Raw genomic sequence first — 70832 nt, 5'->3', positions numbered from 1 at the left:
TTCAGTCTTCCTGATTAAAGGCTCTCATATGAAAAGACTTCCCTCCCCCAGGAAGGACTGCTATGGCAGGCTGTCAAAGAAGGGGTAAAAAAACCCCCCAACATTTAGTTTCACTCTTGGTTAGCTGGAAGCAGAAGCATCTGAGATCCTTATTCCTCGTGTGACTGGTCTGGGCATTTCCCTCCGGCCGGGGTGAGGCACCGGCATTTGGGGAAGGGGCCGGCCCGGCTGTTCCTGGCACGGCTCACCCAGCTGGCTGACGTGGTCAGGCTTGACGGCAGAAGGATTAAAGCTTTTAGGCAGTGCAGTTACCCGTGTTTAGTGAGTGTGAGTCGTGTTTGCTCTCTGTCTGCCAGATTCATACCTGGTGCGAGCGCAGAAATGTCAGTACCTGGGTGCTGCAGCTAGCAGCCTATAAATACCACCCAGAAAACGTGAGTCATGCCTCCTGTGCAGGACTGAAAGCCATTTCTGGGATTCCAGGGAGTGGAGTGAAGGGGAGAGCAGGTAATACCTGGGACATTTTATAAGGTGTGGTGCTGACTCAGGCTAGCCGCAGCCAAATCTTACGATTTTCCTGACCAATAAACAGAATTAACCAGTAACAACAACAACAACAACAAGACCCTATGACTTAAACAGCACGTAGTGGCTGTCTGCTGTACCGTGTAAGATCACTGAGCACCTGTCCTGGTTTCGGCTGGGACAGAGTTAATTTTCTCCCTAGTAGCAGGCACAGTGCTGTGGTTTGGATTTAGGATGAGAAGAATGCTGATCACACGCTGATGGTTCAGTTGTTGCTCAGCGCTGCTTATGCCAGTCAAGGACTTTGCAGCTTCCCCTGCTCTGCCAGGGGCACAAGGAGCTGGGAGGGGGCACAGCCAGGAGAGTTGATCCCAACTGCCCCAAGGGCCATTCCATACCATACGGCGTCATGGGCAGTATGGAAACTGGGGGGGTTGGCCGGGGAGCAGCGATCGCTGCTGGGAACTGGCTGGGCATCGGTCGGCGGGTGGTGAGCAACTGCATTGGGCATCGCTTGCTTTGGATATCGTTATTATTATTATCATTATTATACTGTTACTATTAGCATTACTATTTTATTTCAATTATTAAACTGTTCTTATCTCAGCCCAGGAGTGTTTCTCACTCTCACTCCTCCGATTCTCTCCCCCATCCCAGGGGGGCAGGGCAGTGAGCGACGGCTGCGTGGTGCTGAGCTGCTGGCAGGGGCTGAGCCCCGACAGCACCAAACCTAACATCCCGTCTCAGGAGCAGGCTACAGCTGGGAGCTGTAGGGGTTGGGAACCACCGCAGCAATGCAGTTAGCTGCTTCTCAGTAATGACGTGGAGAGAGTATCTCGTCACGCTGATAAACACGTGCCCTGTGGCTTTGGGTGGCCTTACATTTACATGGAGACCTGCGTTGGTTCTCAGCATGTAGCTATCAAGCTCAGTCATGAAAAGATTGACATCTGTCAATAAATTGATTGCATTTAAACTAAGCCTGCTTACCACTAGCACTGATAAAAGAGATTACTAGACGCTATTACAGAATCAGATCGTCCTACAAGAGGCACTGTGCAGAGGGAAAGAGTTGCAGCTGCAAGCCGTGCTGCGTGGCGTGAGGAGAGGCTGGGGTGCTTCCCCCCGCGCTTGGCCACGCTCTGCGGGCAATACCGCAGCCCCCGTTGCCTCCGCACAGCCTGCTGCGCTCTCGATGCAAAGACCTGGCTTTGCTTTCCGGCTGGATTTGCGGAGAACGGCAGAAGTTGGGGCAGATTCCTTGCATCCTCTTTGCCACTCGCATGTCTGTAGAGAGGAGGCACCAGCAGGGAAGACAGCAGTGGGTTTGCTGTTTTAGTGACAAACATCGCTGATCTGAATGATTAAAAAAATGCTATCCAAATGGCAAATTTGTTAAAAGCTAATGCTCTTCTTTTATATGTAACACAGTCGTTTATTCCCATCATCAGTAGAAACCTTATAGAAGCTATAATTATATGTAATTAACTTTTCTTTCTCTCTTTTTTTTTTTAAACCAAATACCTAAAAACCTGTGATCTCAGAAAAACAAGCTGTGTTAGAAGGGGAGAGCTGAACGTGAAATAAAAGTTATAGTCTATTTTTGCTAATGAATGTGCTCCTCAGAAAATACACCCTGGGCTTTGCTTCACTTGAAAAAGAGCAGAGGCTCCGACAAGAAATATCCAGGATATTATTAACTTTACTGTTATATAGTGAATATAGCTGTATGGGCTATTTCACAGTCATAGTTACAATACATGAGGCACTTCAGAAGTCACACGGTTGAATTTATTGGTGCTGTAAATAGCATTACCGGTGAGTCTGTGCTCTTCCATTCCACGTGAAGGACTGAGGCTCCAGGGCGAGGGGACTTGTCTGAAGGTAACACTGACTCATGTCAGTCTTAGAAGAGAAGTAGAATCATGGCTGTAAAAATGAGGTAACGCTCTCAAATTCCTCATCTTCCGATTGCTACAGGGACAAAGTTCATTTACATTTTTAATGGTGTGGACTCTACTTAGACTGTACCAGTATGGGAATACTTTAAGGGAATTGGCAGTAGTTGCAGGAGAGGGAAAAGCTGCACGCTCTGCCTGGCCCGGCCGGGGGGTAGGTGCTGGGGCTGTGAAGTTGCCTCTGGATCCAAATGCTTTTTTCACTGATGTGACAAAAAAAGCTGTGCAAAGTAACAGATAAAAATAAATGCTGCATTTTCAATGCAGATGTTTTTGCGAGCAAAATTAAAGGTGACACAAAGATGAAGAATGCAAGTTTGCAATACTGGTGATGCTTAGCTTCATGGGTGAAAACAAATTTATGTCTGTCTTGGGATCTGCTAAGATCTTGGTTACAGAGATCAAATGAATGCTTATTGTAATGGCATTCCTAAGCCATGGGATAGCTAACATGGCTAAAGCCCTGCTATCGTTTACACAGTACATTTACAACATGGTGTAAACCTTGTCTTGTCTTAGGATAGCCGTTGTCTTCACACTTCCCTGTCTCGTCCTGCGTCCATCCTCACTCCGTTAAATCCCGTTTAGACTGTAGGGTTCTCAGGACAGAAGCGTGCTTTTGCAAATGCATACGTCCGTGCAGGTGTGTGTACGCACAGGTACCGCACCCACCTGCAGCGCTGTATGCAGCAGAACTCTTGGTGCTTCTTTTGCGGCATATTGAGCGCGAGGTGCTCAAACACGTGCCCGGGGGATTCATGACGGGGCAGTTTGCTACCTGCAGCGTTATCACCCTGTTCTGCTCTGAGAACCTGCTGCCCCTGTTTTCAGTACGTGCTGAGTACCACATGTGAGCAGCACCGGTCAGAAGCATCTACTGCTGCTGCCAGGGGAAGGGAAAGGGCAGGCTCCAGCAAGGGCTCCGGTGGGCCTTTTAAATCATAGAAGCATAGAATAGAATCATAGAATCGTTTAGGTTGGAAAAGACCTTTAAGATCATCCAGTCCAACCATTAACCTAACACTGCCAAGTCCACCACTAAGCTGATTAAGGGTAGAGTAATAATTAATTTCATGTTTCCTGGCTTGGTGGCTGGATTATTTTTTAATGAAAGTGAAAATCGCCCCGGTATGTGTTGTTAGAGCTCCCCTGGAGGCAAGAGACTCTTAAAGTTTCATTGAGAAAAGATTATCTATCACTCTACAGCTAAATGCCCGAAGTACGTCTTTTTTACTGCAAAGGAATTCACGTTCTATTTCTAAGTCCTGCCTATGTTAAAGAGTCGACTGAAGCGACCCTCAGTTAGTAGTACACTGAACCTTCACCTGAAGAGGAGTTCCACTCGCTTTGACCTACCCTTGTGAGCCTCGGAGCCCCCAGCAGCTGGTGCTCGGCTGATGTGCCCCTTAGGATGTAGCAGTGGCACAATGTGGTTGTTGCCTGGGGATTGCGGGTGGTGGTTTGGGGATGAAGAGGCTTTCTCAAAGCTTCTCCTTCGCACGTCCTCAAATATGAAAAAATAGATTGTGAAAAAGGAGTAAAAAGTCACCTGGAATATTAAAAAAACCCAATAAACTGTAGTGTTATCTCTTTATTGTAGATGTACCGTGAGTCTACAAATAGACAGGCTGTGTTCTTACTACAGTTACTTCATTTTTAAAATAACATATTGGTACCAAAAGTAAAATTTCAAAGTAAAATTTAGTGTAGATAAAGACCAAACCACCGTTCCTACTCCTACTTACCGTATGTAAAAAGCCATTGAACGTTACAGCTACGCCAATAACTGAACTCATAGTACGATGAAGTTCTGTAAATAGTATTTAAGCATTGACAGTATTTAAACATTTAACACACTGAGCCTGCTGCAAGTGTACTTCTTCAGCATTAGGAAATCTATTGCTTAATTAATGTTTTATGGCAGTTTGCATATGCAAAGCACTATATAAATGCCGAGTATGATTCAGTTGTCAGTATCTGAACATAAATTACAGTTCACACAGGGTTTGGGATAAGAAATTCCATAACATTTGGCAAAATGGCTTATGCATTCCCAGTAATTTTACATAAAATCCATTCATAGTGTCCATTGACTGGAAACAATATATGTGATTCTTTTAGCTGAACTACTTAATTCAGCAGATAACCACCGCTGCTTCATAGTTCATGGATGAGAATTTAAGAGAGCAGCTGAGGCATACATTTGAATTTGATTAATGACAAAGGAACCATTTCAGAGGACAGAGGACGCACTGTCCACTCTGCTGGCAGTACAAAACGAAAAGTCAAAGTGACCACTTTCAGTTGAATAGTAAACCCAGAGCTGGTCCTGCCCTGCCCTGAGGGCAGCCAGTCTGGTACAGAACGGGCACCGGGAGGTGTGACAGATGCATCGGTGCTTGCGTGGTCCTACCAGATTCAAACCGCTGATAGGAATCTTTTCTGACATTCAGTCAATGTCAGACAGTGCTTATAGCTTCTGGTTTTGTTTTTCTTTCCTACTTTTGATGATATCAGAGTTGTTAGGGCCTAATACTGCTATCTGTGCGTGCAAAATCAAAGCAGATAAATGGCTGAGGCTAGCAAGAAGCAAGTTTGCACAGCGCTGTGTAACGTGCTTGAATGAGCTCTAAGAAGGCTTGAGTTTGGAGAGAATATTGTCACGGCAGCGTTAACGCCTCTGTGCAGGACACGCCAAGCCGGGTGGCGTGGCCACCGAAGCGCTGGGATGAGCTGGGGTGTCTGTGAGCAGCTCTGCCTCGTGCTGCCCGGGCACCGCTCACGGAACCGACGGCAACGCACAAATCTGCCGTCAGCGCCAACAGCAAAGGACGGCAGCCTGCATAGAGCTGGAGCTTCAGCCACTGAACAAAAATACCTGCAAAATGCCTGTGAAGGGAAGAGACAGGAAAACTGCCACGGACGGCCATTATGGTGTATAGCCTTAGCACAGCAGTTACCAATGACAAAACAGGTGATTGTCATAAAATAATTGCCTAATAGCCTCTAAAACAGATTGATCCAGAAATTCCCAACAGCAGAAAATTTCTTTCTGCGGTTATTTTATGAAATGGTGTTAGTATTCACTCAAATAATGAAACACTTCTTCAAATTTGCCTTTTTTTCTCTGTACTGAGTATCTCAAGAGACTCAGTTGCAACGCTCTGGGATGTTTGCTCATCAGCAGATGACAGTTTGAGCTCAAGGAGGAAATTATTGCAATACACAGAGTAACAGAATGGGCTCTCCTCGTCCATCGTTTTGGACAAAATCCATGAGACTTCACTCAGAGAGCTGTAAAACTAGACCAAAACCTGCTGGTACTAGTTATTTCCTGAAGAATGTATTTTCTCTTTCCTGTTTTATGCTTCTTCGGGGCAGATCCCTTAAAGACCTTAAAGATCATCTGGGTCCAACCTCCCCTGCCATGGGCAGGGCCACCTTCCACTAGACCAGGTTGCTCAAATCCCCGGCCAACCTGGCCTTGATCAAGGCGGGTTGGAACTAGATGATCTTTAAGCTCCCTTCCAACCCAAACCATTCTGTGGTTCTATGATTCCACGATCCCCTGTAGATCTCTCAAAGCGATGAGGAAGGTCGGTCAGATACCACCGTTTCCAGGGGTTTTGAACAGTTGAGTGAAACCTTAAATCTCAGCACTAATTTGCCTGGAGATAAATCAAAGCTGGGACCCAGTCTAGCGGAGGACCAACAGCTTAAGGTGTTTATTCTTTTCTTACATCTTCAGTTTGAGCAAGAGAGAGTGAGTCTGAGACTTGTAAGACTTCTTTCCACTATCAGTACATCTGCAGAGATAATGGCAGTGTATTACAAACACACTGTGTCTTTCCTGTATGTTTTTATTAAATACAAAATGCTGTAGAAGCTCCTGGTGGAGCTGAATGACTCACAGGCTTGGTAATGGGATTAGATCATTGGTTCAAGCCTAGTTCAGGACTGATATCCTGTAATCTGATATACGTGGCTAAGCCCGGTTCATGTCAGCGGGCTTCGGTGGAGAGATCCCGGCTTTCTCCTGCAGGTCTCGGTGCAGGGGGCAGAAGAACACAGGCGAATAAGCATTGGCGTTTAGTCATTGGGTTTGCTCATGTTCTCGTTTCCTCAGTTCATGTTCTCATTGCTGGGTCACATCATTAAATGAACAGAACCCTTTAAGGAACTGCACAGGCGAGGAGGAGAGCTTTTTTGCTCCTGCAGTGCCTCTAGCCCAGAAGGAGCCCCGCAGGGATTCCTGCTCTGGCCAGCCGTGTCTGGAGCTACCAAAACCTGCTCTATAGACATGGACGAAGGGACGCATCTCTGCTGAACGGCGAGTTGTCAGCCCATGCAGGAGGGTCCTGCATCTGCCCTGCCTTGCAAATCGGCCTGAGCCTGGCTGATTTGCGATTAAATGCCTCTGTGATTAGACTTCCAAACCGTATCCATCCACAGCCTGGATAGGAGACCTGTGCCATGCTAGGACTGTGGGTTTGTAGGGCTTGTCAATACCATTCCTTAATTCTAACCTAGTTAGAATGGGATGGGGGAGAGAGCGAGCGGCTGCGTGGTGCTTAGTTGCTGGCTGGGGCTAAACCACGACACCTAGCAATACCTTCATGTTAAGAGAGTTTCACGTCTCCTGTCTCTGAACGGTAGGTATAGTCATTCTCTCTCATTTTCTAATAGGATATTTATTACTTTTGATACAGAAGGATAGCACCTTTTCCTTCTCACTTAGCGCAAGAAAGCCTTGCTATGGCCAAGAGGGAAAGCTTTCAAACTGCCCAAAGCTCATAAACTTCAGAAGATAAAAGTTCATATCTGCATTGGCCAGGATAAAAACATTCTAATTGTATTTTGTAAGAACATCGTTGTTGTCATCATTTCTTTCTTTTGAAGAGCTTCTGGAAAGAGAACGTAAAACACGGGCCTTCACAGTTTATCACCACTTTCGTGTCATCTTTGGAAACAACAGGAGTCCTCACTTTATTTTCCCGTCCAGCACATAACCACCAATATGTCCATATTCTTTCCGCTCTAGCATTATTTTTTCCCCATCGTACATCTTTTAAGACACCCTAAGGATTTTAAAAATATTCTAGCTTATTTTAATGTTAGTGCCTAGGACCCAGAGTAGTTACAGAATGCCGTCTCCCCAGTACGGGAGAGGGACAGCACTCGGTCTGCTTCTAGACACAGCCTTGGATGGGAGCAGAATTCCTGACCCACAAACTGCCTTCTCTTCCTGGGCCAGCTACAAGAGTTTTGGGGATTTTAAGAGGCTATGGAAGGAGCTGAGCACTGGAGAATTAAATTGTGTTTATCTTCAGTTAGTTATTTCATGAGCTTTCTGAAATCTCCTAAAGCTGCCTGCAAGAGGCCTTTGGGGTGGAAAGGAAGGAGGCAGAGAGGAGTGAAGCAGCAGTATTCCTGCCATCACAGGAACAATCCTCGGAACAACTGAGTTGAAGGAAGTTGTATAGATGTGCATATCTATGTATATAAAAATATATACCAGGGTATTATGTATTTACATATACAAATATTAAATAGATATTTAAATATACAAATATATTTTATATTCTATATTTGTTTATGTAATATATATCAGATATAATTCTATATTTAATAGAATATATATATTCCATATTAAAGATACATACAAAATTCTGTATTCTCTATGTCTTTTGCCATTCTGTTTCTGGGAATTACAGGCATCGTTCTTGTCTCCCGCGTTCATCAGGACTGCTGTGACCCGGACACGCCACCACCGTTTTTGCCCACAGCCAGGTCCCTCTATCTTCTCCCACAGGTCCCCTTTTTCTTTCTTTCTTGGGTTTTCTGTTCCTGATAAAATTGTTATTCTAGTTTCCAGCTCTTCCTAAATGACTTGCAGAAGGCAGTGACAGGTTGCAATTTTAAATCCACTTAGCTATTTTTTTCGTGAATAATCCTGTTTGACAGGCTTTTCTCCCCTCCCTCCTTGTCATTAAGCACGGCTGCAGTTCAGGCTGAGCAAGGAGCAGGCTAATTGTTTTGGTCAGGGACACAAATGAGAGAGAGAGAGATTTTCAGCTACCGCAGCCTGAGCAGAAACAACAGAACTGCTGTCCAAAATCTGGCTGAAAAGTAGTTTGATTTGCTACATACCATGAACGTCTATTAATTAATTTTTGGACTGACATTTGAATATTGTTTCACTACTGGTAAAACAGAATATGGACGCCTTTAAACTGTTTATGTTCAAGGCCCAGCAATTAGAACAAATGCAGATAACATCACTTGCTCCGTGCAAAGCTGTAATTTTATTCATATAGTTCTTAACAACGATCTATTAAGGATTGTGAATATCGTTTTTGTTAAGGCTTATGTTAATGCTTTCCAATAGCATAAATTATGCAATCTAATAATCTTAAATTATATTCCTTCCTGAAGTAAATAAAAAGCTGAACTAAGATAAGAGGTTAGAAAACGAGCGTGCTTCTCCATCTAAGCTACCCCACCGTAAGCTGTGCAGTGCCGAGGGGCGAAGCACTGGCTCCAGGGCCCTGCCCACCCCTCTCCAGCCGGGCTTGCTCAACACTTTGCTCAACAGCACAACTGGCCCAGCTGTGCAAGCGACCCCGTGTACCTCACAGAAACGCTTTCTGCAGCTGAGTTAACAGGGCCCATCGGAGACACGCCAGGAGAGGGAGGAATGTGCGGCAGAGGAGAGGCAGGAGGCAGGCAGCGTGCTCAGCACCCTTGCTGGCAGCGACCGCGGCTGCGCTGCTGCTGCCCTGGGAGCCGGTGCCACCGTGTGCCGCAATCAGCAGCACGGGGCTCGGGACAGGGAAGCCTTCCCTGTCACGTAAGGTATACCAGGATAGTGCTGGGCTGATGCAAGCGTGGACGTACTAGGTGTCTGTGTGGGCTGTGGATCTGATACGGATCTCTGCATTTCCACTGACATTGTAGGTGGCTGTAGTATATAGCGTAGTATGTATGTAGCGTAGATAAAACACGTACACGGAGTGGGAAGGAAAGGAGCCTAGACAAACCTTATCCGTATGTGTGGAGCATTATTCTACGTGTGCTTAGAGAGATGCATGCACTATATTAGTTAGCAACCATCCACCAAGTCACAAACAGGCAGCAGCGGAGGGTGGCCAAAGGACCTACGAGCCACCCGCAGCGTGCCATCCGTCGCTGGGGGAGAACCAAAGGGTGCGTCTTGGCTGACTTGGTGAAGACAGACCCAAGCTTCCTCTGCCTGTGCTCTGAGCTGGTGGGATATGGGCTGCATCCAAGCGAGAGGCCAAATACTTGCATTAGCAGCGCTGCATCAAAACAATACGCCTTTCTCAGGATGGCGCAAGCACAGCCACGCGGCTGTTCCACTCATTCAGTGCAGCTGGCTCAGGTCTAGCCACGGGCAATGTATATACGAGTGTCTGGGTGCACGGCTCTGCAGGCATGAATTTACACCTGGATTCATCCCTTTTGCACACTTAGGGAAGATGCTTATGTTAGAAGCCAGGCTGCAGGAGTGCCTCACTACTCGACCGATGGAGAGAAAGAGCGAGATTCGGGCAGACGAAGTCCCGGCTAGATGAGTGACGTCTCAGACTGAATTGCTCCATGGAGGTGCCAAAAGTTAACAGGGAAGAACCTAGGTATTTGTATTTGATAACATTATGGGAGCGAGCTATTTCAGTTAAACCTCACTTTTCCCCTCGGAATTTGTGCATATATTCTTTTTTCGATGTTGATTCACGATAAAGTTGGGCTTCTCAAGGACAAAGCCAAGTCCATTAGCATACACGTACTCTTTCTTCCTCAGACTTTGATCTCTGTTTCTCTCTGCTTTTCATTCTGTGGGCTGGGCAGGCTTTAAAGATACCCAGGGCAGTCTGTGGTCCAGGGGACACGCATCTTGCACAGGCTTGCACTGTCCAGAGTCTCTGAAAGTCCTGTTCACTTGGGTGTTTGAGGACGCTTCGGGGAGCAGCGGGCACAGAGGGGTGTGAGACCGGTTGTTTGCAAAATTCAGATGCGGAGCACGCTGGCCGAGGGGCAGCCTGACGAGGCGTTAATTACCACAGCCCCTCAGCTCAGCAAGTGCTCCCCTGCCCTACAGCTTGAGGGTCGAGGAATGGGGGTGTCCGTAGGTCCTGGTCGAAGCAGAGTGCTGTGGTGCTGTTGCTGTGCAAACACAGCGCTGTTGGACGGATTTCACTGCAGCCCGTACGCAATCAGGCCTTGTGTGTCTGTACGCTGAGATGTATTTATTCCGCCTGGCCACACTCCGGTTTCGGGTACCTAGTAACAGCTGGTGGCTCTCAAGCTCCACCACATTTGCCCTGGGCATTTCTTGCCTCCTGGCTCAGGCTGCGGCCATGGGGAAGGGATGCCCCGTGGGATGCCCCTGCCCCGGGATGCTCCGTGGCGCTCCGAGGGTCAGGACCACAGGCACGCTTGCCCACGTCGCGGGGCACTGCGGGGAGCTTCACCCAAGGAGGTGGCAGGGGTGGCCCTCGGAGCTAGAGAGCTCTCTGGACCCAAAGCCACGTGTAAGGCAAGGTAACACCGATGCAGCCGAGAACTGTTATTTGGGCTGTGACCTTTTTCTTGAAAGTTTACTCCCTAGATTAAGCACGCATCCTTCAAAAGGCACTGCCAAGTACTTGTTATTTTTATTGCAGACAACCTCCACTGTGCCAGTGTCCTTTCCAAGCCAAATGATTTTAGTCTTTTCCACTTAGTGTTTCTGACAGGAGTTTTGGATAGGTCGGAATTGATACGATGAACGCTGTGTATTAACAACTGTTAGCTTTAGCCTGGCGAAATGATCAGTTGTATGCACTTGCGCTGTTGCATCCCTTCATGTTGAAGCGGTCTGGGAAAATTAATTTATTTTACTTCTTATTGATTAATTTAAAAGGTTTTTGCTTAGCCGGTGCTTCTGGAAAACCTAGTTATTTTGAAAAGCTAATGGAATTTTTCAATTTGTAATGGACACATCTATTGCCATCATGTTTAAGGACTATTTGCCTCACATCCAATTGTCCAAGTAATCAACACACACAGCACATGCACTCTGATATGTTTATTAATGTAGAGGAGAGGGGGAAATAAAAAATAACCTCCTGTTGCCTTTTAATTGCTCATTTCCTGCTTAAGACAGCAAAGGCCGCTATAGGGTAGATAAATGGCTGCGATGGTTTTTGCACTCCATTAAGAAGGCAGTGCTTTGATTAATTATTACAGGAGCAAACTGAAAAAATAATTTTTAGGAAAATAAGCTAGAGGTAGTATTATTTTCTTAAGCAAGTAATAAATGCAGATTATTTCCTCCAAATGCATAAAGGTTCCGAAGTCACATAGCGTGGCACTAATTGATTTGATTCTTACGTGCTGCCTGCTGAGCAGATGGGTTTATACTTGTGCTGCAAACCAGAGGCTTGGTGTCTAAGTGGATAAAAGCTCTGGCCCTTCACCTCAGGTGCAGCTTTGTTTAACAGCAGTGCGGGGCTTGTCTTTCTCAACATTTCTCCTGACTCCTTACGTATAGAAGTTCATTCGTGGCTTGGTGTTTGTATTTCATCTGTACTAAATTCCCCTTAAAAATTTTGTTTCTCTGCAGTCGTTGTGGGCTTTTTAGATGCCTGCGATGGGATTAAGGGCAAAACATCAAATCTAGACTCTCTGTGAGATTTCAGCTCCAGGATGGTGCAAATATCACAGAAAAACTAGTGACGTGGCGCAGCTGGGAGAGCAAAACCCTGTCCCTGGGGCAGACGCAGGCTGGGAGCGGTGGGAGGAGCAGCACAAGGGGTCCCAGCCGTACCCGAGCGCTGCTGTTGAAGATGCTGCAGTGCTGCTTGGGGAACCAGCACCCAGGAGCGCCCAGCACTGTCAGTCCATCTGCTGGGCACGGATCTGAGCGCTTAACCGGCGGGTGACGTGGCCGGGGGGTGCCTGCGGTGTGCGGTCCCCAGGCGATGGAGCCCCAGGTGCTGTACGAGAGCAGCGGGGCCCTGCTGCTGCCCGGCGTGGGCAGGGACGCAGCCCCGCCTTCCCACCTGGGAGAAGAGCAGGCACCAGGGTCTGTATCAGCGAGAAGAAACCTATCTGGAAATCTCCCTGTCAAAGGTGAAACTCACCTTTGAACAACAAAGCCGCCCCTTCCAGGGGAGGGAAGAGCAAAGAACCCCAATTTTCACCGACCTGCTACGTGTAGGTATCTATGCGAAGCTGCAGCTGCAGAACTGCTGTGGTGCAAATGGTTCGCACAGAAGCGAGGTCTTTGGCTCAGTTCAGCTCCTCCTCTGCACCGAGGAGGGCGGCTGTCGGGAGGAGGCATTAGCGAGCGCTAGCAGAGCAGTACCAACCCGCTGTTCTTACAACTCTAGCCACGTTTCACCTGGAGACGAGTCAACATTTTCAGTTCCCCACGTGCTGCTTGTGGATTAACTCACAGCAAAAAATACGCAAAGCTCTTAAAACTCATTAACAGCTACCATTTATAAAAGTTCTTTGAGTGTTAATAAAAACTGCTGCCCCACTGATCTCGGTGCGCAGCTTTTTCAGGTTATCAAGGCAGAGAATGAAGCGAGTGGGAGTCAGGCGGCGGGAGCTTAATCAGTCACTGCAGACTGAACGCGGTCCTCGGCGCAGCGCTGGATCTCACGCTTAATAAATAATTGTGACAGATGTTGAGAAACGTGAAGGCTCGTATTTTAATGTGGCGCTAAATTCACATAGACATGTCTACAGAATAAAAAATAAGAGCGTGCTGACTGAGCCAGTCTAAGTGTACTGAAATTTCGTAATTAAGTGGCTATTTAAGCACCTTTGAGTTAATGCTTTTGGGATAAGAAGTCAGAGGTGTGTGTGGTGCTCGTGCGGGCGCTGGGCCATGGGGTGGTTCCGTGGAGAGCTGATGGGGTGACACGGCAAGAGGCCACCGGTACCGAGCGGCTCTGAGTCCCGGGGGAAAGGCAGTGTTTGAAACACCTTCAGCCTCACTGAACCGCCTTCTGGCTTTTTCCTCTGCCATTAGAGCGTCTGTGTGCCAAGCTTTGTGCTTCAGCAAAGCTTGCAGCTGATGATTATTTTCTTAAGCAAGTAATAAATGCAGATTATTTCCCCCAAATGCATAAAGGTTCCGAAGTCACATAGCGTGGCACTAATTGATTTGATTCTTACGTGCTGCCTGCTGAGCAGATGGGTTTATACTTGTGCTGCAAACCAGAGGCTTGGTGTCTAAGTGGATAAAAGCTCTGGCCCTTCACCTCAGGTGCAGCTTTGTTTAACAGCAGTGCGGGGCTTGTCTTTCTCAACATTTCTCCTGACTCCTTACGTATAGAAGTTAATTTGTGGCTTGGTATTTGCATTTCATCTGTACTAAATTCCCTTTTAAAATTTTGTTTCTCTGCAGTCGTTGTGGGCTTTTTAGATGCCTGCGATGGGATTAAGGGCAAAACATCAAATCTAGACTCTCTGTGAGATTTCAGCTCCAGGATGGTGCAAATATCACAGAAAAACTAGTGACGTGGCGCAGCTGGGAGAGCAAAAGATAGGAAGAAGGAAAAGCCAGACCCATCGGATGGTTGCATGATAGCTTTTCCGTGGTCGCTCATCCCCACAGAGCGCTCCGACTGCACCGTCCCCTGCAGCTCGCAGGTCTCTTCTGCTGGGAGTGCTCAGGAGAGAAGCGCAGGTTATTTCTGTCACCTTCCCCAAGCAGCCGTCGTGGTTAAAGCGGGGCACTGTCCCTAGCCAGCATCCCTCATCTCCCATGGAGAAGATAATTAGAAAAGCAATTATTTAAATCGTTTGGAGACCTTCCAGCTCAAATACCTGCCTCCGGAGAAGAGTGAAGGTGAAGGAATGTTTCCCGAAAATAGACTTACACACTTCACGCATCCAAGGGACGAAGAAGGGGTTTGCCTGGTGACTGAGGCTTGCGGAGCCTGATTCATGCGGACTGGAGTCAGCGGGGTTACTTCAACCTCAGCCTGCGAAGGGCTGGGTGCTAATAAATTTCAGTCTTTGATTTGGGCATAGGAATAAGCCAGAAATGTAAGTCAGGTCACAGACTGTACTTCGTTTCGTATTTCTAGCACTAGCACTGCAGTCAGCACATTAGCGATCTACCCTTGAGAAGTGTTTGGCTTTGTGCTGTCTTGTCTTTGCATTTCTGGGATTGCTCAATCACGTGGAGCTAAATTTTATTTTACTGGAAAAAGACTCTCATTAACTTCAATGAATGGCTTACAAATCCAGCCCAGCTTTACTTTGGTTTTCTTGCACTGGGGCAAATTCTGTGCTGATCGGCCCCTGTTCAGTCACAAATGCTCAAGGGGCTGCAGAGCCAGTCCCTATACAACCTGACAGAGTGATCTGAGCCGAAACCGAGTCAGTCTCTAGAGAGGGCAGCTGAGAGCCCATGCAGGAGACAGTTTAAAATTCCTTGCACCATCTTAACGAAAAAGTGTCACAGTTCCTTGAAATCTTAAATAATCCTTTAGCCCCGCCGGACAGTCATGGGAATTCATGGTGGGTTCCCCTGTGTTTTCAGCCTTTTTCCTCTGGAGCCAGGCTGGCGCAGAACTGGAAAGAGGAAGGATTTCCCGGGGGGGCTGAAGAGCTGCTCGTCCTCGCTGTGGGGCGAGCCGGCCCCGTCCACGCCTCCTGAAGGCTCTTTGCCTTGGTTCTTCACAGTGCCCTGGAAACGAGGATCACTCGCGCGGGGTATTAATGGTATGAGAATACTTAATATCTTATAAACATTTGATTCAAATGTGCAGGTCATTTTAGTGGTTTGTTAGTGTTAAGCTAAGCCCCGTGTCTGTGTTGTGTTTGAAGGTCTCTTGCAAGGCCGGTGTGTTAACGCTAATCCCCTCGGGATCTCTCCTTAACAGAGGGGGCTGCTGACAGCTCAGAACAAAGTTAAGCAAATTGCCCTAAACAGGGTTATCTCCTGAAGGGAGCGGGAAGGCCAAATGCAGGCAGAGGTTTTACATCTGTAAATAAAAGGCTCCCCCAGCCCGGAGGGTTTGAAGCTGGGAAGATCCCGTCTGACACATGCGGCTGTAATTCCAGGCTGGAACAATGGGAACATTGAGGCTCAACAACCCATCGGGAGGTTTCGAGCACCATTTGCTACTCTTGTTTACAGTCCTGTCTATTTTAAAATCCGTTCTCTTAGCCAACCAAGGTGGCAAGAGTCAGATTAACTAACAGGATTAGTCTTCTGGCAGGGGTGTGTCAGCAGTTTGTCAAACAAAAAAAAAAAAGATGTTGAACATTCAAACTGGAGAATGTCCAAAGAGGTGAGCCCACATCAGCTTACCTTCATAAGCACTGCATTTATAGGTACGTACTTGAAACTTTCCAACCGCGAAGGCAAGATCACGGTTGAGAGTAGCCAAAGCTACGGGGTGGACACAGTTGCGGATCACGGAGCTGACGAGGGGATTTAGGAGAGGCTCCCCTTTTCCCGTCATGCAAGTGTGAATGCTCGCGCAAGGATGCGACACACACACACACGCAGCTTTGTCTCATTCACACGAGCGCTGCCGCCGCTTTTCACACACGCCTTGGTCTGCGCTATAAAAACTGGTGAGTTTGACAGGAATCGGTCATTTTGGCCTGGGTCCAACAATATCCCAACAACGAGGACAAAGCAAGAAGAATTCAAGGACTTGGTCAGCAGCTAGTGGAAACCATTGCAATTCCACTGGCTCCCACTGAGTTACCCCAAATTATAAATACTGAGTCCTGGGAGAGTTTTAAGCACTGGGAATTATCACCTAATGCCACCTTATTGATATGTCTGCCGCTGTTTTGTTTTTAACCCGGTAGCGGATGCGCATCTGGTCTCAGTTGTGGTGTGGGACCAAAATGCCTTCTGAAGTAAGTGAACAACCACCAACTTTAAAAGCAACTCTTCTTCTTCATCGCCTCCACTCCAGGCAAGCCTGTAAGCCTGCCTCTGAACCCCTCGTGAACTGGAACCTCTCTCCTAGCAGGTCAGGCTCTTAGTCACAGCACCAGGTACATGAATAAATGGTATTTTTTTTTCTACCTGAGCTGTTAGTTGGAGGATTTACCTAAGTATAGGAGAGAGGATTTTCAGCTGGTATGAGAGCAGAGTCGGCTGCAGACCTCGCTGGAGGCAGAGTGCAGCACCGCCCAGCTGCCTCACCCCGTGGCACAAGCACTGCGGAACCACAAAGCACAAATCCTGTCATAACTGTATATCCAGCGTTGAAGTTCAACGCTCCACCTCGCTGCCTGCAGCTGTGTTTGTATTGTGTTCGCTGGCCCGGGGAGCACTGTGCCCTGCGCCCAGCTAAGCCCTGCGCACGCTCTTCGCCAGCAGCAACCAGCTTGCAGCCAGGGCTGGGGAAGAAGGAAGAGCGATCCCTCCTCATCCTCCTTTTCCACACACGTCAGTGCAAGCCACCAGCCAAGGGGTTTGCAAGCACTGCCCTCCAGCTCTGACTGTCCCTCCCTGCTTCTCAAACCCATAAACATCTGCCAGACTGCTGCGCTCGTCAGTTTGAAACCTAACATTTGGAGTTGCTACGCATTAAGGGGGGGGGGGGCTGTCATTTAACGGGAGTCACTTGTCTAGGGTGTCGTGTACAGCGCAAACAGCCACAGCGAGCGGGAACCCCAAGCAATACAGGTCCCTGCAGGGCTGGAGCCAGGGAGACCTCGGCTGTGTGGTCTCGGTGGAGCAGAGCAGGGAACGCCGCCTTGCCGAGCCTGGCACAGGCAGCCCCCTCGAGCGGGGCCGGAGCAGCCCGCACACGGGGAAGGGCTCAGCTGAAGTCAGCACTAGCTGCCCACCCTCACCAGCTGGCACCGTCTCCTCTCCCTTTTCCCCCCCTCAAAAGCACTGACATGTGCTCACGCTTTGCTTTTCAGCGCAGTGGGAGCAGCTGCTGCCCCTTTCTGTGCTAGCCCGGGGATCAGAGCTGCCACCCAGGATGTGTGTCCTGGTTTCGGCTGGGAGAGAGTTAATTTTCTTCCTAGTAGCGGGCACAGTGCTGTGGTTTGGATTTAGGATGAGAAGAATGCTGATCACACACTGATGGTTCAGTTGTTGCTCAGCGCTGCTTATGCCAGTCAAGGGCTTTGCAGCTTCCCCTGCTCTGCCAGGGGCACAAGGAGCTGGGAGGGGGCACAGCCAGGAGAGCTGATCCCAACTGCCCCAAGGGCCATTCCATACCATACGGCGTCATGGGCAGTATGGAAACTGGGGGGGTTGGCTGGGGAGCAGCGATCGCTGCTCGGGAACTGGCTGGGCATCGGTCGGCGGGTGGTGAGCAATTGCATTGGGCATCACTTGTTTCGTATATCATTATTATTATTATCATTATTATAGTGTTACTATTAGCATACTATTTTACTTTATTTCAACTATTAAACTGTTCTTATCTCAGCCCAGGAGTGTTTCTCACTCTCACTCCTCCGATTCTCTCCCCCATCCGATCGGGGCAGGGCAGTGAGCGAGCGGCTGCGTGGGGCTGAGCTGCTGCCTGGGGCTGAACCCCGACAATGTGGGAGAGCCCGATGAAAACCTCTTTTCTACCCAAAGAGAAGCAAGGGTTCGCATCCCCCTGAAGGAGCTGCCCGAGCAGGCAGGGCTGTGGGCAGGGCTGCGGGCAGGGCTGCGGGGCAGTGCCGGGGGGGAGCGGGCTATGGCGTTGGGCGGTGCGGATGCAGGTCCTGTCCCCGAGCAGGTCAGAGGCTCAGCCTTCCTCCTTGTCCCTGCAGCATGCCAGGAGCACGGATGCATGCTGCTCACGGCAAGCGGAGGGGACGGAGCAGCAACCCAGGAGCAGAGAGCAGCCGGAGGGTCCGAGTGCCACGGGGACACGGTGGGAGGCAGCAGCAGCGGCACAGCCTTGCTCAGCTGGGAGCTGCTCCGCCGAGGTGCAGGAGAGCCGGGGACCCCGCGCTGTGTCTCAGCCCGGGGTCCAGCAACGTGAGGGCAGGCTCCGAACCGAAAAGCCTTGTGGCTTGGCTCGCCCTGGCTTCCCCAGGCTCACCGCGAGGCTGGTGGCATCGCTGGGGCTGGGCTCTGCTTTCCCCTAATGCCTGGGAAAAGGGAACAGTGCTGGTGCTTCGCGGCTACTGCTGGGCTGACATTTCCAAACTCCTGGCCTGTGTGCGGCTCCATGCACAGCCAGCTCCAGGCACAGCATCTGCTGAGCCTCTGCTCCTTTGGCAGTTCCAACTCAATAGCACCTCCTCCTCCGGGTCCCAAAACGGCTCAATACGAAGAGCAACACACTTGCATTCACCTTGACGAACAATAAGTATAACTGCATGCTTCATCTCAAATTTTTTGTGTTTCCTACCCAAAAGCACCACAGAACTGCTGGAGAGAGGCGTTGGGCTAAAAATCCCACGTGACGTGACCTGTCCCTTGTTTTCTCATACCCTTCCTGCATCACCCTCTCTCCCACGCTCCTCTCCCGGCCACCGGCCCCTGCGGCGCGGGGCAGAGCGGGACAGGCAGCGCAGCGCCGGGCGGGATGGACGGATGCCGGCACAGAGCCTGGCTGCCGTGCTGCCTGCGACGGCCATCCTCAAGGGGCCAAAACGCTGCCAAAGGCAACACGTGAAGAAAAATACACTGCTTTAAACCACCAACCTGGGCACAAAGGAAACCTTGCACCTACTGTTGCATGGAAAAAATCTCCAAGGCAACAGTGCGCAGAAGAAGCAGCTGTCCTGTGCTCAGCGATACCGGTTGAATGGACGTTCACCCCCTCGATGATGGGGGTGCCGGGCAGGATGCTCTCTGACGGGTCAGCACTGACAGCCCGCGTGTAGCCTGCTGAATAGAATCATAGAATCATAGAATCACAGAGTGCTTGGGGTGGGAAGGGACCTTTAGAGGTCATCCAGCCCAGCCCCTGCGGCGAGCAGGGACAGCTTTAACCAGACCAGGGTGCTCAGTATTTTCAGGTTGCTGAATATTTTCAGCACTGCAATGCTACGAGTGTATTTGTGTTTATTTTACACATCTCTGCCTTTCCCAAATTGAGGTTGGGTGTGGAATTGGTTTTAGACTCAGTTATATTTAAAAATGAAAACCAGAAGACCCCACAAAACCAGCTGCTGCTCTTCGTTCAGAGCTGGAGGTTGGTGAATCAAAGATGAAGGTCCAGTTTTAAACAATATTCAGCACTCTTTGAACTAAAGAGCTTCATCTATTTAGTTTAACAGAAAGATAATTACAGTAATTTGATTACAGCTCATGAACGCCTATAAGGAGAACAGAAGTGTGCTAGTTTTGGGTCTCTCTAGCCTAGCAGGCTTTGAGACCCAGTGCCTGCAGGTTGAAGCTCTGTACTGGCAGAGCGGGGCACATGTGATGAGCCAGGATAACCACGGTTTGGAACAGTTTCCTGAAAACTAGAAGGAGCCTCCTACCCCTGATGGGTTTTTTAAAACCAGGGAGTCTTCTCCTCCGTGAGGTGCTGCAGGCAGGCAGGAATGCGGCTGGGGGAGCGCTGCAGTTTATGGTATGGAGAAGGTCATGTTGGAAAATCACAGTGATTTCTTCTGCGTTTGGATTCTTTGAATGTAGGCTGTAAGTCTCTGGCAAGTAGCGCCTGTGAAACGCAAACCAGAATACCTGAGATATCGTAGGAAACATAAACTGAGTAATTATTGAAAATTACAGAACACGGTGTCACCCGCGCCTTACCGTCGAGAGAAGCCATTTAACAACTCGCATCCCGTGTGGAGGCAGGCGGCTCGGGCCAGCGTTGCTCTGTCTTAGAATCATAGAATCATCGAATCGTTTAGGTTGGAAAAGCCCTTTAAGATCATCCAGTCCAACCATTAACCTACACTACCAAGTCCACTCTAAACCAATCAAGGGTAGACCAGACTAAACCATGTCCCCAAGTGCCACATCTACCCGTCTTGTGCAAGATGCGACGAATCCCGTCCTTGGCCGCGCCGGTGCCTTTGCCATCACCACAGAGCGAACGCACGCTTGGACCGGCAACAAACCCTCGAGGTGCTGAGCAACTGCTCGAAAAGGCTTCGCACCTTGAGACCCCAGGAGGTGCAAAGGCTTCGCAGCTCCCCCCAGCGCTGCCGGCACGGTGAGATGTCACTGAGGTTGGAAAAGCCCTTTAAGATCATCCAGTCCAACCATTCACCTACAGTACCAAGGGCACCGCTAAACCAGTTAAGGGGAGAGCAATAATTAATTTCATGATTCCTGCCTTGGTGGCTGGATTAGTTTTAACGAGAGTAAAACTGGGAATCACTAAGGTTGGAAAGGAGCTCTAAGATCATCAGCCCAACATCACCCCAACACCCCCATGCCCACTAACCCATGTCCCCAAGTGCCACCTCTGCCCGGGGGCGGCTCCCCCGCGCCCCCCCCCGCGCCCCCCCGCCCCGGGCCCTGCGGAGCCGGAGCGCAGCTGAGGGGCAGGGGCAGGCGGCGGCTCCGTGGGACCGGACCCTGCGCTCCGCACGCCCAGGGCAGCGGCGGCAGCGGGGCCGGGACGGACGGACGGACGGACGGACAGACAGACAGCCGCTGCGCGCGCCCCCTGCTGCGGCTGCCGGGGGTTGCGGCGCGGGGCCGGGGCTGCGTGCGGGGCTTTGGGGTTTTTTTCTTTTTTTTTTTTCTTTCGGGGGGGAGGCGGGGGTAAGAGCGAGGGCCGAGTGTGCCCAGGTGGCCAAGAAGGCCAACAGCATCCTGGCCTGTGTCAGGAATAGTGTGGCCAGCAGGAGCAGGGAGGGGATCGTCCCCCTGTGCTCGGCGCTGGTGAGGCCGCACCTGGAATGCTGTGTCCAGTTTTGGGCCCCTCAGCACAAGAAGGACATTGGGGTGCTGGAGCGTGTCCAGGGAAGGGCAGCGGAGCTGGGGCAGGGTCTGGAGCACAGGGCTGGTGGGGAGCGGCTGAGGGAGCTGGGGGTGTTCAGCCTGGAGAAGAGGAGGCTGAGGGGAGACCTGATCGCTCTGCAGCTCCTGGCAGGAGGGGGCAGGGAGGGGGGTCGGGCTCTTCTCCCAAGGAACAGCGATGGGACGAGAGGGAATGGGCTCAAGCTGCGCCAGGGGAGGTTTAGATTGGATGTTAGGAAACATTTCTTCATGGAAAGAGTGGCCAAGCATTGGAACAGGCTGCCCAGAGAGGTGGGGGAGTCACCATCCCTGGAAGTGTTCAAAAAACGGGCAGAGGTGGCACTTGGGGACATGGTTTAGTGGGCATGGGGGTGTTGGGGTGATGATTGGACTGATGATCTTAAAGGTCTTTTCCAACTTTAGTGATTCCTAGTTTTTACTTCCATTAAAAACTAATCCAGCCAGCAAGCCAGAAAACATAAAATTAATTATTCCTCTCCCTGTAATTGGTTTAGTGGTGGACTTGGCAGTGTTAGGTTAATGGTTGGACTGGATGATCTTAAAGGTCTTTTCCAACCTAAACAACTCCATGATTCCGTGATTTCTGGGAGCACGTGGCCGTTTGAGGAGGGGACGGCTGCCAGGCAGAGGGTGCGAGGTGCCAGGGGGCCTGGACCCGCAGCCGAAGGCAAACCCTCGCTGCCCGGAGCAGCAGGCCTGCTGGCCCGCTGGAAGCCAGCCGGCCAGTGGCACAGTGCGGGCAACACAGCAACGACACCCACAGAAGTACCTCAGACACCTCGACACGTTGCAGGCAGCAAAACATCCCGCCCCGATTTATACCTTTAGCTGTGGAGTGCCTTGACTGCCTGCTTGGACCGAAGAAGAGGGAGCAAAGGCGGCAATCCCTCGTCAGCTGGAGTTTTTGGCAAAGTGAATCCCAGGTCTGAAGACACGTTACACGGGGGAACTGTCCCACGTGGGCTGGGAGCAGCCGGAGACCCAAAGGAGATGAGGAACTTCAGAAGTCTGGGTATTTTCTTCTTACTACTGCCAAGCCAATGCCGTTTAACTCTTTCATGCTGAAAATGCCATAACAAATGCCAGAAAGCTAGCAAGGGGAAGAGCATATTCTTGTGACTTTTGCTCCCCTTCAGTGCTACAGTGACCAAAATTACGGCAAGACTCATTGACCTCAGTGGGCTGTGGATGAAGTAACAAGTGAACCTTCGCACTGCTGGTGGATATGAGGCCGTGGGCATCGTGGCCGGCGTCCTTACCTACAGACAACCCCTGCAGGGCTTTTCTGCCAGGGTTTCCTGGCTCCACGGAGAGGAAAATGAAAACCAGCCCTCACTCAGAAGGGCAGAGATCCTAGTGCCTGTTTATTCTTGGCCCTGTGCTGCTACTGCCACCACGATCTCAAGTAATGCTAATTGTCACGGCCGGTCCTGCATCATTCCTTTTCATCGAATCACAGAATCGTTTAGGTTGGAAAAGACCTTTAAGATCATCCAGTCCAAGCATTTTCCTTGCTGGCAGGGGACGCCTGCGGCGCTGCGGTCACCGGCCAGCCCGGGGATGTCACCCCCGGGGCCGGGAGGGAGCGGAGCGAGAAAGCCGATGGGCGCTGCGTCCCGGGGCAGGGGCTGAGGGTCAGGGGCCCGTGGTCATCGCCCCTCGCGGGCACGAGTGGGGTCTGGTGGCTGGGCACCCGTCCGCCTGCCGCTCCCCACGGGTCACCCATCGGGTGGTGGCGGTTTTAGGATTGGTGCGGTGACCTGGCCACAGCCCAGTCCTCTGCTTGCGGTTCTATTAGTCAAGAATCACCAGGAGGGAGTTTAGGATAAAGGCACAGAAAATGAAATGTCTTTCGTATAAAAGGAAAACAAAACCCCAAGCGCAGTCCCTTTGCTTCCAGTCTGGTTTCTAATTGATTGCGGTGGTATCAGATGTCAGCTCATTTCTCTTCAGTTGTTTCCAAGGGGGACTTCAGCCTGGCCTTCATACATTTCCTAAAGTCTTTTAGAAAATGTTAAAGTCTTTTAGAAAATGTGCTCTTTAAGGCTTCTTAAATCAACCTGCATGCACGGGGCCTGTAACGCAAGGCGCCTGCTGATGTTTGCTGGAGAATGTTACCCGGGGGGTGGCATTGCAGCCCAAGAGCAGACCAGGTCGCTCAGCTGCTCCTGGGCTTTCCAAAATATAAAGGGGCTGAGGAGCTGCTGCGCCCACCCGCGCAGGCACCGGTCCCTGCCCGGCTCCCGGCCGCCTGCATGGGGCCGCCGGCCACCCTCCGGAGAGGGTGCTGGGAAGCGGGTTTCGGCTTCGGTGGCGGGAGAGGGATGGCTCTGCATAATGAGTGCTGAGGGAGCACGTTAGCGGTCTGGCAAACACTCTGCAGAGGTGGATTACTTTGCGTGAGCCGTGGAGAGCGGCACCTCCAGACCTGCTCCGGCACAGGGTGCCGAGCGCGTCTCCCCCATCACCGCTGTGCCGCGTTGCCGGCTTACCCGTGAGCACTGCCCTTTCTGTCACGTGTCTTCCCAGGATGTGACAAGCAACAGTCTGCGTGTTCGGTGTTTTTTGTCTCATCTTCTTCCACCCCACCGCACCACGTTTGCAGCTTTCTCAAAGCTCGGCCACATGCTGCTTTGCCGTGGCTCTTCGCCAAACGTTACTCACCACGCGGTACAAGACTTATATATTTAGCCGGTGCAGGGACAATATCACCAACTTAAAAACAGGCATAAATGAGCCCGTGGCTATTGCTAACAGCACCCGAGAGTACCAGAGGGGCCGTGGCCGTGGGTCGCCGTGGGGCCTGATGGCGTTGGGTGCATTACCCATCACCACGGACGGGCGCGACGCCGGTGCCAAAGCCACCTCTGCCCTCGCATATCTCGGCTTGCGCTGAGCCTTCCTGGGCGCTGAGGCCGTGTCTCTCCCCAATGAAGGGGCTCTGCATGGCAGCCCATTGCCAAATGTAACCCCGTCCCTCTCCGTCCTCCCTCCCGCTCCCATCCGGCTCCCTGCGCCCAGCCGAGCTGCCGGTGCTGCCTGAGCACCCTGCGGGAGCCTGCGCCGAGCAGTAACCATGGAGATGCCTGCGGCTCCGGGCTCCGTCCTCCGGTGGATCTGCAGAGGAAGAGAAAGGCTGCTTTGCAGAAAAGCAAACTATTATTTGCAATCGTCCCCTTCTTGTTCTTCATACGTGCTGCTGAATATCCGCACCAGTGCTTGGCTAACCCTGGGTCTGCCAACCCGGCTGCTCTGCCCAGCGCAAATCTGATGGTGTCCAGGAGCCGAGCCGCGGAGCTGACGCTCGCTTCCAGGATGGGGACTGTCCCCAGGCCTGTGCCGGTGACAAACTCACCTCTGCTGTGGCCCATCCTTTGGACCTGGCCCCCTCTGAGGCAGCTCTGCCCGGCCCCTGTCCCTCGCAGCCGTTCCGCACGCAGCGAGGGGACGTCGGCAGCGGCGGGGAACGCGAGGCGTCTCGGGGCTGCTCAGGGAGGGGGACAGCCAAGTCCAGCGAGAACCTGTTCACGGGCACTGCACGTGTTTGTGCTTCCCACAAAGGGGGTGAATCTCTTGAAACAGGTTTCACAGCAATTACCTCTGTTTGGAAAGAGTTTTGTTAGGGGCTTTCAACATCCCTGCCCGCACTGCCCCTCTTCGAAGGCACTTTATCGAGGTAGCTCGTCTTGGGGATTGTATCCAGCTCTCCAGTACCACAACACCTAAACATGTGATATCTAACTACAGCAGGTCTGGAAGGATAAATGCTTTGCTAAACATAGCTAAAATCTGGGCCAGGGTGAGACCAGCTCCATGTAACAGTGAAAGATGTCGTCGTTCCTTGTCCATCCTTCAGTGAAGAGAGAACGCTTCCTTCAACTGCCCAACGTGTGCCTGACCTGCTCCTGATATCTCTGTGAAGTACGGGAGTACCAGTGGCACTTGCAAAATATGCATTGTTCTCACAAAACACACGCTGCAAAGAGGCCGATCAGCAAGCTTTCCAAGACACGGGCCCGTTACAAGCAAGAAACCCGATGGATGCCAAGTAGCCTGTGCCGATGTGTGGTGGGCAGAGACACCCAGACATTTGCAGTACCTAAGAAGCTGGGATCCAGCTAATGCATTACCATACCTAAAGGGAATAAAAACCCTTCAGTGCTAAGCGATGCTTTCTAGTGTATTCCTAAATTGACCTGTGATACATTATTTAGGAGCTCACATTATAAGACCATCATTCTTTTAGTGGGATTAGGACACCGTTAACCTCAAGAGGAGAAATACATCATCCTTCCAAAAATAAAACACTTCATGATTTTAATGCGACTTCTTGTTACTGACACAGTTGAACAGACCGTAATGCCAGAGCACTCCTCCTATAAACTGCTGGCGTTATTAGAAGACAGTTTCATTTACCCTGCTTCCATCCTAACGTATTTGCTTTCGCATCCGGATCGCCGTTTGCCGAGCACGCTGCTAGAGCTCTAATTTACATTTTACCAAAACATCACGACTCCTTTCTTAGCCTCTTTACACCCACCTTGTTTTGCTCCAGTCCCGAATTGCGGTGTTCAGCGTTTCTTGTGTGATGGCAGGGTTGTGCTCTCACTATGCAAGGAATATCTAAGCGCTTTTAATTTTGGCGCTGCCCTGTCTCTCAGACACACCTTTTCTGTCCCTTCCCTTTCCGGTCAGATCGCGTTATCCCCAACACACCCGAGGCTTCCTGCCCTCTGCTGCCGTGGAAGCCGGTGCCTGCAGCCCCTGCCAGGTCCCAGCGCTCTCAGTCCCACGGGAAAGGGCTCCCGTGCTGGGCTCTGCCGACTCGCTGTGCGAGGAGAGCACCCTTCGGAACGGGCACGGCGCTTCGGAGGTCTTGCACAGTGGTGCTGAGATTAAAACGGGCATGCGGCAGTAGCTGCCTTCCCAAACGAGAGAGAATACCTCACTCTGCTTCCATAGGGCTGGCGGAAAGCTTCCCATTTGGGAACAGCAGAGAAAGCCCTCATCCCCTTTTCCCAAAACTGGGAACATTCACCTTGTGGCACTCAGCTCCTGGGGAGTGGACCTGGCCCCCGGGGTGGCGAGGGGCATCTAAGCACAAGGACTGCACTAACAGGGACATTTAATCTGAAAGTCCCCTTTTTGGACGTACCTTCACGTATGAAGAGTTAGGAATCCCAGTTCGTGAAGGACAAAGGCTTTCACCGTGGATAGGAATCCCAGTTCGTGAAGGACGAAGGCTTTCACCGTGGATAGGAATCCCAGTTCGTGAAGGACAAAGGCTTTCACCGCAGATAGGAATCCCAGTTCGTGAAGGACGAAGGCTTTCACCACTAGCTTTCTATCCGCACCTTCAGGGTACAATCCCAGCTCATCAGGTTTGACTTTTCCCATGTGCAGTTTTACTGTAGCCCTACGGAAAATAAAAGTATCCCTTGGGAAACTGCTGGTGCCACATCCCAGGCACTGCTCCATCCAGCTTCCCGCACAGCCCAGCACCCTAAGGCAATTTCTCCTGGGGGTCCAACGAGCTGAAGACAGGACAGCACGGCCAGAGGGTTGGCACGGCCATGGGTCAGGCTGGGTGGGCGGCACTGTTGCCCTGACCACCTTTGGGGGAGTTGGTAGCCATCATCCACGCTTCAGAGGGGCCGAGGTGGCAGGAGAAGGCTCGGTCGCTGGTGCAGGTCTGCGAGCAGCGGGGAGCGCTGCCCTCTCGGGACGTCGTGATGCACCTGGGCCTCGAGCATGCCTCCAAGTCACAGCATGCCGAAATAAACGGCAGGCTTGAGATAAAAGTGTAATTGGCAGAAAACAGCCACTTTCTGGCTCTAAGCACAAAACAACTTTCTAAATCAACAGCACTTTTTTTCCCCCATTTACTTTGGAAAGCCTGCTGACTTTGGCATTGCTGCAGCCTGCTGTAAATGATGTCTGAAATGAAATTTTTCCCCTGCTCCAGCACGGCCGGACTCCAGCGGCACGTTGCAGCTGGGCACAAACCACGTTGGGCCCCACTGGGGTGTTAGAGGAGGTTTTGCTCCTTTTGTTGGTCACAGAGTGCACAGCTTGATTTTTATTTTTTTTTTTTAATTTACAAGAAAGCCGCTTTCTGCTCTGAGGCCAGCCTCCGTGCAGGGCCCCCTCCGGCCAGGCTGGGGCTGCAGCCGGGGTCTGATCCTGCTCGGTGGTGTGGGCAGGTTGGCATCAGCCCGTCCCCCCACGCTCGCCCCCAGCCCCCGGAGAGGCTGCTGGAAGCCGAGCTTCAATGGGATCAGCCCTGGAGAGCTGAACTGGTGGAGCATAAAGGTAGTTTAAAGTTTTGTTTTTCCCCCATGTGCTCATTCTTCGGGCGCTGGAAGGGGCGGATGGAGTCCAAGCTGCAGGCAGGGCAGGCAGGGCAGGCAGCGGGGGTCTCCGTGCAGCTGTGCCACGGGCCCCGGCTATGGCTGCGTAGGCAGTAGGCACGCAGCAGATCCAGCCTGTGCCGCCGGCGAGGCTCAGCGCGGCCGAGTGCGGCTCCGGCACAGAAGCCGGAGCCCCGGCTGGCGGCAGCCCGGCAGGAGGGGGCTGAGGCTGCCACAGCGCGGGAGCTGAACGGGAGCCAGAAATGCTGGTGTTATTGCAAGAAAAGCAGCCGTGGGAGTGTGCTATCCCTTGGATAACATTTTTTCCCCGTTTACCGTGCAATAATAAATGTTAGCTGAAGTGCAGCCGGAGCCCGAGGCGCGGCCGTGGGCGCTGCGCCCGGGGAGATGCAAACCCGCTGCGGAGAGTCCGGGGGGGCGAAGTGAGAGCGATACGGAGCGTGGAAAAGCTGGCTTGGGAAGAAACGCCGGGAGAAGCGAAGTTGGGAAGAGAAGGGAAGGCTGAGATAACAGGCTGCTTCGAAGGGATCGGGAGCAGCGGGAGCAGGCTCGAGGGCCGCTGCTGAGCAGCCGGGGCCTGACACAGGGGTGTTCCATGGCTGCCCGGCCAGGCCACCCCTCCTCTTTACGGCTGCTGCCGGCATCCGCCGGGGCTGCCTGCGCGGACACGGGTCACTCGCCTGGCAGAGGCCGTGGGGTCCGGTGTGGGGCTGAGCCGCTCCCTGCTGCAGGCAGAGAGGGCAGGGGCTGCTCTGCTCCTGATGGCAGCGCTGCTGCTCCCAGTGCTCCCAGTGCTCCCAGTGCTCCCAATGCTCCCAATGCTCCCAATGCTCCCAGCTGTGCTTGGTCCCCCAACAGCGGCTGGCTAATAGGTCTCTAATGGTTTGTTTCTTTACTTATTTTTAGCTTTTGTAGCCCTTAGCTGGAAGCACAGCTTGCGCAAGTGCAAAAATAGAATAAACGGTGTCCCGTAATGGGGTTTTATTTCGGTGCGATGCCCCGGGCACGGCTGACAGCGGTGCTGCCCAGCCGTGTGCGGGTAAACGGCGTGTGATCGTCCACTGCGGGCTCCCTGCGCCCCTTGGGGGGCTGCAGTGCTGATTCAAATGCAGTGGGTTATAATCGAACTCTTACTTCTAGGAAATAATGCAAGCCTCTAATAATTTGCGTGACTGTGTTGCAGCAGAGGTCTGAAACGTAAGCGCCTGGGGAGAGCCGGGGAGCTGCCGGCACCGGCGCCCGGTCGGTCCCGGCGAGTGCAGGGCACTGCTACAGCAGATGGAGCCCGGCACCCGGCCAGGTTTGATTCCAGCGCGCGAGGCTTCCTGGCAGAGCTGCTGCTTCTCACGGAGTTCAACTGGGGGCTGGCAAAAGTCAGGAGGTTTTCTAAGCGGGAGAGACTCAAAACCTTTAGTGATGCTAAGTGGGACTTGCCTAAAGCAACAGTGGGCTTGTGTCTGGCGGAGGTGACACAGAATTTGTTTGACATTTCCTTGCTTCAGCCTGTTACACCTATGACATATTTTTCCTGAGTATTTAATAAATAAAAAGCTAAATGAAACCCAGGATACATAGATGGCTGTGAGGAGCTGGGCAGAGGATGGATTCCTGCAGCAAATCTCTCCTAATAGTTTCAGGTCCTCTGAAAAGAGGCATTTTTCTCCTGAATGCCTTTGGTAAAGAAGCTTTGCTAAAATATACAGTTAAGCTACTTCTTTTTTCCTTTTTAAATGGTACTAATCAGCTTAACACAACGAAAGGCGCAGTGAAGTTGCTTTGTAATTTTAGCAAACCTCGCAATCCTGAGCTCAGTGTTGAATCAGCCAGGGGTGCCCTGTCTCCAAATCTGCTTCCCCTGCATCTGCAGGGCGGGAGGGGAGGAGGCAGGAGATGTGGCGGGGCACATCTGCCGCCCTGATCTCTGCGGGACATTCCCTGGACGCGTTCCCCGATGCAGCCGGTACGGACGTGGGGAGCCCGAGGCAGCACCCAGCGCCCCGAGGTGCCACCCCCTCCCAGCACCGGGGGGGTTAATCAGAGCTGGGCTTGATGGTCAAGGCCAAGAGAAATGGTTCACTGCTGGGGGCTTGGGGGATTTTCTACAACAGATTTTATGGTAAAGGGATGGCAGTGCCAAAGGGGAAGTTTCCTGGTCCTGGTTCTGTTTGATTCTGGTATAATCTGGCGTAATCCGATAATCTGTTTCATTTAAGAAAAGTTTGCCGGCGATTATTCCATCCTAGAGCCTGGGCACGAGCTTTCGTACGCTTTGTACGCTTCAAACTTACTGGACTTGAGCACAGCATAAATCCCTGTCTCTTCAACTGTCGCGTCGCTTTTTTAAAAGTCTACGCACTGATTTGCTTCTAACACCCGTTATATAGGGCATTCAGCTCCTCGGTGGCCAGCAGGGTAAAAAAAAAAAATCTGATATTTAAAAAAAAACTCTGTATATAAATATGTATGCCTGCAATGGAGCAGAACAGCCCGCGGGAGCCAACCCACCTCCCGTTCGGCATGCTGCTGCAGCCCATACATATGCATACCCGGCTCCCGGCGTATTTATAAACCCCCGATGCGTGCACACCGATAAAAGCGCGAGGTCGGCCGCCGGCCCTTCGCCGGGGCGCGGGGTCTGCTGGGGCGCGCTGCAGCCGCGACGGGGGACGGGGGCCGCGCGGGTCCGGGGCCCTGGCACTCACCGGCGGCCGTCCCGCCCTGGGCATCCTCACCCGGCTTGGCACGCGCGGTTTTGGAACAAACCCCGCGTGACATCTGCACCCACTCGGGAGCAGTTCACTCCCGAAAGTGTAAAATTACATTTCCAGAAAAAACCAACATGCTGCAAGTGGCTGGGAAACACAAGTGGCAGGAGGTGGCTCTGAGCAGCTATTTTAGTGCTTTATTTTAAAAACACAGGCAGTGAGTGCCCCTGGCAGAGCCCGAGATGCCAGCATTTCAGAGAAACGTGTTGAAGAAAAGAGAGAGAAAAAAAAAAAAAAAAACCCAGGAAGATTTTTGCTTCCTTAGGAGATTTGCAAATGTGGTCTTTGGAGGACCAAGGATGCTGATTAATTTGAACAAGCAGACAAAGACCCTGACATCAATTAAATACTGCTGATGAGGTGAGGTCAATAGTAATTATAACCTGCTCATTTCTTCATGCATTATAGACATGTTTAATCTTTTTATTGAAAAGCTTTTTACTGAAATGGTGTGGTATGATAATTTCCTACAGTGTCCTGTTTCTAATTAAGTAGTTGGAAATACAGTGGATTGCACTTCATCTCTGCTTCGGTTAAGTCCTTGCTAAAGAGAAACCTTCTGTTCTGTTTTTGTTTTATTTTTTAAACTGTAGCCTTTTAGGTGGCTTTCGAAATAGAGATCACACTCGTATCAGTATTTATACACCTTTTCCAAATGTGAGCCTTAAAGAGTCAATGACCATGACCGTGAGGCAGCCATACTTTTGCGTTTTACAGGGAAATCCATTTTCTGTGTGTTTCTGGCTTTGCCCGATGCTCGTACCAGGGTAGTGCTAAATGCTGAAAGCACACAGGGCATTTGCTGAGCGACGAACCCTTCTCCGTGTGCGGCTGGCTGGTGTCGGCGCGTCGCCGTGATGACCTGGGCTCCTCTGTGGGACCTGCTGCGGGGGGCAATGCCCCGTCCCGAGCGGCTGGAGGCAGCTGTGCCGGGGGGGTGGCACATCTGGGGATCTCAGGGACCCTGACAGCCCAAAGCCAGCGGTGCCACTGCCGTTAGTGCGTTACATTCCCGGGAGCGGGGAGCCCGGTCCGCTCATCGCCGGGGGGCAGCGCAGGTCGGTTGGGGGGCGGCTGAAGACAAACTGCCCACGGCTTCGGCTCCGTAACCCCGCAGCGGGTCCCAGGGGCGGCTGGTTCTGCTGGAGCGTGGTGACGGCGGTGGCAGTGGCAGGTTGGTACAGGAGAAGTGCCACATCTCGGAGCTGCAGAGGGAGCCCTGCCTTCCACCTGCACAACCGCTCTCTACATCAGTATCTCATACGAAGCAGCTTTGATTCAGGGACTGTCCAGGTCCGCTTTCAGCCATGTAGAGCTCTTCCACCCACCACTAAGTCTACGCAGAAAGATCAAATTTTTCCTTTTTTCCCCATCTAGCCAGGAAGGTGCTGCCTGCAGCAGAGCGAGCCCGGGGAACCACAGCTGGCAGCCTGTGGGTGAAAGCAGCGGGTGCTACAGAATCATAGAATCATAGAATCATAGAATCATCAAATTGTTTAGGTTGGAAAAGCCCTTTAAGATCATCCAGTCCAACCATTAACCTACACTACCAAGCTCACACTAAACCAATCAAGGGTAGACCAGACTGAACCATGTCCCCAAGTGCCACCTCTGCCCGTTTTTTGAACACTTCCAGGGATGGGGACTCCCCCACCTCTCTGGGCAGCCTGGTCCAATGCTTGACCACCCTTTCCGTAAAGAAATGTTTCCTAACATCCAATCTAAACCTCCCCTGGCACAGCCTAATTCGAGGACGGAGAAGGGCACGCGCTGGCAGGCTCCTGCCACCGCTGGTGGGCATTGCTTACGACCCGCCACGCAAAAGGTATTAACCAAATTTTTTAAACCTAGCTCTGAAATCTTACTGAGTGTTTTAACCCAGACAATTAAGAGAGAGCGCGACAGCCAGCGGCTAAATATAGCTCTGGAGCGGTGGCAGCAGCGGGGCTTGGGAAGATGTTTTGAAGGGAGGCTGGGAAACTGGGGAGCGCTGGTGAGGGGGGCGCGCCCGCCGGCTCACGCTTCGCTGCCTGAGCTGAAAGTGCAGCCAGGAGCGATAATGCAGCTCCCCTGCCGCGCTGCCAGCTGGGAATACACTTCAGCAGGTATCATTGCTGATTTGAAATCTCTGTGCAGAGTTTACAGCTACGGTGAGCCGCGTTGGGAGCAGAAGCGGTGGGGAGGGGAAGGGGCCGACCGCAGCACCATGGGACGCGGCCGGGCACGGGGCCGCTCCTCCACCGGCTCCACAGGGCACGCCGGCGGCTCTCGCGGCTCGTCCTCAGCTCCTCTCTCTGCTTATTTTCCAGAAGCTGTGGAAGGACTTGTCCAAAGCATCAGTTACCGTACGCAGTGGCAGGAGTTGCCTGTTGACATTGCCTTGAGCGTCGCTGCTCGCGCCGGGGGTGCCGGGGGAATGGAGGGCTGTGCCGGCGCCCTGGGCTTCGCGAGCACCGGCAGTGCTGCCTGGCCAAACCAGGCCTTGATTCACCGCTCTCAAAGCTGCTGGTTCTGAGACCGAGTCCCTGCTCCCACGTGATGACCCTGGTCTGTCTACCACCGGCTTACGTCCTCGTGCCGGAGAGGCTGCGGCTCAAGGAAGGGCTGGAGCTCGCACCCCTGCTCTCCAGCTGCCCTCGACATCCCTGGGGCTCGCCAGCTGGGATGCGCTAATGTGGTTTTTGGACTGCGTTCATTTAATGGTCAGCTGGCATCGAGACAAATGTATTAGATGTGTTGGAGAAAGTTTATACCCCGGTTAAGTGGCTTTTATAGTTCCAGCCTGATGAGCTGAGAGAGCTGATGCGGTGGTTAGTGCTTTTGACTCGGTGCTTTGCTGCCCCACAGAACTTCCACGTGGTTTGGGCCATCCCCACCACTCCTCGTCCCCTTCTCTCCTGGAGGTAGTGTTCCCCTAGCCCCGGGGAGGGCTGGAGAGGGAAACACGCTAAAGGCACAGAGGCTCAGATGCAATGGGAGAGGTTGAAATGCTCCTGGTGGCTTTGGCAACCGCTTAGGAGAGGCAGAGAGCAACCAGCCGGGCTCAGGGCATCCTGCAGAAGGGAACGCCGACACCGGCACCTCGGCACCTCTCGGGAGGTCTTGCTGCCGCCCGCCTGCTGCCTGGCCGCTTCCCGAATAACCAGCTCCTGACACCCCGGGTGCACGGGGGGCGGTTGATGAAGCACCGTGGATAATTACGTGACAAAGACGAGCACTGAGAAGTTCTCCTGAAGTTACTTAAATCAAACAATGCCAGCAGCCTCCAGCGCTCCTTTCCCTCTCATCATCAGTCAAAACAAAGTTGAAATAATAGCGCACATCTCTCCCTGCAAGCCACGAGACAGCAAGTCACCAGGAAAAGGCTGAGAGCAGCTCATCAGAGCGCGTGCCGCTTGTCTCCCAGCATCCCAACTTTCCTGGTGATTGAGTAATTACAGCACTGACTTGCACTGGGCTGGAGCAGAACTGCTTTTATTTTAAAATAGCCCAGAAATCTGAGGGGAAATAAAAGCTGTGGTCTTTCCCTTTTTCCAAGCCGGAAAGGCTCCTCGCAAGCCACAGCAAAGCCCATTTGAATACTTGCAGTGTCTGTGCCGTCCCTGGAGCCTCTCCTGCACAACTCCTTGTTCTGAGGGCGGCCGCTTTGGCCGGGCTTGGAGGGCTCGGTGGGGCTGATGCGGGACAGGTCCCGTCCCCACAGCTGCCGGCCCGGGCGCTGTGTTTGTCGCTGCCTCTGACCGTGCACAGAGCCTGAGCTGCCCCCTCCTTCCCTTCCCTCTCACCGCCCGTGTGCTGGGCACGCTGTGCATGCCGGGCACGTGCACGTGCTGCATGCAGTGTGCATGCTGAACTCGTGGTGCAAGATCTGCAAAATAAAATCCATGACGCGCATCTCTCCGTACAGCTGCCCAAAAGCCCTGACAAGCTTCTTCCACCACCGCCTTTTCCCCCCCCGCTCCCCACGGTCGTCATCCCTGCTGACAGGGACCAGCGTGCCCGGGGCTGGGAGGAAAGGCAAGCCCCCGGGCTGGCTGACCTCCTCTTCCAGCACGAGCGTGAATCATAGAATCATAGAATTGTTTAGGTTGGAAAAGCCCTTTAAGATCATCCAGTCCAACCATTAACCTACACTACCAAGTCCACTCTAAGCCAATCAAGGGTAGACCAGACTGAACCATGTCCCCAAGTGCCACCTCTGCCCGTTTTTTGAACACTTCCAGGGATGGGGACTCCCCCACCTCTCTGGGCAGCCTGGTCCAATGCTTGACCACCCTTTCCGTAAAGAAATTTTTCCTAATTTCCAACCTAAACCTCCCCTGGCGCAAAGGGGAAAAGGGGGCAAAGGGGGCAAAGTCTCGTCACACAGCAGAGCTCTCTCCTGAACCAAGGCTGCTTTCTTCTCCACGGGGCTAAGGATAAACTCGTGCTGGCTAAAAGCAGCCAGCGCGCAGCCGCTTGCGAGGGCCGTACGCCCAGGGGTGCGGGCACAGCTCTGCGCGGCCGGGGGAGCACAGGGTTTGTGCCGCGGCCCTCGCCAGCCCGCTCCGTCCCGAGACGCGCCCACCCGGGCAGCGCCGCGTCTTTCGGTAACCGGGTGCATTTCTGCTGGGTTTGCTCCCGCCGAGCCCAGCCGTGGGAGTGAGCTGGGATCCGGGCTGTGCCTCCGCGCTGCTGCCGAGGCTGGTCTGAGCAGCCGCAGAACAAAACCAGATGGCAAGAGGGGCTGGCTTGGCAAACGCCCGTCTGGGTGGTGGGAAGGCAGCGGAGAGGTCCGGCTGCCAGGCCGTGCTCTGAGCTCCGGGGCTGGGAGCGCAGACCTGGTCCGCCCTGCAGCACCCGTGCGCATCGCTGAGGGGTGCTGGCTCTGGGGACGGCACCCGGGTGCCCGCCTGCTGCCAGGCAGTGACAGACGATGCGATTATATTCAGCTGCGCACCACAAACCCCATGTCCTTCCTCAAAATGGGACCAAAATGCTGCTCTCCTGCCTTGCTAGAGATTTAGGTCGCGCTCTGCTGTCCGTGCGTGACGGTGCGTGGCGGTGGGGAACCTGTCACCGGTGCCTCTTGCTAAATGGTTTGGAGTGACCCTCCTGGCTCAGCACCTAGAACTGCACGTGTCCAGATTGCACCTACACATTTTTACATTAAAGTCTGCAAATTACAAATTGTAGCCTGGAAGGAGAGCAGGAGTCTTCAGGATCAGCCGATAGTTTGCAAGCGACAGAGTCCACGCAGATCTATGCCAGCCCTGACGCATGCTTCCCACATAAAAATAGTGTTACAGGGACATTTTTTTTCTTTTGTTGCTGTTGACTTTCCTTTAAATCACAGCATCAGCGCTAGCAAGGGCATTAGGCATCTGGGAAATGAGCTCCTTCACGCACAGAGGGTGGTTCAAAAAGTTTCGTGACAACCACATCTGCATTACACCTCATTTTGCTGGATAAAACGTGTTAACAACTTTACAGGTTTGGAGTCGATGAAAATGAGCATCACACTCAAATCATTTTCAGAGCAGAATTCTTAACCACTGGCAGCCTGACACACTTCTCCATATGTTATATAAAGTAACTGTTTACAATATGAGCTGGCAAATATCATATAATATAACTAATAATTAGATGACACTGAAATATGACTCATTTTGAGTGATCTCATATGCATATTTATACCCTTAAAAGCATTACTAGGAAAGAAGATCAAAAGCTTCTTGAGGAGCACCGGCCTGGCGGGCGTGCTGCTGCGGCTCCCAGGCGGGGATTTCTGGGGGTGCACAGCCGGGTTCAGCCCCGGCACCCCAGGGGATTTCTGGGGGTGCACAGCCGGGTTCAGCCCCGGCACCCCAGGGGATTTCTGGGGGTGCACAGCCGGGTTCAGCCCGGCACCCCAGGGGATTTCTGGGGGTGCACAGCCTGGATCAGCCTGGCATCCCAAGGTTTTCTGGAGGTGCACAGCACGGTTCAGCCCCGGCACCCCAGGGGATTTCTGTAGGTGCACAGCACGGTTCAGCCCTAGAGTCCTGGGGATTTCTGGGGGTGCACAGCCAGGTTCAGCCCCGGCACCCCAGGGGATTTCTGGGGGTGCACAGCCTGGATCAGCCCGGCACCCCAGGGGATTTCTGGGGGTGCACAGCCCGGATCAGCCCCAGCGTCCCGGGGATTTCTGGGGGTGCACAGCTGGGTTCAGCCCCGGCACCCCAGGGGATTTCTGGGGGTGCACAGCCAGGTTCAGCCCCAGCACCCCAGGGGATTTCTGGGGGTGCACAGCCGGGTTCAGCCCCAGCACCCCAGGGGATTTCTGGGGGTGCACAGCCGGGTTCAGCCCCGGCACCCCAGGGGATTTCTGGGGGTGCACAGCCGGGTTCAGCCCCGGCACCCCAGGGGATTTCTGGGGGTGCACAGCCGGGTTCAGCCCCGGCACCCCAGGGGATTTCTGGGGGTGCACAGCCTGGATCAGCCTGACATCCCAAGGATTTCTGGGGGTGCACAGCATGGTTCATCCCCAGCGTCCTGGGGATTTCTGGGGGTTCACAGTCCTGATCAGCCTGGCACCCCAGGGGATTTCTGGAGGTGCACAGCCTGGATCAGCCCCAGCACCCCAGAGGATTTCTGGGGGTGCACAGCCCGGTTCGGCCCCAGCGTCCCAGGGCCCCTCAGAGCCTCATGCTGAGAAGGTGCCTTGCTGCTGCAGGCGAGGTGCAGCGCGTCCAGCTCGAGAGGCACCGACACGGGCAGGCTGAGGAGCTGCTGCTTTGGCAACACCGGGCGGGAGGAGGGTATCTCAGAAGACAGAGAAAAACTGTAGAAAATTAGTAATTCACTGCACTTTGCCACAGTAAAACAAATCTGCTGTCCTCATTTTGGCTAAAGCCTCTACTTCCTAAATCCTTTTGCCTCCCAGCATCAGGCTGGGTCTCTCCCCTGCCATCAGCCCGATGCAGAGCACCCCGGGGCAGCCGGCCGGGGGCTGCAGCCCGCCCAAGCCCCCTCGGCCGCCCCACGGGCTCACCCCATCCTGCCTGCGCGTTGGTGGTGCGGGAGGAGCGGGGCTGGCAGCTGCTGCTGAAAGTGCCCCGGCTCCAAAATCCCTCTGGGAAACATCGCGCCCCGGCAAGGCTCCTCCAGGCAGCCTCTGTTCCTGCCATGTCACCTGCCTAGCTTCAAATATTAAATCTGGCATTTAATTACAGGTAGTGATGACAGTGAGGTTAGTCATAATGCAGTAATTAAGCCCAAGGTTTGTATTCACTGGCTGCCATTAGGCATAACGCAGCGGTGAGGGAAGGCGAGGCAGCAGCGCAGGCAGCAGGGTCACAGCGAGGAGATGCAGGAGCATTTCACAACGTGCAAATTATTTCTGGGCTTTGCTGGGGTAGACCCTGTCGCAATGTAATTTAAGTTTACCTTAGCCTAAGAGGCAAAATCTTTTGTTTGATATGTTAAACAATTCAGTCTAAGAGGCGAAGCAGAGCCCAGAACGCAGCCCCTCATCTTGGCATCGGATGCTGATGAAAGGAAGATGGGCCTGAGTGGCTCCAGCTCCTCCATTCCCTCCTGGAGTTTTCCCACCAGTGTGAACTTACCGGTGCTTCTAGAGCTGCTCCCGACCGTTACGGGCACGGGGGGCTTCATGGCGTGCTGGGCAAATTGCAAAAACACCATTTGTGCATTGCCGGTGCATCGTGTTTTCTGCCTCTCCACCCTTTATGGCAAAGTATCAGGAATTTCCAGCTTTGAAATTCTAAAACACTTATGGTAACTGCTGCAAGGGCAGCAGCTGGCCAGCAGGTTGGTCACTGGGCTACCAACCTTCGGGGAAGAGGGCTGCTCTGCGGATGGGGCTGGGTTCACTGCCGCGTGCTCTCGGCCACCGCGAATTCCCGGGGCTGCGGCTCCGAGCCCCAGGCAGCTGCGGGGCTTCGGGGGAACATGCTGGTAGTAGTACCCGTTTCTTCAGCCACTGTCAAATGAGGGTGGTAGGAACCATCTCAGAGAGAAGCCGTAGAACTCCTCTCCCTGCGAGGCTGGGGATTGCAGTAAGCAATTTCAAATGTGTCATTCAAAGTGGAAAAAAATAGGGTAAATTACAATTGGATCTTAGCATTTTAGGTACACACGCACGCATGTATTTACACCCCCCCCATATATGTGCACGTGTAGTTCACGGCGTATTTTTAGACGCGGTGTAAATTGATCCTATTCATAAGCTCTCTGGTTAGTATAAATTGATTAAGAAAAGCACCAACTGAAAGCTTTTGTTTCTGTAAAAATATGAAGCGCTCATGCAATTCTGGAAAGGAAACTGGATTCAGGATGAATTTTGAAGGTTTACTTCACAGTCCCCTCCAGGACGGCTGTTGACGTTTCCTAAGCAGGCGAAAAGCCCGCGCTGCCGCTGCCTGCGGCTGACACGCTGCCTGCGGGCTGCCGCTCCGCCTCGCACCTTGGGCGCCCGCTGATTTAGGAGTCGTCAGAGGGCTGACACGCACGCCGTGAGCCGGGCGAGCTGCAGGCAGGGCTCGGCTCTATTTTGGGTACAGATAACTATACTTAGGGCTGAGTCATCCCTTCCAGTATCAGTTGCAGGAGAGCTTAAATGAGCAGAGCCGGTGACCAAACCCGCTGGCGAAGGTTCGGGGCCGCGTGCCGGGGCTGCGAAGCCAACCTGGAGCCTCTCCGCCTGCATCAGTGGCCGTGGATCTGGATACCAGCGCCGGCCCCTCCTCGCTGTCTGAGCCCAGCGCGGGGCCAGGGGCTGAATTTCGGCTGGCGGCTGGGAGCGGGGAGGTGGGTGCTGCAGCTGCGCTGGGCTCCGTCCCCGGCTGCGGGCAGGGCTCCCGCGAGCCCCCACGGAGGTTTAAAAGGCAACGTCCCCCCGTGGAGCCGTCCCTTGCAGGGCACCACGGCCTGGGATGGGAGCGCTGCAGAGAGCTGCTGGCCAAAAATTCGGATCTACTGCCTTACGTACGGGCTTTCATAGAATCATAGAATCATAAAGTCGTTTAGGTTGGAAAAGCCCGTTAAGATCATCCAGTCCAACCATTAACCTACACTACCAAGTCCACCACTAAACCAATCCAACTGCTTACACAGCCATTTACTGGGGAATGGTAGTCACTGGTAGTCACTGGTAGTCACTGGTATTTAACCTCTCTTTGGTTTGGTAGCCTGTTGATGATCCCAGAGCCAGCCAAAGAAGCTTTTCCGTGTACTTATTGAGAAACACGTGCGAAGCTGGCCGTAGCAATGCTGGATATCGCTGGTATGATACCAGTCCTGCCAGCAAACAGCAAAGAGAAATGTTTTTCTTTGCAGATTTATTCCCCATGCAGAAAGGGAAGGCTAGAGAACATTTTCATTGAATCGCATCCAAACAGTCAAGTCAGCCTTCTCCATCTGCTTGCAGTGAGGTTTTGGTTGTTAATTCGCCTCCGTGGGTCTCTGTACCTATTTTCTGTGGTGTCACATGGGACACCTGTAGGTCATTTTTCTTCTGATTTTTGCTGTGCTCAGTTACCACTGTCAAGTGACATTTTGCCCTGTGCCTGAAGGAGAGGAAACAATTTAGAAATAAAAGATCATTTTGGTGAAAAGCTATTCTGATGGTAGCGAGAGGCGGCTTATAAAACTGGAGCTTTTACTCTGAATTGAGTCCCTTAAGTAATATCTGAATATTGGCATAATCTTTTTTGAAAGCGTTTAACATCGAAAAATTTATTTTTAGCGTGTAAATGTCAAGGTGAACGGCAGCCTTTCAGTCCTTCCCCTGGCTCCTCCTGCTCAGTGCCCAAAGCTCCCACTGCCCTCCGGCACCCCTCTGTGGGGCCGGGAGCCCCCTCAACGCGGGAGGAGGAGGAGGATGCTGCACCCACGAGGGCTGGGGGGTGTTGGGGCTGGGGGTGTCAGGACTGGGGGTCTCAGGGCTGGGGGTGTCTGGCCGGGGGGTGTTGGGGCCAGGGGGTGTCGGGGCTGGGGGTGTCAGGACTGGGGGTGTCAGGGACAGGGGGTGTCAGGGACAAGGGTGTTGCGTCTGGGGGTGTCAGGACTGGGGGTCTCGGAGCAGGGGGTGTCGGGGCTGGGGGTGTTGGGGCCGGGGGTGTTGGGGCTGGGGGTGTCAGGACTGGGGGTCTCGGAGCTGGGGGTGTCGGGGCCGGGGGTGTTGGGGCTGGCGGTCTCGGGGCTGGGGTTGTCAGGGCCGGGGGGTGATGGGCCGGGGGGTGTCGGGGCTGGGGGTGTCAGGACTGAGGGTGTTGGGGCTGGGGGGTGTTGGGGCTGGGGGTGTCAGGACTGAGGGTGTTGGGGCTGGGGGGTGTTGGGGCTGGGGGTGTCAGGACTGGGGGTCTCAGGACTGAGGGTGTTGGGGCTGGGGGTGTCAGGACTGAGGGTGTTGGGGCCGGGGGGTGACGGGGCTGGGGGGTGTTGGGGCTGGGGGTGTCAGGACTGGGGGTCTCGGGGCTGGGGGTGTCAGGACTTGGGGTGTCAGGGCCGGGGGTGGTGGGGCTGGGGATGTCAGGGCTGGGGGTATCAGGACTGGGGGTGTTGGGGCCGGGGGTATCAGGACTGGGGGTGTTGGGGCCGGGGGGTGTTGGGGCTGGGGGTGTCAGGGCTGAGGGTGTCGGGGCTGGGGGTGTCGGGGCCGGGGGTGTCAGGACTGGGGGTCTTGGGGCTGGGGTTGTCAGGGCCGGGGGTGATGAGCCGGGGGGTGTCGGGGCCGCTGCGGGACAGGGACAGACAGGGAGAGGAAGCAGCCCTTCTCCCAGCTCTCTCCCTTCCCCGAAGGACTTTGTTTTAAAACAAGTAGTCCTTTAAAAATCTAGGGCAAGTCAGTCTCTTGCCAAAATTAGTCTTTGTGCAAGAGCATGAGAAGGAATTTTAATGGGTAGCTGGTATGTGGGGATGGAGGGAAATGACTACTTTTACTATCTAAATGCTGTTTTAAATTCTAAATAAGGCTGTAATATCAAACAGCTTTGCCACGCTTGCAGATATGTTTTACAGGAAGCATCACTGCCACCGCTCAGCAATACACAAGAATGTTCAACAACAACTTACTTTTTTATTTGTGCCAAACGTGTCCTGACACATTGCTGAGGCAGATGAGAGCTGCAGCTCAGAAGAAAGCGCAGGCAGAGCCTGGGTGCACTGCTTTTATTTGGCCTGTTCGTTGTCGCCACGGTGGTAATTGCTACAAAAACGCTGCAAGGCCATTTTTCATGTTCTGTTCACCTAACTGCAGCCGAGGGGAGCAGGGAGAGGCAAAACCCATCCCCTGCTGCACCCGGCCAGGTCCTGGGGTCCTGTACGGAGCCCGCAGTCGGGATGGGGAGGGGATGGGGACGGGGATGGGGACAGGGGTGGGATGGGAATGGATGGGCTGGTCCAGCAGCTGGGCTCCGGGCGCTGGTCCCGGCTGGCACTGCCACACCGAGCCGCTGCCGTGGAGGTGTGCGGCAGAGGACATCGCTGGTTACGGAATGAATATAATAGAAAACAGGGAAATGGGAGTTGCCGGGGGAAAAAATAATTACATGTTTGCACGCCCAGCTCCGTCCTGGCTCCTGCCCCTTGTCAGCAGAACCCGGGCCCTTGGCAGCGGCGCCGACCTGCCCCGCTGCCTCCCCTGCCCGTGGGCTCTGCCGGCTGCTCCAGCTGCCAGCGGCTGAACAGCTCCTACGTTATCCGAAGGGGCTGATAGTTTGTGATTTCTTGTCGCAAAAATTACACTTGACTTCGTAAGCCAAAATTCATCGGTACGGCCCCCTCCCCATAGCGAAGTGGTTTATTATTTTTAACCGGGATTTTACAATCTCTGCCCGTGCGGGTCCCAGGCTTCCTGCTGAAGCTGCCTGTGTCCCTCGGGACGTGCTGCATGGCAGCGCCACTAATTCACAACTCTCCTGGAGCAGGAAAAAAATCCACACAAGGGACTGCTCTTACTGGTTACATGGGATGTACCGGTCTGTCCGTACGCTGAGACAGAATCTGTATGACTTCATTTTGCATTCATCTCTGTTTCTGAAGGCACCAGCTGGTCCAGGAGCAGTTTCTCTCTGCTGCCGAAGCTTTCTCGGCGTGGAAAAAGGTTTCTCAGGATGGCGAGTGAGCCACATCACCGGTGTTTGTGGTGCAGAAGCAGCTTCTGGCTGCGCTGGGGATGCCCGACGCTGCTGCTCGGCATGTTTCGGCTCAGGGAAGAGCCACCGAAGGGCGGCCGGTGCCGGGGGGGCCGTGCAGAGCGGGGCCGTGCCCAGGCGAAGCAGCCACGGCAGAACCGCGCTTTGGCGCCTTTAATGCACATGTGCACATCGCAATATTGAGCGCGACCTTCAAAGGGGGAGGGAGGAACTTTGGGTTGCCTGAGCCCAACATCGTCGGCTCCAGCATCTGCAGCACCCACCCTGGGAGGCGGCAGGTCCGGACCCCCGCCCCGGCTCAGCACGGGAGGGGTTTGGCCACGCTGGAGTTGTTCCCGGGCACCAGGGCCAGCACCGACACTGCTCGCTGTGGGAGGGTCAGTGGAGGCTTTAAGGAAATAACAGCAGCACGGGCAGTGTTCTTTGATGAATCTCCCATAAAAAAGGCTCAGCAATATCAAACAAGTAAATGATTTCTCCTCTACAATGCAAAGTTTATTTATTTTCTATCTATGACTGAACTTCTCGGGTATTTATACTGAGAAAATTCGAATTCTACCATGAGAGTAGTCCACAAAGAATTAAACTTTTGTGGTTTCTTAAAAGTACTTTTTAATTCTGAAATTAATAATAGCGTAACATTTGGTACGAAAACTATGTATAACCCCCAAGAGCTTCTCCCAGCTGGGTCCCAGAGAGACCGAGCGGGTGAGTCCTCCTCCGGAGGTGCTGGGGCTGTGCCCCAAGTCTCCGGCGCATCCGCTCCGGCTGCTCGGCTGCGTTCAGGACCGTCCCTTCCCCGCCTCTGTCGGTCCCTTCGGGCTGTCTGGGTGGCCTGGTACCAAGGGTAGGGCCTCGGCGCCACGATAATCCCAACGCCGGAGCGTGATGTCCGGTGGCGAACGCTGTCTGCTCCACAGCTCGGGAGCTGCTCCTGCGTTCTCCTGAGCGTTCGCCCCTTGCATTCTCCCAGTTCCGCTTTCCCGGCTGGGTCGGCCGAGGCTCTGTGCCGGCTCTGCGCTGCCGCTGCCCCGCGCCCGGCCGCCTCTGCGCCGCTTCCCTGGTCCCAGCACCCTCCTCGCCACCGAGTTAGCAGTTAACTCCATAGCTGAGCTGTTTCTCAGTCACTGCCTTGGAGAAAAATCCATCTCCTACAAAAGGCTGTTGTTTGCAATGGAAGGAAACACATTTTTTAAGCACTCGCTCTTTTAACCAACCAACCCCGCTCCCACAGAGAAACCTTTGTTGGAGAGCACGTGCTGCCGGGGGGTGGCGGGCGCCGGCGTGCCCGTGCACGGCACTGGAGCACGGAGCTCTGCAATGCATGGGCAGGGGACAAGCCCAGCGCCAGCGTGTCCTGGGAGCCTGGCGCAGAGGCGCAGGGACGCCCCTGCCTCGCGCTGCGCTCGCGGCCATCACGTTCTCTCACACGGCGCGAGCGCGGCAGCAGGCCCATCAATGGTCAGTAGCACGCCGTAGGACCTGGCTTGGGTTCTTAACGTCACTAAAAGGGTGACTAAAAGTCACCCTACCTGCTGGGTAGGGCCCGCGAGAGCAGCAGGGCTCTTGCTGACGGGTTTCAGTCCGTTCCCCCGGTCGCTGCCGCAGTCTCCGGGAGGAGCGTGCAGGGCGGCTGCTGGTGCTGCTGCTGTTGTGTGGAGGAGTCATAAACTGAATGGGGAAGACTTTTATGAATTATTTACATAAATAGCTCGCTGTTCCTTGGCTATATGGGAATGCCAGGAAGGGTAAATGGTGTTTCGAGCACTTTAAGTGAGTGGATCTTCTGGTGGTCACCCACGCACGCAAGGATGCTCCCATGGGCAGACAGCAGCCCAGTGCTGCACACACATGCAGGGGCGCAGCTGCTCAGGACCCTGGTAAGGGTGTCCCCGTGGGAGTCGCTGCCTGATTTTTGGGAAGTCCCAAGTCCCCACTGCTGCCCAGTGCCAGCTCCTGGGACCCTGGCTGGGGAGCGAGACCCCCGAAGTAGAGGAGGGGGCTGTAGGTGCCAAGAGCCCGTCCAGCTCCTGCACGTCGGCTCCTGCACGTCGGCTCCTGCCCTGCCAGTGAGATGAGCGGTCCATGCAGCCCGGCTGCTGGCCCGGAGCGGCGGGCGTGCGGGCAGGAGGGGCAGCTGCCTGCCCCGGGCGCCTCAGCACCCCGCTCCCGGTGCAGGGCTGGGGCAGGCGGTGGGTCACTGCCGCCTCGCAGGGCGGTGACACTGTTCCCAAAGGAGCGCTGTGCTGGTGTGTGCGCCCCAGGGGCTATAAATACACCCTGCGCTTCACTGTCCTCTCGGTACCTCACGTAGAGGCACTGCTAGCATTTGTGACACCCACACCCAGCTGCCATGTAACTCGTGAAGTCTCTGGGTATTTATATTTCTGCCAGCAGACACGGTTGGTTCAGTCTCTGCAGCACCCAACAGCTCTGCCTCTCTCATGCCGAACCCTGGGTCAGGTTTGACCCCGCGGGGCTGCAGGCACGGCTGCGGGGCGGGGGGCGGCTGCGGGGGCTGCCTGCATGGGCAGCGGGGCCAGGACCCCGCCGAGCCCGGTGGGGCTGTGCGCTGGCCGCCCGCCTGGCTGCCAGCAATGATTCGGGGTAAATCCCATGGGAACGTGCTGCTGCTCCCAGTAGTCTCCAAGCAGCGATCCGGTCCCAGCCCAGCCCGCCTGAATTCATCCGGAGCCGTACAGCCGTTCCCAGCATCTCCCTCCCACTCGCATCGGAGCAGGAGCCTGATGCTGGCAGCAGCAACCTGAGCTGCGCGGCTTGAAACCCCTGTTTATTTAATTATTTAGCTATTCAGCCCGCTGCCTATCACCGCAGGCTTGTCTTCTATTTTCTAATGCTGTAAGATAATTTAAGAAAAGTTTACGAACAAATATTCCTTATGTTCCTGTGCTGCCTCACATCTGCCAGGGTAACAGCGAACCACATTTGCACGCTTAGGCCAAGGGTAAAGGAAGCCAGAAATAAACGCACAATCAGTTGAAGTATTGAAATGTGGCATTTGCATACTGTACATTGCTGTTTGTATTAAATATAATCATCAAGAGCAGAGCTGATTCCTAGACCTGACTGACTTGTGAGTATTTAAAGATTTCTGTGCTGAGGGTGGAAAAGGCCATCAGGTCTTAGTGGGTGTCGGATGGGAAAGGGAACTTGGGAAAGGTGTGAAACAGCACAATTTGTTGCAGATGGAATCCATTTACTGATAAGAAAATAGCATTACAATTGAAGGGATATTACAGCAAGGCAAAAAAGCTTTCATGAACTGCAAAGGTAAACCGAGAATGGGAAAAAGAAGTAAAAGAAATAAAATAGGTAAATCAATTTTGAAAGAAAACAAGTGATAAACGAAATGCAGATCTATTGCATCCCATGCACCTGCAGTTTGCACCGCAGCATCACTGTCAGTGCCCACACCTGTACCTGCAGCTTGCAGGATCAAAAAGTCTTCAAAAGCAGAAATCTGCCCCTCCCCTTGCAATGCCAGCTGGTTCCCTGGGCTCTGCACTGGGGTTTTGCCTCTTGCAGTTACTGGAAGAGGAAGAAGATGGCAAAAACGGTCCCTTGGTCATGCGAAGCAGCCGTGCTGCTGTGGGAAGCTGGGATGCAGCAGTCTGCAGAGGCACGGGTCCTGGCAGCCTGCGCCCCGACCCTTTGGAGCCTGAGCTCTCCCAGCAGCATTCCCAGCCTAAGGCAGCTGGGAGCAGGGCTGCCTCGGGCACTGCAGCCGTCTGACGTGAATAAAGGGGTAAGCAGATGAAACTCCATGTCTGACATGAATAAAGGGGTAAGCAGATGAAACTCCATGTCTGACATGAATAAAGGGGTAAGCAGAATGAAACTCCACGCTGTGTGAAGTTAGGGTAGCTGCAGGCAGCGAAACAAGTCAATGGTATGAAAATAGAGGTTGACATAAAATCTGAAATACCTATGCTGTCAGGCAAGGTATGAATAAAAAAGGGGGGTTAAACATTTTAATTGGCTTTTAAATGTTAAAGCCATTTGGGAAGGAACAGTCACTCTGCATCCTGCAACAAAATCAGCATGCAGCAGCCATTGCCAAAGAGGAAAAAAGGAAGTTTCTGTAAAGACAGATTTAGCTTTTGATCTGTACAGACTAGGGGACGCACTCTGGGCTGTCGGATCACGGTTGCACGTGCTGGACAGTAATTGCAGGAATAAATGCCTGAGGCCAAGCGGGAGCTGCTGAGGAAAAGGGAGAAAGGGGCTGGGAGCAGGAGCAGGTTCTTCTCCGGCTGAATGCTAGAAATGGGAGAGGCGCTCGGAGCGGGTGGGGACGCTGGCTCAGCCCCCAGCCTGCAGAACCGCAGGCATACCGCTCCCGTCCGTGCTGGGACGTGGGTCATTCCCTGGCCACCTGCGCACACGCCGCCCCCGAAAATCCTAGAAGACGAAGCATCGTTCGCTTAATCACTCATTTTGAGTCTCAGTTGGTCCGCCCGGTTCTCCTCAAGGTTTTAAACTTTATATATTTTGCAAACCCTTTGTTATCTGTTCTTAAGTGCGTATCGCTGCCTGAAGAGTCACCTGGAAACATGAATTAACTGCAGTAATACAAAAGGCAGAAAAAGTGTTTCATAATTTTATTGGAGCGGTTTCAAAGTGAGGTTGCTAGGTACAGTGCCAGTAACTCTATGGCTGCAGTTCTGCTGCCACTAAAAATAGTTACAACTTCAGAAGCCATGCCTAACAGTAAATGTACATGCAAACAACCCCGTGCTTTATTAAAAAACAAAATCTTTTTATTTGTTAAAATTACAGACAAATAAGGGGATTTTTTTTTTTACTACTATTTAATTAAAGCAGTTACACAGCCTGAGCTTAAATACCAAGTAGCACTGTCTCTGCAGATATTGCAGTCAAATTTCACTAGTATTTACACAAAAAATGAACTTACTCAACAACTCAGTAAAATCACGGTACAATAGAAAAATAAACATTTTCACGTATATCCTTGAAACACACTGTAATTCATAGCCACAAAGTAAGTAGTGGTTTTAATTGACAAGTCATCAGTCTTCAAAGTATTTGAAGTGATTGTGCCAAGGCAGGTAGGCTCCAGAAACAATGTTCTGTAGTAGGTTCTGATTCAATGCAAAGCACCTGAAGTTAGAAATAATATGGCAAATGGAAGTAGGATGAAACCGTCCTGTTCAAACAGCTGTAACTGGTGAGTGGGGGTTTTGTTTCGTTTGTTTTTTTTAAAGTTTAGGGCTTTTAGTGTAGGGCCAAGCCCACTTCCAGCCGAGGGCCAGCATTCCTCCCTGCAGCTCTGCTTGCACCATCCCCAGTTTGCAACCGGCCGCTGTCGAACACGGCTGCTCAGGAGCTTGGAATACCTTTTTCATACTCAAATTCAACCTCAGGCCTATAGCTTCCTTCAAAAATTTTACCAGAGGTGGAGACTAACCACTGCAGGTAACAAATACAAATTTATAGACTTGAAAAATAATGAGCTGATCACAGAAATAAGTAATGCCTGTGCTAAGACGTATCACTCTTTATTAATATTTTTGTTCTGGACCAATCTGAAGACAAAAACTAGTAAAAAGGAGGGGGGAGGAAAAAAAAAAAAAGAATGCTAGAAGGCAATTAGCAGGTTTTTTGTCTCCTGGCACCCCCGGGGCCAGCGTGTTTAAGTGCTACAGACCTGACTTTCCAGGTAGGAATGTCCGTGGGTGGCAGCAGGGAAGAAGAGCCCTTTCCATCACGCCTTCTGCCCTGCTCTCGGCGGGACCAGCGCCGGCAGAACAAGCGCGTTGCGCTCGGCAGGCTCCGGACGGACTCAGCCCTGCAGCCGGAGCAGCCACGGCAGCAGCTCCGGCTGCACGAGGCTCCTGCGCCGGAGGAGCCTGGCGTCCCCGTCCCCTCCTTGTCCTCCGTCGAGAAGGGGAGCATGCCAGGCTCAGGAAAACTTGGCGCGACCCTTCTTTTGGCTCATACAGCGTGGCCCCGAGGGTTTAGTGTACGGGCCCACACTATGGAAAAAAAATCTTCAGCTTCTGCCCCCGGGCATGAGCGGGAAGGCAGCGGGATGCTCTGCGGCACTCGCTCGCTCGTGGGCCACCGGCCGTAGAGACGTCCCCGCAGCTTCCCACCGTCACCTTCCGCAGGATCGCAGGGGAATTCGGGCTGGGAGGCAGCTTCCCAGGGCACTTAGTGCAATCCCCTGCTCCAAGCAGGGTCAGGCAAGACACTTCTGGTTCCCTGTGTCTGGTCATTATTTCATCAACTCGGTGTCAGATGAACTGGTTTAAAACACACAAAAAAATCCTACATGCTGTGTTATGAAAATGCACAAACTGACAGCAGATCACGTGTAGGTTTCATACCGATTTCATTTGGTGTTAAAGATTACCGTATGTGGGAGTTAATGGGCATAAATGAGAAAAAAATTAACCGTATGAGCTGGAGGAAGCAAAATACAGCTAATGAATAATAACTTGTTTCGGCGTGGATCATAGTAGAATGCTTTGGCAAAACTTAAGCTCTAAATAACTACTTACTTCAAACCTTTTGGCGTCGTCAGTGAATGATTTGTAGTTATTAAAAGATTCACAAATATACCCAGAGGAAAAATAGGTTGAAAGCATGACCATGAAATCATAAAACGCTTAATCTCATTTGCTAGTTGGAGGCTAATACAGCACAACGAGGGAAGGTGGAACTTGTCGGTGGTCTTCCTGCAGTGAGATGATGAGCTAGATCTTGTTCCTAGTAAACACAAGCCATTGTCATCGTTGATTACTAATTAACAGCCCAAAGGCTGTAGCTGAGATTGCATTCTCCTTGCAAATTGGATGGGTCAGAAAGAAACTCCAGTTGAGTGGCTTAGGGAAAGGCTTCTTGGACTACGCCCATCACAGAGGTTTATGGATAAACACAGGGATCACCTTGGGCCTCTAAGGCTGGTGGACTGATTGTCTTCCACAAATGCATTATAGTAAGGATAAGTGCCAAAAGGCAAATACTTAAGAACAGTCTTGCCAAGTTCCCCAGGAGCTAATGGTTCCAGCCATCACGCTGCCTGGCGAAGATCTGCTCGGCTTTTGTCCCGGTGGTGTCCAACCCCCACGTCTGACCAGCTTCCTCCGACGGGCTGGCCCAACAGACACGACTCAGTCATGTTGCAGGTAAGAACTGATCGTGTGGGAGGAGAGATGAATTTGGTGTGATTTTTTGCAGTGGTTCCAACTACCCCACGTCAAATCTAGCAATGCTTAAAAAAACCCAAAAAGCAGGAACTTTACGTGAGATTGTGAGGCTCGGCTTCGAGTTCCAGCTGGATTCAGAGGCTGTGGCATCTCGGTGCATGTACAGCAGGGAGTCGCATCGCAGCAGGATGCGCTTTGAGGTGTTAGCTCTGCAGGTCGCAGGATCTGGAAGATGGAAAATAAACTGCGTGTAAAAAAGGGTTTAATGATCCTTCTCGGCGTTCGGCGCGATGCTCCCGTACGCTTCTGTGAGACGAAGATGCCGAGTGCAGCTGCCTGCCGTGGCCGATCATCAGCAGTGATCTTCATTAAATAATCAGAAGGGACCTCGGTAATGAACCAGGCGAATCATCTGGCCAGCTGCACAGCTCTCTTCGGCGAGGCAAGACGAGAGAGCGCTTTCAACCGTTCGCGAGGAAAGCATAAAAACATTGCGGGCGTTCAAGACCCAGAAGACTGCAGGGCAGACGGTGGAAGAGGTGGCCGTCCCGAGCTCCCGGAGGTGGATCTCACTGGAAGGGCGTCTGTCCGTCCGGGCCGTGGGCCTTTCCTGCAGCGCACCCAGCCTGCTATAGCTGGGCCCGTAGGGTTGCGTTGCGTGTGGATTTCATGCACGCTGTAACAGTCAGCCAACTTTGCCATATTAGAGAGACATATTGCGAAAAGACTGTAAGTAACTCCATAAGGACCAACCTGGGCGTACGGTTGTACATTCTGCTGTGTCTGTTTAGGAGCTTTTTTCAGACATGGATTAGTGGAACATTTTATTTCCTAACTGAAAGAGAGAAATAGACCACGAAATGCTGGGAAATGAATACGATTTCAAACCTAGAGAAGCAGCTTCAGAGAATATCCTATTTTTATGCTCTCTCTCCGTTTAATTCATCTGCCATTCCAAGCAAGACATGCCTCGGTTGAATGAAGTCTCGAATAATCACATAATAGGAGAAGTCATTTATTGTGAATCAGGCTCATTCTCTGGCGATATAAATAGGCTGTGCTGTTCCGCAGCCTTTTGTCAGTAGGGATTAATTAGCAATTGACCCTTGGTTGGGATTTCTTCGCTACCTCTACATTTTTCATCTTCTAGGGCTAAATGAGATCTTAACATTGCTTTAAGAAGCTAGGCTTCCTAAGCAGCAGTTTAATTTATCTTTAGGCTATAAATCAGTAGTTTAATTTATCACCAGGTTACATATCGACAGTGAATAGTCAGGGTGGAATTGAGTTTATTACAAAGATGTTCTGTTAGAAGACACAGTATTACAGTGATTGAAACATGCTGTTAAATTTTCCATTAATGCCCAATTCTGAATACGAATATGGAGAACCACACTTTTTGTACTTTACATTTAGCTTTCTAATAAATAAGTTCAATAAATAGGGATTTTGCAGATTAAGAAGCTGTACGTGTGAACAGAAGCCGCTTTACAATGTTGTCAAAAAATAACTAGAGCTATTCTTGTTTGTTACCAATCACTGGAAATTAGTAAGTAAAATATAAGTATTTTACTCTTACTATGAAGACTGGAGGAATAATGAAGATCTGTCAAAATCACCCATAGGATTACATAGAACTTAATTTTGTACACTAAATTTATAATTTAGAGCATGCTTTCATACCATGTTTAGCACACAATATTTTCAAATACATCTCTTAAAAATACGAGAAATGAGTAAGACTGCCCATGTGAGATTTCGTCTGTGCTCTGATCACTAGCTCTTGTGTTATGCAATATTGCAGTTTGGCTAATTTTGGATGACCTATTCCACATTTGGAGAAGATCTGTCATAAAGGGCTGGATTTAGTCTGTAGTATATTGCAACATCTAGTTAATATAGTAATTTGTCACAGTATAAAAAAAATTAATTCCCCCCAATTATTTTTTTAATATATCTATAATATATAATCCATTTATATTACCCATTTTAGTAATTATTTTCTTGGGAAACAACTCTTATGTCATCTCTAAAGATTGCCAGGAACAGAAATATTCTCGTACCAAATGAGAACGCGAGTAACTCGAGCAACTGTAGTTTTACTTGTCTGAAAGGTACAGTTATTTTCAGCACACACGTTTCTCATGTTCTACCCGTAAAGAACTCCAGCGAGGCTCCCAACGGCGGCAGTCCAGCGTCCGCGCTGCAGCGAGATGTCGGCCAGCCTCTGGGAAGGGCGGCTGGCCCCCGGCTCCGCAGGCGCCGAGCCCGGTCCGTGCTCAGCCCCGTCCCGCGGCTCCTCCGGCCGACAACGCGCCGGCTTCCCTCAGCACGGGAGGCAGGATGGGACCATCGGCTGCTGAGAACCGAACCGCCTCCGCACGCGTTTGCACGCCGACATCTGTTCGCGAAACGCACCGCTACGTGCACGTGCAAGGCCGGTGCCTGCCCGCACCAGCTCCTAGACAGATCTGCTTATCTGCCAGCGGCTGAGGTGTCAGTTCACCTGGAAGCCAATTTGCCTTTAAGGGGTTCCAGATTTTTTCATGAACAACCATCGTAATCTGAAAGCATAATCATGCACACATCAGTAAGCCTACCTTTTGTAAAACACCGGCACTCAAAGAAGACTGAATCATAAATGCTACCGACTATCAAATAATTACCAGCACTAGAAGTAGATGAAGAAATAATAAAACTGTAAAGGTGAAAGAACTGCATCAGGACTTTAATACGCGTTTACAATGGCAAGTGACTAGAAGGGCTAGGTATGCGGGCCGAGCCTCGGAAGAGAAGATACTGCTCTCTCTCTCATTTTTATTTCCTATTTTTAAAGAGAGGCTGACTGAGAACATTTTTGAATGTGGGAGACTAAGTCATTAAAACAGAAGCACTTGGATCGCTTTCTTCCTTTAGGGGATTTACTTCATTTTACTTTATCTGACAGAAGTCAGAAAGAAATGAGAATATTGTAAGGAGGAGGCAAGCTGAATTTTGACACGTTATTTTCCATTAAAATTCTTCTGCTGACTTTGTTAAGCTTTTTCTAAGATCAGAAAATGAGGCTTTACCTAAAACGAATTTTGAGACTGGTAGATTTTCCTCACACACTTGTAGCACTACAGTGTCCTACTGTCTCAAAGCAGAGGATTTTTTTTCCTGAACTGTTCCCAAATCTTTCGCATTCGTTCACAAACTCGTATCTCCGTTCTGTTTGTACTCAGATAAAATATTGAGAGTCATTTCCTCGCTTTTGGACTGCACGTTGTGTTCGCTTCTTCTGGACGATTTCCTGGTCGCCCTGGAAAGCCGCCTTCGAAAGGTATCACCTGCCAGAAAGTAAAGGATAGGGTCGACGCAGCTGTTGAGGCTGGCCAGACCCCTCGTCACTTGGTAAGTGGCGTAAACCTTATCGTTGAAGGCACACATTTGTGGAGTCTGAAAATCCACCCTGGCTCTTAGATTTAAGGTCTTCATCACGTGGAAGGGAAGGTAAGACACAGCAAAGACCGTCAACACGATAATAACCAGGTAAATGGACTTTCTCCTGAGAGGAGAGTTGTCCAAATCTTTGTAAATCAAAGCTTTCACAATTAGCCCATAGCAACCAAGGATCAGTATGAATGGGATGCAGAACATAAGCACGGTGGTGCACATGCTGTAAATGAAGTAACTTCTCAGGTAATCGTCGGCTGTCGTGTCATAGCACGTCGTGGTTTTATTTCTCCTTATCCCCGTTCCCGAGTAGAAGAGTATCGGAGAAATGACGGCCACCACGATGACCCAGACCAGGGTGCTGATGTACACCGCGTTCTTCTTCTTCAGCCTCCCCAGCGACTTCAAGGGGTGCACCACTCCCGTGTACCTGTGCACGCTTATGCAAGTTAGAAACAAAATACAGCTTGCACATGATATCTCCGAAGATCCAGTCTGTTTTATTGAAGTAGTAAAAGATGAGGGCAGGCAGAGTCAAGACATACAAGAAATCGGCCAGTGCCAAGTTGAACATGTAAACCGAGATGCCGCTCCAAGGCCTCATGTGGAAGACGAACATCCAGATGGCCACGCTGTTTCCCAAAAACCCGGTGATGAAGACCAGAATGTAGACGGTGGGCAGGTAATAGAACTGGAAGCCAGTTTTGGTCAGGGAGCACTTGGTGGTGGCATTTCCCGCAGACCAGCCGCCGCTGGACAGGAGGTTGGGTTCAGTTCCATTCAAAGCAGCAGAGAAGAGGACTTCGGTCATGATCCTTCCAGGGAGTCACATCGGTCTGAGGTGAAGCAACAAGGTCTCTACAGGAACAGTAACGCATCTAAAAAAAAAAAAAAAAAACCCAAAAGAGCAAAGAGAACCTAACTGGAAAGGCACAACCTGCTCTGCTTTTTTTCCTCAGAGGGTTTCCACGCGGGCTGCGCTCGGCGGAGCGTCTCCCACCCGCCCGGCTGTGTCTAGCGCGGGGTGCGGGCCGTGCCCCCCGCCCGCCCAGCCCCGCGGGAGCCGGGGGCCGCCTGGGCGGGTGGGTGCCTGCGGCCGGCGGGGACCCCCGGAGCTGGGCGGGCGGCGGCGAGGGCGGCAGCGGGCTGGGCTAGCGGGGAAAGGGCGAGCGGGGGCGGCCGGGGGGGGCAACGGGGGCGGCCGGGGGGTGGGCACGGGGGGGGCAACGGGGGCGGCCGGGGGGTGGGCAGCGGGGCCGACGGGGCCGGCCGGGGGGCAGCGGGGCCGTCGCTCCGTCCGCGCTCCTCAGGCGACCACCGCGGCTGCCGGCCCCGTCCCACAGCCCGCCCGCCGCCGCTCCCCTCGCTCCCCCCGGCTCTCCGGGCTCCCCCCGGCTCCCTCAGTTCTGGCTCCCTCGGCCCGCCCGGCCCCCCCAGGTCCCCTCAGCCCCCCGGCTCCCTCGGTTCTCCCGGCTCCCTCAGCCCCCCGGCTCCCGCAGCTCCCCCGGCTCCCGCAGCTCTCCAGGGCTCCCCGAAGTCACCGCAGCCCGCCCGGCCCCGCTCCCCGCTCCCCCCGGCTCCCTCAGCTCGCCCGGCTCCCTCAGCCCTGGCTCCCTCAGCCCGCCCGGCCCCCCCAGGTCCCCTCAGCCCGGCCCCGCTCCCCTCAGCCCGCCGGGTCCCCCGGTTCTCTCGGCTCCCGCGGCTCCCCCGGCTCCCCAGGGCTCCCCGAAGTCACGGCAGCCCTCCCGGCCCCGCTCCCCGCTCCCCGCCGCGCCCCAGCCCGGCCCCGAGCAGCGCCGGGGCCGCCCCCACCTGCCTGCCGCGGCGCCCCGGGCAGCCGGCGCTCGCCTCTCCTCGGCGCGGCGGGGCACGGCGTCCCGCCCGCAGCTGCCCCGGCCGAGCCGGCCGCCATCGCCGGGCAGGGCAGGGCAGGGCAGGGCAGGGCGGGGGGGAGCGGCTCCTACGGCGCCTGGGGCGCCCGGCGCCCCTCCATGGCGGCCCGGCCGCCGCGGGGAGAGCGGCCGCAGCCCCTCTGCTGCGGGAGGCAGCGCGCCCGACTGCGGGCCGGGCGGGACGAGGCGGCGGCTCGGCCCCGGGGCGCGCCGCCCGCCCCCCCGCACCGCCCTCGCAGGCGGGCGCTGCTCGCCGCTCCCCGCCCGCGACACGGGGCTGCGGGGCTGGGGCTGGGGCTGGGGGCTGCGGGCTGCGGGGGCTGCGGGGCTGGGGGCTGGGGCTGGGGCTGGGGCTGGGGCTGCGGGGCCGGGGCTGGGGCTGCGGGGGCTGGGGGCTGGGGGCTGCGGGGCTGGGGCTGCGGGCTGCGGGGGCTGGGGGCTGGGGGCTGCGGGGCTGGGGCTGCGGGCTGCGGGGCCGGGGCTGGGGCCGGGGGCTGCGGGGCTGGGGGCTGCGGGCTGCGGGGCTGGGGGCTGCGGGGCCGGGGGCTGCAGGGCCGGGGCTGGGGGCTGCGGGGCTGGGGGCTACGGGGCCAGGGCTGGGGCTGCGGGGCCGGGGGCTGCGGGGCCGGGGGCTGCGGGGCCGGGGCTGCGGGACTGGGGGCTGGGGGGCTGGTGCTGGGGGCTGCGGGGCTGGGGGCTGGGGGCTGCGGGGCCAGGGGCTGCGGGGCTGGGGCTGCGGGGGCTGCGGGGCCGAGGGCTGCGGGGCCGGGGCTGGGGCTGCGGGACTGGGGGCTGCAGGTCCGGGGCTGGGGGCTGCGGGGGCTGTGGGGCCGGGGGCTGCGGGACTGGGGGCTGTGGGGTCAGGGCTGTGGGACCGGGGGTCTGCAGGGACCTGGGGGCTGCGGGGCCGGGCTGCAGGACTGGGGGCTGCGGGGGGCCGGGGCTGCGGGACTGGGGACTGTGGGGGCTGCGGGGCCAGGGGCTGCGGGACTCGGGGCTGCGGGGGGGCCAGGGCTGCGGGACTGGGGGCTGCGGGGGGCCGAGGGCTGTGGGGGACCGTGTCTGTGGGGTCAGGGCTGTGGGACCGGGGGTCTGCGGGGGGCCGGGGCTGCGGGGCCGGGTCCTGCAGGGTCAGGGCTGTGGGACCGGGGATGTGGGACCCAGGGGCTGCGGGGCCGCACCGGGGTCTGCAAGGCCAGGGCTGCGGGACCCGGGGGCTGCGGGGCCGGGGGCTGTGGGACCCGGGGGCTGCGGGACTGGGGGCTGCGGGGGTGCCAGGGGCTGTGGGGTCAGGGCTGCGGGACCAGGGGCTGTGGGCGCTCTGTGGGGCGCAGTGGGGCCGGGACTTGGAGTGGCACCGCCGGCGAGGCCTGCGGCAGCAGGCAGGGACCCTGCGGTGCGGGGTCACCCCTCTCCAGGGGCTCTTGCAGGCCCTGGCAGGCAGGGGAGGGCAGGGTCCCCGCCAGACCCCGCGGTGATGCAGGAGGGGGACGCAGTGCCTGGGCGAAGCCCGCTCCTGCCAGCACTGGTGCGTGGTGGGGTGCAGGCAGCGGGGTGCAGGCAGCGGGGTGCAGGCAGCAGGGTGCAGGCAGGGGGGTTCAGGCAGTGGGATGCAGGCAGCGGGGCGCAGGCAGCGGGATGCAGGCAGGGGGGCACACGCAGCAGGGTGCAGGCAGCAAGGTGCAGGCAGCAGTGCAGACAGTGGGCTGCAGGCAGCAAGACAGAGGGCTGCAGGCAGCAGGCCACAGGCAGCAGGGTGCAGGCAGCGGGGTGCAGGCAGGGGGGCACAGGCAGTGGGGCGCAGGCAGCGGGGTGCCAGGTGTGCTCCTCCTGAGCTGCTGCGAGCGCCTGAGCAGCACTTCCCTGGTTTTGCTTTCACTCGAGCCTTGGAAATCTGCTCTGCAACCCAGTTTAAGCTACGCGAACACGTTAATTGCTGTAAATGGAACAGCTGAGCAGAAATATGCTCTACTGACCTCTAATTAAGCGCTATACATTTGGCGCTTGAGTCAGAATACGATTATTATTTATTGTCTTAGCAAAACACAATCTGCTGGTTTCAGCCATTTCTTCCTTGTTCACATTTTAGTTAGGATGTGTGGTGAGTGATACACGAGCTAGTCATATCTGCTCTCAGCTAAAAGCTGTGTTCTAGACGGAGGATTATTAGCACTTCATGAATATGTATTCATTTTTCAAACTTTTGAGTCTGTCTAAATTATAAAACTACTTTGTTGGGAAAGCTTAATTGGGAAATCAGCTGCATATTGTACCCCTGTAGGAATATGCAAGTGGATGCAGATGGAGTTGCCGGCCCGGCCTCTCTTTTCAGGCAAGTTACACCGACTACAACTTTGAAGCAATGGCTTAAATTTTGTAAATATAAGACCTTTCCTTCTTGTATGTTAGTTGGTTTTTTTTTTCTTTTTGTACTCCTCCCCTAACTGCATGTTTACTACTTTGAAGATTTTTTAAAATCTTAATACAAATTGAATGTGAAGAGAAAGGAAAGCGAAAAATGAGACAAGAAGAGCAACACCTGTAAAATCTGCGTTGTAAAGCGAGCCCGGTTTACAAAACTGTTCAGTGGTGCCCTCTAGGATTTTAAAGCGCTAGCAAAAATGAATCCTTAGCCTCGGCGTTCCCACAACAGAAAACACCCAACCCACAAACCAGACGTATGGTGAATTCAGGATAATAATATCAAGCCCACCGTGCTGGTTTATGAGAAAGCCATCTTGCTCCTCAGAGAATCAGCTGCGTGGCCAAAACCAGAGTTAATTTTAATAAGGGACTTGGGTTATTGTGTTAAAAACCCAAACCAAACCACAAAGCAATGCTGTTGGCATATGAGGAGCCTTTTAGTTTATCCTCCCCTCCATAACTGTTATTTGATTAGTGAGTTTCTCAGCCCCATTGCTAACACATAGCTTCTCTTGGCAGCTTCCTTGAATTCCCTGTCTTGAGCAAATTTTGAGTCATACCGAAGCAGCGTTAGATAGCATCAGTAAATGTGCACTATGAACTACAGCCTGTTTTCCTCTGTTACCTAAGCAGTGCCGTAAATCCAAGCCACGGAGACAAAAGGTCGGAGCAGTAATTCAGGGAGCCCGCAGCCGAGCGGGGAGGGAGGCATTTCTTAGGATTTGTGCTCGCGCCTGAGACAGGCCGAGGTGCAGGCAGCAACGCCAGGCACAGGGTCCGGCCGCGGGGACTTCTCGGCCGCCTCTGGAATAGGGCTTGTGCGCCCAGCTGTGAACGGGGCTGCGGTCCCTGCATACGGGACGGGCAGAAGGACGCGATCGCCCGCGCAAGCGTTAGCAGGAGTAGGTAGGAGCACGCGGCCGCGTGTGCCGGGTTTGCCCAGGCACCCGTGGCAGTGTTCACGCCGACCCCAGGCTTAACGCCAACGTGACGGTGGTGGGGACAGGAGAGGCAACGCCTGGTCCGGCATGAAGCTGTGGTGACCCCTCATGGCGTAACGTTCTTGTGGGACCCATACGCACGGTCAAGGTTGCATACAAGCGTGTAACTGTCCAAAGGCAGAAGTGAATCTGTACCAAACCCATGCTGCACATCCTTCTGCTGCAGTACTGTTGATCTAAAGACTCCAAGCGCAGATTTATAATCTGGTCTGAGAAGCTTCAATTTATTTTGTCTGCTGTGCCAGGGCAGGATTTTCCAAGATACCCGACTCATCCCTGTAACTTTATTCTGAGTGTCATCTCATTTGTCAGTGGCTAGTTTGAAGGGTGGGCACCCAAAGCAGACACCGTTGCGACGGTGTTGCTCACATGGATTACGAGCGTCAAGCTGCCTCCCTGCCCCAGCGGCTTCTGGCACCCTCGAGGGTGCAACGTCGCACTGGCGCATCGTCTCCCGGCTTCTCCTGGGGAAGAACTTCCACCACCACCAGATCAGGTGCTACCACACACTGCAAACGGCGGCATCTTTGCAGAACCACGCTCACCTTTCCTCACAAGAGTGGAAAAGAGTGCTTCCCTTTTTTTATGCGCGTTTTCTAAATCACTGGCATCCTTGCCTCCTTTTTACTCCTGCCTCACATACTTCACCCAGGCGGCCCTTTTCCTTTTTTATACCCCAGTTGCTGGGACTGCTCACTAGTTCATCCTTTGCCTAGCCTTGCAAACCTCATCTGTTCTCTCTGCCTACGCTACATTTCCCCTCTTGCTCCAACCTGGGGTCAGCCGGGCGCTGCTGGTGGAGGGCGGAGGCGTGTGGATGGCCGGGACCCTCGCTCCTCACCTGCTCTCATGGCACTTTGGCCCTGCCGAGGAAACCGCCTGCCCACTGCAGCCGGCCCCGTGCAGCCCGTGCTGTATAAGCAGCTACGTCCCTGCGGCTTCATCGGCAGCCCGCATCTCAGCACCGCCTGTCTGAGCCTGCCAGTACTGGAAATGGAAATCTCACATACTGGTTTTAACAGTTTGCTCATTCTGACTGCAGTGCTTCAGCTGCGAAAGGTCCAAGCGCTTACATGGCTAAAGAACAAGGCACATTTTTCTAGCAGCCGTACAGTTGCATGCCTTCGTACGCAGCCAGCAAATTAGTGTCTTCCTGCTTGTATCGCTGATCTGTTCTTATTTTGGAGCACAACCATAAAGCATGTTGCATTAGCACCTTTTCCTCCATAGCTCTAGCATATGCCTTGTAGAGCTGAATAGGTTTCTCTCTGGTATAGCTGAAACTGAATTCATTCCAGCTTTGCCTCTTAATGCACTTTCTGCAAAATCTGGGATTTTATACCACTGATTTCCATTAAACCGAATGTTTTGTTCTGTTAACAGCTGCTTTAACTCAAACGGATGATATATCCCTAACGAGAAACGAAAGCATGCTTGAGAGCAAATGGAAATTCCCAATCAGCCCAATTAGTGCTGAACTATTGCAGTGTGTGGGTGTACAAAGGGAACGGCCTGGACATAAATCCAGCTGTTCCTACCTGTTGGTTTTGGTTATCAGGAAGACTTAGACACGGATTTCAATATTTCAAAGTGTGCCAGGAGGAATGATGGGCCCAGACCAGCTGCAGACTGAGAGGCTGATAGAAAGGACCCCTGTAAATGATCATCGCCATGCCTGCCCATAGTGAGGGTAAATATAAAAAAAAAATATATATGTATATAAGGCACCCCACGTCTCACTGGGGAGCGCTGTGGAAGGGGTGAGCACAGAACTCGGAGGGTGAGCTACTCTTGACTCCCTGCTGCAGGGCACCTTACCTGCTGCAAAAATGCCTGTTCCACGTTTTACCTGAATCGGCTTGTGACCTGCCTACTGGCCGCTGGTGAGCTTCATTCCCCTTTTCATCAGGAAACTCTTTAGGTCAAATAATGCTTTATCACACTGTTTTCTTTCTCCAGCCTCTGCAGTTTCATAACTTCCTCCTTCATTTGTCACAGAAGATGGTATCTCTTCCCAGCACCCCTTATATGGTGTGCACATTTTCCACAGTGAGCCTGAAATACCAATTTATTTTATTTTAAAATACTACCGCATGCGGTATTTAAAATACTGCGCCTTCAAAGCTGTATGAGGTCCCTCAGCTGGACCTCCAGTGGCCACCTGCACATAGGTGAGAACTGAGGAAATTTTTCGTTTAAAGGATTTGAGCGAACACTTCTTTGTACACAAAAAGCAAAGCTCATCCTTGTCTACCTAAAAAGACTTCAAAATATACAGTAGAAAGACTGTGAGCAATGGCTATTTGCCCCAATTTTCGTTTGCTTCCAGCCTTAGCTTCACAGGCTGAAAATGTCCAGGTTTGTCCTCGACTTGTGAGTAAATCCATGTGGGAAATTTGAGGGTGAGCAGACAGGTATGTGGAAAGCTGCTGCTGTGCAATAAGCAATTTCTGTCACCTTCCTGCAAGAACTTGTGGCCCTTAGCAACTGAGCCGGAAAGATGAACGCTGGCAAGGAAATGATGTGCAAGACAAAAATATCCGTAACAGTAAAGAAAACCAGGAAGGCGTGTAAAATCTCCCACAAGAAATGCCCAATATTCCCTTTTCCCACCTGTGAAGGGCTGGCGGGGTGGGTTTCTGGTCTGTGGTTCTGCACCAGCCCCAGGGCTCGTGCTGAGCGGGGCACGGCAGGAGCCGCTCGGCTGCAGAAAAGCAGTGGGTGTCCCCCCCCCGGGACCCTGGGAGGGGGCGAGGGGGGCAGCGGGAGGCACAGGGACCCCGACCCCGGCACGGCAGCCCTGGCACGCTGCCCCGCCGCAGCACCGCAGCGAGCCTGGCACGGCGTGGGACCCGCTCCCCGCTGCGAGCCTCGGCTGCCTCTGTTTGCCTTCCCTCGGAAAACAAACCTGCGAAATGACAGTTCAAGAGCTGATAAGAATAATTAGACGTGTCTGTAGCAGATACGACATGCGCCGCCGGTTGAAAGCAAGTCTTAACCGAGTTCCCAGCCTGCTCACAAAAACTGCCAGCAGAATACGTGCCCAAAGCGCCGCCGGTGCTCCTGCCAGCAAAGTCTCTGCTTTGCCACTGCTTTGCCCTCCTGTGCTCGCTGTCCCTGCAGAGCTGCTGTCCTTATTGCTGTTCTTGGAGACTGTCAGCCTGCTATTTAGGGGGTGAAAATGTCTTGCTGTGCTACGGTCCTCAAGGAGTTACCCCCGCTGCCTGCTGCTAAGGCACGGGAAGCTGCTCTCCCCCCACCCCGGTGCGAGAGGAGCGTGCGCCTGTGTGCATTTTTAATATCTGAGCTGACATTTTGCTGTCTTGAAAACAAAAGCTGTTCATGGGCTAATTAAATAGATCTGCACACAGCATAATGTAAGCCCCAAGGAGCGACAGAGTCCCAACAGGGTGTGAACTCTGGAAGACAGAAGACACAGTATTGTGCATGCAAAAAATTATGATTTTATAATCAGTAGTGGGCAATGTGGTGAGTGGATAGCGTGAGAAATCGGAGCGCTTGGTCCGTAAGGCCCTGGTAAGTATCCGATATGACTGTCTTATACTCTCATAGGGATGAATGCTAGACGTCTGTTCTTCTCCTTCTTCGCCTTTATTAATATTATAAACCAACAAGAATAACGAAACTGCCGCTTCAGAGTGCCTTCTGTATTTCAGAATACGCAAACTGTTTCTGATCAGCACTGCCTCTCTGATGCCCCTGTGATACCAGCACGGCCATAAATAGAGTTCATGGAGGTGACTTATTAATCCTGGTAGAGCAACTACACTTCTAGAGTCTAAAGATAACGCAGAATACTGGAAAACTTGTTCTAATTACAGCAGGGAGCATCTCGCCTCCTTCCTATATTGCCATTTTAAATTGAAATTACTATTCTCAGTAGAAAAGATCTTTTGTTCAGCTACCAGCCAAGAAAGATAATTCTACTGAGAAGGTTTAATAGTGCGTTAATACTCACATTACACAGTTTCCTCAAATGGCCAAGGCGGCAAACAGGCAGGAAACAGGGAAGATCGCATGCCAAGGGAGACAAAATTAAGTATTTCAATTAAGTACTTGCTACCTAATGCATTGAGGGAAATGAACACAGCGCTCCCTCCGAGGTGCGATAACCGAAGCATCCTAAGAGCGTATCTCGCCGGGGTGCAGGGACGGGTTTTCCTGCTTGCAGGCACATGTCTCCACGTGCCCACCCGGCTGGCTGGCAGGGAAGCCGTGGGGTCCCGCAGGTGCCTGGTGCCTCCTTCCAGCCCTGCCTGGCTCCTCTTGCTCCCCCAAAGCCTTTCGCACCCCCAGATCCATGCTGCCACTGCAGCAAAGCTGGATTTCCCCGCACAGCCGAGCACACGACGGCAGCACCACATCTCACCCTAATGCTCTTTCAAGACCTGACTCTGATTTTCACCGGAGCTAGCTTGCACTTAAATGTCCGGTTGTGTAGACCTGTGTAATGGCTCGGCGGGGTTTTTTAGCCCTCTCTCTGTCTTCTTCTCTGTTACCTGCACCAAAGTTAGCAGCAGGGAAGGCAGTTGGGTTTTCCCAGCCCAGCGAGGGCTGTGAGGAAGCGGGAGCCGGATGGAGCGGAGGGTGGTGGACTTGGACTTTTAGTGGTGGACTTGGCAGTGTAGGTTAAAGGTTGGACTGGATGAGCTTAAAGGTCTTTTCCAACCTAAATGATTCTGTGATTCTATGATTCTATGAGCCAGTACTCAGGGGAGCTGCACGGCACCGCTCATGCACAGCACTGCTGCCGCGGGGAGTTTTTGGGTGGTTTCAAGAGCATTGTTAACTGTGCACTCTGTGTTAGCGATTCCAGTGGTGATCGTGTTTGAGGTGGTGGAAATGGGTGTGAGTTTCCTCAGAGTAGCTCTTCAGAAGCTGGGAGTTTTGCATATGTCCTCACTCACCTCCTGGACAGGTTTCAGCTCTGTCTTGCCTCCTGTAGATACATATGGCTTACAGGTATGGTTAGGCACCCATACGGACAGTAAGAATTTGGTAATCAGCATAGCAGGCATGTTCTTCAGGCTGCAGAGATCTGAGCAAAGCTTTCCATTTTCCTCTGGTTTGTCTGCAGCAAACCTATGCTCCCTGGGCATCAGTGATGGCTCTTCAAGGGCACCTCTGACCGTGGCCAAGGCAAACGGTGCATTTGCTGCCAAACGGGTAATCGGTGCTGACAGCGATGCTTTACCGTTTGTGTAAGGAGCTGTCTTGGCCCTGACCTTGAGCCATAATAATGCACAGGGAGCCCCCGGCATGCAGGAGCTGGCCCCTGCCTTGCTCCATGCCCACGGGATTGCAGTGCTGGTGTGGGGAGGGCTGGACCCCGGACTGCAACCAAAGACGGGGGGGTTGAAAGAGGCGGCCCTGCGTCCCCTGGCCGGGGCAGGATGGCAAGGGCTGCTTCCCGGCCACTTCCAGATGTGCAAGGGGTGCTCAGCAGATGCTCTCAGAGCGATCAGATCTCAGCCGCTTTGCACATTCACACGGCGTCAGCCTCCAGCGCTGGCACCGAGCATGCGCCTGGACCCCGACTTCACGCCGGTTTGCAGGGGGAAAGTATCTGAATGCAATTCCCAAAGCTCACTGCGAGAGCAGCCCTGCTGTGGGCACAGCTGGCGGCAGCGTCCAGTTCTGGAACAGAGGAAGTCAAATATTATCTAAAAATACCTGCAATTGCATCACCGGCAAATCACATCAATGGTAAACATCATCCGATAATGTTTAGCAGATATTAGAAAATATGGTAACACCGCATTTTCAATTCAATTTCCCTTTTGATATTTCTTTATAAACAAGTTTAAATGCAGGCAAAATTGTTTCTTGACATTTCAACGTAGTCTTTGATCAGGTCATCTATTTGGTTAAAATAAATTCCGGCAACACTAAAAATACAGGAAAGCCAAAATCAGGCAACGTTTTCAGGTGCTAAGCTTTCCAACTGTGTATGAAACATGGAAAGAAGATGTTAAAACTGATCTGTAACAGTTTGTGAAAGCTAAGAGTAAGAAATCAGAGAACAGTAATGTAATAATAGGTGGAGGGCTGGCATATTGCCTTTCTATGGACTGGAGGTAGCAACAACTGCACTTGAAGAGTTGTGGAGGTGACCTCTTGCTGCTGTTCGCAAAACCCACTTAGTGAAGCTCTTCTGAGCTTTTACCCTTCTGCTTTTCTCTATCCTGTACCCACATTTTCTTTCCCGATCAGTTCTACACGAGTCGATCTAGATAAAAGGAGGAACTTGCCATATACCCACGCATGGTATTCTATTTCCTGCGGAAATCTCGCCCTTGCTATTATCCTGATGGAGCTGCAGCGCGTGACTCACCATTTTTCCACGCAGCGGCATCTCTCCTGCTGCGGTGCGGAGCACCCGGCGGCCCCCCCCCCCAGGGCGCCTGTGCCGGGGGCTCCCCCATCACGTCCGACGGGAGCTGCGGAGCTTGCTGCACCGGAGGGCTCGGTGCGGGGCTGGCGGTGCCCGTTCCCCCAGGACGGGCCATGCCGGCGGGCGAGCACCGTCCCTGCGGCGAGCGGCTGTGCCGGGCTTGTCTCAACGCCCACCCGCCTCTCCGGGCTGGGCTGCTGCTGCGGGAGCTGTAGCGACTGCCTTGCTCGGTGTCGTGGGTTAGCCCCAGCCCCAGCTCAGCCCCACGCAGCCATCGCTCACTGCCCTGCCCCGATGGGATGGGGGAGAGAATCGGAGGAGTGAGAGTGAGAAACACTCCTGGGCTGAGATAAGAACAGTTTAATAGTTGAAATAAAGTAAAATAGTAATGCTAATAGTAACAGTATAATAATGATAATAATAATAATGATATCCAAAGCAAGCAATGCCCAATGCAATTGCTCACCACCCGCCGACCGATGCCCAGCCAGTTCCCAGCAGCGATCGCTGCTCCCCGGCCAACCCCCCCAGTTTCCATACTGCCCATGACGCCGTATGGTATGGAATGGCCCTTGGGGCAGTTGGGATCAACTCTCCTGGCTGTGCCCCCTCCCAGCTCCTTGTGCCCCTGGCAGAGCAGGGGAAGCTGCAAAGCCCTTGCCTGGCATAAGCAGTGCTGAGCAACACCTAAACCATCAGCGTGTGATCAGCGTTATTCTCATCCTAAATCCAAAGCACAGCACTGTGCCTGCTGCTAGGGAGAAAATTAACTCTATCCCAGCCCAAACCAGGACACTCGGAATGGAGCTAATGCCTGTTTGTTCACTGCAAAATAGACAACTTCTGAATTCTATTGGACTGGTATTTCCCCGCTGGATAAAAATAAATATCCATGTACCCTTTTGCATTGCCGTACAGCAGCAGTTATGTGCTTCTGCATTCAAACGCAGAAATATTGAATATCTAACCCTAGAATTGCATTTTCAAAGGCTCTTAGCGTAACTCGATGTTACTCACCAGATCCCTGCTAACAGCACAGGCTCTGTTTAACTGTGGGCCATGTTAAAGTCCAGCTATATTTTAGTTGTTCTTGAATTCGAGGGTCCGAAGCCACCAGTAATGATCAGGCAACGGTTTTTCTAATGGATCCTAAGGATCTACTTTGGCGCTGGTCTTACAACAAGAATAAGTAAGGTGCAATCCTTGCCCCGGTCTCGCTGGCGGTGGTGAAACCCAAGTGGCCCTGGGCGGTGGTGGTGCCCCCCGCCCTGCCTGCCCGCGGCACCAGCCCTGCCCGGCCCCATCTCCCCTGGCCTCTTTGCAAACCGCCCCCCTTCACATTCCTGCCCGAAGGGTTCAGTTTGGGGGAGGAAGGGCCTCAAAAATACCAGCCATGGAAACAGAAACTAAATTACTCAGTTCAGTGCTGCCGCATAATGAGTCCTGGATTTTTAGCTGTCCTGATGCCAATACTCTATTTTATTTTATTTTGGGAATATCTGAAAATATGGTAATGACAAAGAATTGACAGGAGCTCAAACTAAGTATCAGAAGTCCTTTTTTTTTTTTTTGGACTCTCTTCCGACGGGCTTGAAGCTGAGTGGGGTAGGAGCACCCTGAGCAATACGGCTGCACCGCTGCCTCGACGGCCAGATGCTTTCATTCCTCCTCCAGCTATTGTTCCCGTTCTCATTATCCCGCAGCTCCTTCTCTCTCCCAGCCGCTCTGGCCTCCTTCCTCCCAGAGCTGCTGTGTGCGTCGCAGTCGCCTCTCATTACCGGGATGCTCTCAGCCGGTTTCCATCCTGACACCGGGATGAAACTGGGCATGTGGAACGTTTTCCTGGCCGCGTCTCGGAGCACCCAGGCATCCCTCGGCTCGCCGTAACTCCGTGACACTTATGCATTCGACAACTTAAAGTAAAAATTCCACAGCTCCCACTGACAATTAGGAAGGAGGTGATGCTAAGGAATAAACAAAGAGATGCATCAGGACCTGAAATAAAAAAGCTTAATGAAAAGCTAATCATGTAGTACAAAGAAATGCCAGCTCAGCTCTTACTGGAAACAAATACCCTGGCAATGATTACTAAGGCCATTTCTAACTTAATAGTGCAGTTGCTGAAGCAACAGCTTCAGTTTAAGCTGCAAAAGCTGAAGCACTGCAGTCCTGGTGGGAAGGAGCACCGCTGCAGGGACTCTTCTGTCCCCAAGTCCCCACCTCCCTTATTTAAATTGCAAATACAGATAGACTCACCTGGTTTGTATCTGAGTCATTATTAAAAAAAAAAAAAAAAAAAAAGATAGGCATGTTGACTGTAGAAAAAAGCATAAAACCCATAAATATAAATGTATTCTGAGATGTTGTAAAGCAAAGTTAGCACATGCCTTGGGTGATGTGTGTATGGGGACGCAAGACAGAAACGCTCTCAAGGAGCAGACCGCGGCGTTGGTGGGAAGTCCTGGCTAAACCAGACAGGTTTCCGCTTTCCCTCAGGAAATCCAGTACCAGTTTCAGCCCAGCTGATGAATGCACAGACAACTCTGTACGGTGCCCTTACCCTGCATCGGTCAGCTGTGACTGTTGTCCCTGCAAATGGCTCATCCCCATCAGACCCCCCCCTATTTTCAGTGAATCACGCTGGGATCGGGTCTCTCATTGTATCTGATTTATTTGAGCTTCCATTCCTTACGTCCCTGATTTTTGTCTCCCGTTTCATACCAAAGAAGCCACTTTTCTGATTTTGTGCCGCCCACTGTGTGCCACCGTTTCGCACATAATTCCTGTGGTGCCCGCCGGCCGGGTCCCGAGCGGTGCCTCCGCTGCCCGGCTGCAGTCGACCCTTTCCCAGACGACCCCCACACAGAGATAATGGAGGTGTGGAGCCGTCCAAACCACGAGCGCTCCCCTGAAACGGTTCAGGCAAACCCAACAGACCCTCCTTCCCCTCAGGTGAGTTTTACGCTCTTTCCCTCTTTTCGTATTTGGCTTTTTTGCCTCAAAATCAACTCAGCTCACCGGGGCATGCGTGGGGCTGTGCCGTGGGGACGTGCCTGCCCGCTACGGCAGCGGGACCCTCCGTTCCCGTGCCCAGCCAGGCCGGTGGCTGCTGCTGCTGTGGGCACATCTTTCCCTCCTGCCTTTCAGCCTCTGCTTGCACCGCGCTAATGCTTTCCATCCCCTTAATCATTGTTTATTGAGCTCTTAAGGGATTAACCTTTGGCTTTTAAAATTGGAGCTTCAGGAGCTTATTTCAGGAGTCTAGTCTAACAAGGTATTGGGGAAAAAAAAATCAATGGCATAGATAATCTTTTTTATAATCTCCAGAATTTATCTAAAAGAACCCACTGTTAAGGAAAAACACCTCCATTAATGTTCAAACATGAGTGAGTGTGGTGGTTGTTGTATGAACCTTTTAGAGTGTCCTGGTTTCGGCTGGGAGAGAGTTAATTTTCTCCCTAGTAGCGGGCACAGTGCTGTGGTTTGGATTTAGGATGAGAATAATGCTGATAACACGCTGATGGTTTAGTTGTTGCTCAGCGCTGCTTATGCCAGGCAAGGACTTTGCAGCTTCCCCTGCTCTGCCAGGGGCACAAGGAGCTGGGAGGGGGCACAGCCAGGAGAGTTGATCCCAACTGCCCCAAGGGCCATTCCATACCATACGGCGTCATGGGCAGTATAGAAACTGGGGGGGTTGGCCGGGGAGCAGCGATCGCTGCTGGGAACTGGCTGGGCATCGGTCGGCGGGTGGGGAGCAATTGCATTGGGCATCACTTGCTTTGTGTGTTGTTATTATTATCATTATTATAGTGTTACTATCAGCATACTATTTTACTTTATTTCAATTATTAAACTGTTCTTATCTCAGCCCAGGAGTGTTTCTCACTCTCACTCCTCCGATTCTCTCCCCCATCCCATCGGGATGTGAGTGAGCGGCTGCGTGGTGCTGAGCTGCTGGCTGGGGCTGAACCACGACATAGAGCTATTAATGACTGATTTTAATGTCTTGTATTTAATGGGAGGCAAGAGCAGCATTGACTTAAAACCATAGCAGACTTGTGTGTAGAAAGGCAAAAAGTCCTCTGTGAGTTTCTGTTTGCCACTTTGATTTCTCATGTAAGTAAACCCAAGAGGAATTATAATGGGGGCAGGTAGAACAGCAGTGCTCCCAGAACTGCAGAGCTGTCTCAGACAGCACTCAATACCAAAACACGCTGCTAGTTAATACGGGGTTTCTTAAGAGAAACTTGTCTTCGTGCACAGGCCCGGCATCATCGCGCAGAGCCTGCGGGGGAGCGCTGGTGTTGCAGCCGTGGCGGATCCCATGTGATGGATCCCCTGTAATCCCGTGTAATCAACTGCCACTTTGCAAAAATTGCTCCTTGAAGATTCCTTTTGTAAAGCACTGTGTGTGATATTCAGGCAAGCAGCCTGAATCTAATGCACGCCTGGAGCTGCACCAACACCGACCTTGCCGCTGCGGGTGTATCAGCGAAGCGGGCAACTCGCGCTGCTGCAGAGCCCGACCTGGCTTGCTGGAGCAGCCTCCAGCGCAACTTCCACGCACCTCCGGTAGCCGTTTATCCAATTCTTCGACTAATGAAACAGAACTAAACAGAACTCTCTTTTAAGACGCATCTTATTAAATGCCTTTCAGTTGTTCTTACAACGTGTGCCATTTGTGTTCTGGTATTTTGTCCACACTGATCGTTATTTTACTGTCATCTGCTTGAGCTTCTTTCTGCACTCACCGCGAGAGAGGGGAGAGGGGAAGCGTCACCGGTAGCTGTGGCCCCATGAGGACCCTTGCTGGGGACCCGGGACCACCCCAGCACCCATCCCAGGAATCCGTCCTGCACCCTCTCCCTCCCGCTGCCTGCTCAGGCTATTTCTGCTCTTAGGAGTCCTCGCCCACCTGCCCGTGCCCTCCCTACGGAAAGGGCAGGGATGGGCTGCACCTGCTTTCGGAGCCTTAGGCACCCCAGACTGCACAGAGCTGCCTACCTTCTTCCTGTACCCCTGACCTTTAAGAAATGTGCATCACCACACATAATAATAAATTTTTAAAATCTCAATTTGACAGAGCTGTAGACGTTAAGAAAAGGGAAGGTTCCCTGTGACTCTGCGTGGGTTTACGGGAAACTGAGATGTGACTGTAAGCTGTAAATACAAATTGCTTCAGACTTGGGGTGCCCTTTTGTGTGCTATCCTATTATTACTGCACAGCCACAGAGGGCATGATTTACTGAAATCCCAATGTCTGGGAGAGAAAACACCAGTGAGATACGTCTGCTGATCATTCCCTTTCTGTGAGAGAGCTTGGGTGTTGCTACTGGCCTGTTTCCCCCTTATCTCTACATGAGAAGGGACAAGGGAACAAAGAGGGAAAAAATTCCTTCAGCCTGAGTCACTGAGAAAGAAAACATGACAGTCGGGAGACAGAGAGAGGTCCACTGATTAAAGCAGTGACATTTGCAGTGGATTTGTGTAGTCCTGGTGCAAAATTTACAACTGAGTACTGGCTTATCCTACAGAACGTGCCGCTGTCCCCAGCCACGTCCAGGCCCAGCTCTGCCCAGCCACCACCCTGCACCCGGGTTTTTCCGTGGTGAACTGCTTCCTCCATGCCTAACAGCTTGGTTGCAAAGTATAGATGGGGATTTTTTTTTTTTTTTTCCCCCTGTGCTGGCTAGAAAACTGATGGGCAGGTTGTACAGGAATTAAGTTCTAATTTAGCAAAAGAACATGGGCAGGAGGAGCAGGGAGCGACACCTCTGCAGCAGCAACCCCAGGGAACAGCTTCCTACCAAAGGCA

The 70832-nt window shown here is 52.9% G+C and overlaps 1 protein-coding gene across 1 annotated transcript; it reads right to left on the bottom strand.

The window, feature by feature from the left end:
• Positions 1–52336: 52336 nt before the first annotated feature.
• Positions 52337–54134, bottom strand: P2RY1 (purinergic receptor P2Y1). The gene is given in 2 exon segments (XM_009481370.2): positions 52337–53748; positions 53750–54134. Coding segments are annotated over 2 exon segments (1056 nt in total). The 5' UTR covers positions 54097–54134; the 3' UTR covers positions 52337–53039.
• Between the last annotated feature and the right edge of the window lie 16698 nt (positions 54135–70832).

This window comes from Pelecanus crispus, chromosome 9 (genome assembly GCF_030463565.1).
Source record: "Pelecanus crispus isolate bPelCri1 chromosome 9, bPelCri1.pri, whole genome shotgun sequence".
NCBI classification, from domain to species: Eukaryota; Metazoa; Chordata; class Aves; order Pelecaniformes; family Pelecanidae; genus Pelecanus; species Pelecanus crispus.
Note: the sequence above shows the minus strand (reverse complement) of the source record. Positions and strands in the feature narration are given on the sequence as shown.